The 72,089-nt window shown below is 38.3% G+C and overlaps 2 protein-coding genes across 4 annotated transcripts; one reads left to right on the forward strand and one right to left on the reverse strand.

The window, feature by feature from the left end:
* Positions 1–4,852: 4,852 nt before the first annotated feature.
* ZNF518B (zinc finger protein 518B) lies at positions 4,853–17,713 on the forward strand. Of its 3 annotated transcripts, XM_050338250.1 has the most exons (3): positions 4,853–5,002; positions 5,342–5,422; positions 12,286–17,713. In XM_050338250.1, the coding sequence occupies exon 3, from the start codon at positions 12,498–12,500 to the stop codon at positions 15,738–15,740; it is 3,243 nt and encodes a 1,080-aa protein (XP_050194207.1). In that variant the 5' UTR covers positions 4,853–5,002; positions 5,342–5,422; positions 12,286–12,497; the 3' UTR covers positions 15,741–17,713. The 3 variants fall into 3 exon arrangements, with proteins under 3 accessions (XP_050194207.1, XP_050194208.1, XP_050194209.1); XM_050338251.1 differs by lacking the exon at positions 5,342–5,422; XM_050338252.1 differs by lacking the exons at positions 4,853–5,002; positions 5,342–5,422 and adding an exon at positions 6,565–7,579.
* Positions 17,714–19,151: 1,438 nt separating this feature from the next.
* Positions 19,152–43,937, reverse strand: CLNK (cytokine dependent hematopoietic cell linker). The gene is made up of 14 exons (XM_050338253.1): positions 43,676–43,937; positions 41,868–41,944; positions 41,517–41,562; positions 39,314–39,342; positions 38,958–38,977; positions 37,393–37,521; positions 34,498–34,525; positions 31,769–31,787; positions 30,743–30,806; positions 29,535–29,575; positions 25,600–25,733; positions 25,238–25,315; positions 24,951–25,106; positions 19,152–19,438 (listed from the first exon to the last, which is right to left on the reverse strand). Exons 1-14 carry the CDS (start codon positions 43,818–43,820, stop codon positions 19,295–19,297), a joined length of 1,110 nt encoding a protein of 369 aa, XP_050194210.1. The 5' UTR covers positions 43,821–43,937; the 3' UTR covers positions 19,152–19,294.
* Positions 43,938–72,089: the final 28,152 nt, after the last annotated feature.

The following is a 72,089-nucleotide window of genomic DNA, read 5'->3' on the forward strand; positions in this document are numbered from 1 at the left end:
CTCGCAGAATCAATTTCCTCAAACCGAGGCCGAGGCAGCGTCGCCCTCAGGCGCGCTGGCGATGGTGGCCGCGCTGCGCGGGGGCGGCCGCCAGAGGGCAGCAGAGCACCGCGAGTGGGGCGCCCGGGGCCGCGCTTTCCAAAACGCGGACGCAGAAACGGAGACCGTGATGTAAAATCACCCTCCGGACTCTTCTTAAGGGCTCTAATGCCCCGCCAATCAAACAAATTAGCTGGAGGGAGAGACTTGGTAATCAGCAGCAACGTGTATCTAAGGAAACCCCCAGAAAGCTCATATAATGCGTGCACTATGCTTGGCCACTTGAAGAGAGAGAGTATCACGCAGCGTCAATATCAGCTGCGGAAACACAAAACGACAACTAAGCTGGTTCTTTCAGTTTCAATGTTCAACCCTGCAACATGCAGGGCTGGGAAACTCAGAACTGAAACTTCTGCTGTTGCTGCTTTAGATCCTGACTATTGTCATTGTGTGCAGTTTGTGCTTGCACATTTTGGAAAACGAAGATTGTATTTCTCTTTTCTTAGTGCTCTGAATGCTTACAAAGTAGTATATCTTCACCCTAGAAGCCAATATGTTCCACCCAACATATTTTAGATCTACAAAGTACATTCCCTGAGTTCAATAGACTGTGCTGTTGTGTTATTGCAGCCTATTGAGTGAAAAAAACATATCCACATGACTATAGTTTTATGATAGTATCCTGAAAAGGGATAAGAGAAGCTGTTATATGAAGGTACGACAATAAGCAAGAGAGAAATTCTGTTTATCTCCAAAAAAGTGCCCTTCTTCATTTTCAGCTTGGGTTATCACTGCTGAGTTCCCCACCAAGAGCATCAAGAGGACAGAGTCAGGCTCTCCTTGGCAGTACCAAGCAATAGGACAAGAGGCAATGGGCAGAAACTGAGGCACAGCAAGTTCCACCTAAATAAGAGGAAGAACTTCTTTACTGTGCAGGTGACATTGCAATGGAACGGATTGCCCAGAGAGCTTGTGGAGTTTCCTTCATTTGACATATTCAAGAACTGTCTGGACACTGCAATGTGCTCTAGGATGACCCTACTTGAGTAGAGAGGTTGGACCAGATGACCCACTGTTGTCCCTCCCAGATTTGCCCATTGTGTGATTCTGTCTACCTGTGGTTCTCATGGAGTCACAAGCAACAATCAACTTTTCATGTCATATAATCTTGTTAGAGGGTAGAAAGAAATGCAGGCTGGCAGCAGGACAAGCAGTGGCAACAGAGGAGTCATGGTGAAGTCCTGGTATGAGGGTGTCCTACAGCATGTGACAGGACCAGCTTCATGGCACAGCAATGCTGCAAAGGATGCCGGAAGTAAAAGAGGCTACTTATTTGGATGTTGGTTCTCTTTGCTAATTAGTAGCATTGTTATCAGTGTTCCTGCCTGAGTAACAACGCTTAGCACGACTAAGTGATGACCCTCCCTTTAGGGCCCTCGGCAGGGATGCTCACAAATGCCTAATTAGCACTTCAGGGTGGGTGAGTCACAGGACAAACTGAGAAGGAACAATGGACCGGGCAAGAGCTGGGAATTTGGAGGTCACCGAAGACGACTTGCAAATGGCAAACCAAGGGGGACTGAAGGTGGAAACTCCAGCAGAAATTATTCCTTGTATGGTGTTCTAAGTAGGTTTAGAGCTGGAGCCTGAGTGATGAAGAGGCACTATGATCTGATTGGGTCTGACTCGTCTTTGGGAAGAGAGCCTTCATGTGACAGGGAAAGGAAATGGAGTCGCTTTGAATGCAAGATTAGAAAACGCAGAGGAGGGACTCAATTTATGTAGCTGAAAAACACTGAGAAAGAGGTAAATTGTCTCTGAAGCTTTCCATAATAAAACCTCTTCTGGATGACACTGTTTAGTCTGGCCTTATTTAAACACTGAATAATATATTTGCATTTGTTACAGGCAATTGCAGTTCTAACCTCAGAGCAGGCTAGCTATGTATATCTAAGAAAGAGAGGTAAAAGTTCTTAAACAGTGTTGAGTATCAGGTAACTGATTCCATTTTACTGATATGAGGTATATTTTATTGCAGACTGAATCTTTTCAGATACAGATAGATGAGATAAAAAAATTAGCAAACTATTTTTTGAATTATTTGTGTTAAGGATTATAATCTTGTATGTTAGGAATATTTCTAATTTTTCTGGTTTTGAAAAAAAACCAGATCTGCTGGAAAAAAACTGAACTGCTAAGTGTGTTAAGAAAATTGTGTCAGTTGGTGCTGACCAAGAGAGGCCAGGAAACAGAGTATAGAATTACGAGTGTAAATATTTATTCATGTGCCTGAGGTATCCCAGCCAAACTGGGTCCCCCTGAGTGGTTTTACACAGGGTTCTTATAACCTTCAACCACTCAGCTACAACATGATTTGACTAATTACTGAGACCCACACGACTGATTTCTAATCATAGCAAAACTTTGCCAAGCAACTGTATTTCTGCAGCACTCTTGCTGCTTGTCTATTGATCCAGATGTTCCTGGGGACATTTTGCCAGATAACAGTGGCAGGGTTTCAAAGACATAGCAGAGGGGCTAGGATGCTGGCTTTATCTGGGTTGTCCGTGGGTGTCCTTCATTCTTCATGTATGTCCTATGCTTCCAAGAAGCAAAGTCCTTATTTCCAGGGCTGGGCTGTCCTTTAGCTTGTTTTACTGGAGTATGAACAATATCAAAGACTCCAGTAAAATTCCACTATCTCATTCCATTGCACTCTATAATGTGAACTAATACATAGCAACAAAGTGAATACACTTTCATACTACAGAGACTGATTGATACAATAGTTAGGGAAGTAAATTTTCATAACACTACATAATCACCTTTGCAGAATAGCTGTCACTAGTCAGTAAGTGCAAATTGCCCCTGATGTTTTTCATGAGATCCAAATACGCAACTCCCAGCTGTAAATGCTCACATTACAATTACTCTCATGATCTATAGTCCTTTGTTATATCAAGTTATCTTTTTTTTTTCCAGACAGAAGCTTACTTAATTGTTCCCTATGTGAAAGTTGAGAGCAAAGTACCTTTGATCATTCTTTTTACCTTTCATTGAACCTTTTCCACTACTATTCTGTCTTTTCTGAGCTGAGGGAACTTAGAAACCCAAAGAGCTTTCAAGATGTGTTAAATCATGAATTTACACAGCAGTATAAGGCTGCTTTGTTCTCTGTTCTTTTTCAAATCTCAGCATACAGCTTGTTTTTATGAACTCTATTGTACTGAGGTGAGATTTTCACAGTACCAGTCAGTTTACAGTTTATAATTTTATATATGAAGTTATGATGTTTTTCCTCACTTTTATCTATCTAAAAATCTAATTGCCATTTTACTGCCTAATTACTCAGTTTCATGTCCTTCTGCAGATCTTTAGTACGTTTCTGTCCTTAAGTCCCTGAATAGATTGTTATCATCAGAAGGCTGTCACTTGAGTGCCCAGTTCCTTTTCCAAGTCACTTGTATGTTGAGCAGGTCCAAGTAGAGACTGATACAGCAGCACACCCACTCTATCTATGCTATGAGGATCACACATTCACTTCTGCCCCCCTCCCGTGTTCCATCTTTAACCATGCCAAGATATTTGGTCTTATGCAATTGCTGCTTAGTTGCTTTGACAGTCTTTGTCAAAACTCTTCTAGAAATCCCAACAGGCTGTATCAGCTAGAAAATCTTCTTCACACATTTCAAAGTATTTAGTAAACTACAGTGTTCCAAACTCCTCCATTGAGAGTGTTTTCTTACACTGCGAATCAAAAGATGTAATATACTCTGAGGGCAACGTCACATTTTGGAACTAAAAAATTCATAGTTGAGAGGATTCTTTTCCTCCAGACTTCCCTCTCTGATAGTGTTAGCTTTCCCTTTTCTTTTTTTGTGATCTGAAGAGCCTATCCCAATATCTGAGATCCCTGAAGAGGTGTGCTCATGTCTGGACAAGACCAAGCATTCTTTCAAATCATTCCAGTAGAGAATTGATTGTAAAATGTGACTTACTGGTTCCTCTTATCACACATGCTAACATTAAGATAAGCGAAATGGAGTTTAACTTTGAAGTCATGTACTGAAGAGCTCCATTTCTAAGACCTCATCTGAAAGGACTTTGGGCCCTGTGTTGGTTAGTTTCCTCTTTTAAGTGGAGGTTACGTACAAAGTAACATAAGTAACATTGTGACATTATATGCACTTTCAGAGGGCAACACGCCGTCAGTTTAAACCATTTTTTCTCCTTTTAAATTTGGATAAGGGCAGTTTATTTAAAAAGACATCCGGATTTTTCCGGATGCATCCGAAAACGTGCAACTACCACGTTACTGTAGGACTTGACTGAGCAACCTACACGGAACGCGTGCCCACGCCATCCAGTGATAAAACACCGTGGAACCGGCAGGGATGGAGAGCCACTGTTGGGAACAGCAGCGCATCCTTCGGCCCCTTGCATGTCAGGACGCGGAGGGACGGCCCGGGGCTTTCCTCAGCCTCCTTTCCACAGCCTGTTCCCGCACGGCGGTGCCGGGTCCCTCACGGGTGCGGGTGCCCAGTGCGGGCGCGGCCCCGCTCCCGGGTTCTCGATGGCGCTCCCCGGTTCTCGATGGCGCTCCCCGGTTCTCGATGGCGCTCCCCACTCGGTGCTCAGTAGAGCTCCCGGCTCTCAGTAGAGCTCTACCCGCGGTGCCCGGCGGCGGGCGGGGCGCGGCCGTGAGGTCAGTTCCGCCGCGGCGGTGGGCGGGGGCGGCGCGGGGGCCGGGGCCGGGGCCGGGGCCGGGGCGGCTGCGGGGGCTCGGCTGCCCGCCCGCCCTCCCAGGGTAAGCGCCGCAGGGCGGGGCGGCACCCGCGCAGGACGCGGGGCGGCGCTGCGCTGCTCGCCCGTGTCCGGAGACGAGGCGAGCGGCGGCGGCTGGCGGGGTCTGCCCTGAGGGTGGCAGCGCTCTCTTTTCCCTCCTCGCCCTCTTTCCAGCCAGGTAAGGCGCCCCTGCCCCCGGCCCGCGGCTCCCGCCGCCGCCCTGCCCGCTCTCCCGGCGGTGCCGGCGGTGCCGGCGGTGCTGCCCCCTGCGGGCCGGCGGCGGCGCTGCGGGGGCGCTGCGGGCGGAGGTTTGCGCGGCCCGCGGAGGGGCCGCATCGCCTGCACCGCCCGCACCGCAGCACCCGGCGCGGCCCCGGGGCACGGGCAGCGAGCGAGCGAAGGAGAAAGGGAGGCCTCCGGAGAGCCGGCAGCACTAATGCGTGGGTGGGCTGGATGCCCAAGACAAGGAGAAATTTTTTGTATGTGTGTGTTTTTTTTGTCTCGTGGACGCCATCAGGCCGCTTTGGACTCGTCTGGACTAAGGCTGTTGTCCAGGTTTGTCGTCTTGGTCATCTTCCCGAAGAAAAGGAGCTCTCGGGTTAGTAATTGTATTCCTGAGCAAAATAGAACATCATGTGTTTTGTGTGCAAATGAGGTTCTTTTGAATACTTGGGCGTAAGATTCGCTTAATTAAATCCCACATTGAGTTTTGTTGCAAGAGAATCTATCATTGAGGAGTATTACATTGGACACTTAACCATTTTATACGTCTGAATTACCTTTTCTATTAAATAGATGCTCCAGTGTTATCATACATGTAGCCAAAGTACAAAGATGTAGCCTATTATGTACATTTAATTAAAAAAGTCTGTTTTATGATTAGGAAAACCAATGGTGTTTTACAGGATTTCTCTAGCAGTCTCTTGTGCATTGTTACTGCAGTAGGTGGTTGTAGTCAAGGCCCTTTGCTTGCACATGCAGATAGGATGTGGCTAATCTTAGAAGGTATGAAATCTGTAGAAATTAGTTTTAACATCTACATGAGTGCTTTGAGAACTGGGCATGGAGGGATATGTGCTTTTAATGGGACTCTTCCCCCTCCTCTCATTTTCTTCAGTGCCATCTTTCCTTGCTGTATTGCTTACAGGCCTTAGAGAAAGGCAGTGCTACATACTAGTCAGTATGCTCTGGATGTACAAAAAGATTCTCAAAATGGTCGTGAATTGTGTGAAATGATGAAATGAGCAGCATACACTTAAAAAGTTGATCATAGATGTAATGATGAACAACTGTATAAACATCTCTGAGCACTCTCTAGACTATTGCTTTTGACAGGGTAGTTATTTGGGAATGCCTTGTTAAGCTTATTGCAGGAAGACCACCAAGCAGTTGAGTGATATAATAGAAGTGTGTATCTTTCAGATACGAATAAAGCTAGGCCTAGGTCCTAGAGCCACAGGGAAGCAGACCTCCATTTCAGTAGAATACTGCATAGTACATACATGTACTTGCCTTCATACAGTACCAATAAACGTCAGTAAATTGGACATTTTTTCACTTATACATTTGAAAAGTATTGTTTTAATCAATGTTTTGCATGACTTTATAGGTAGTAAACATTTTAAATGTAATTGATTTTTTTTCTGTAGAGTGAAAGAACTGTATATTTTATAATAAAAATGAGCTCTAAAAACTTGATGCATGGTTTTTGCTCTTCTTAATTCTCTGCATTGTCATTCCTCATTAATTTTGATTGAAAATCTTCACGTGAATTTTAGATACAAACCAAAAACTGTTATGACTGTGTGATTAGCTGTTACTGTGAAACAAAATGGTTTTTTTAAAGAAGAAATAATTGCAGACAAAATTTATGTGGTTTATTTGAATAATTTGTTTTTAACGCAAAATTAATTATATTAATTAATACACCATGCAATACTTGAGTGAAACACGTGTTATCTCTCCCAGTCATTAGGCCTAAAATTAGTGACTGATAATTGTCAGCTTTGTAGTTGGGTCAGTAGAACAGTTAACTCTGCTTAACAGAGATGGTTGATGTTAAACGGTCTATATATATATATATATATATAATTACAAAATACAGAGAAGGTAGTTTTAAGCAAGCATGGAGATTTAAATTTTTCACAGGGACTCAAAATTTACACATTGCATCCCCCTGATAAAGTCATGCACAGGAGATGCATGCATACATGTCTTCCAATTTTGCTTAAACTTCTTTCTCCTAGGCATGACTTACATGGGCTTTTCAGTACCAAAGCACACCTTGATTGCTGGCTGCAGCCTGTGAACTTAGTGTGTGAGAGGTGTGTGCTTTGCTGAAGTAAGGGCTCATTTGCTTGATCACATAGGATAAATGCTGTTCATCACACCCTCTTCGTTGATAGCAGCATAGAGTTTGAGCTAAAGGGAACTAAATCCCTGCACTATAAATGTGTTTCCTTGAAATGATGAACAAAGTATTAATGTATTTGAAGTAAATAGAAATTGTCTGCCTCACAGGGTCTACATCAGTGGTTTGTAATGCTTTGCAGTGCAAAAACCCTTCTACTGGATGAATTTGGCATAGTCAGGCTGCACAGGAGGTTTCATCCTATTTTCCTTTGTTTTAATGGATCTTTTTAACCATTACATTCATGTGATATCCACAGTTTGGAATGCCTTTTGACTCCTGTGGATCTATTAATCTCCGTGTCTTGAGCAGCAAAGTTCAAGATGCGCTACTGTAATGTGAAAGGTGGGAATACTTATTTTCATTGAATGACTGACTTTTTGATGTCACTGAATTGCAGGGGTTTGGTAGAAGGAGTGAATGAGGAAGTTCAGTTTATCTTTCTTCTGCTGTCTCTTTCTTCCACATGCCTCTAAATTTTTACTTCTTTTTTATTTTCCTTTTAAAAAAATACTAGCACCTCCAAATTTTTTTTTTTTTCATTTCTCCTAATTCGAGTACCTTATTGTATTTCTACATACTTTTGCTATTTTTTTTCCTGAATCCATTACTGTAAAGATAATGACTGGAACTGATTTTAACACTCTTATTGTCTCTTACTCCATTCTTCATCCATCCTGTTCCTATGTTTGCCATTCACTCCTTTAGACTTTCAGGTCTTCCTTTAATGATGTCTTTGGATTGGTCTGTGTGCACTGCACATGATTTTAACTTGAAAAATCAAGTATCTATCTTTAAATTAAATCTTCTCTAAACACCAAAACAAATCTTAAGGGGAATTCTTCCCTCTTCCACCCTCCCCCAGTGGTACAGAGTTAATGTATGTAATGTTCTCCTTGCTTTGTACATTGATGATCTCAGTTTTTTGACGTAACCAGAAAAAAGAAAATTTTAATATAAGCATGAAATTACAATCTCATTTTGTGTTTGTTGCATTTAAAATAATGTTAAATTGGACCTGTTTGTATCAAAACTTTTCTTATTAACTGTTTAGTGTTCAGGGTACATGGTGAATTACTAGCTAGGGAGACAGCAGAGATATTTGGCATCAACTCATTATTCAGTTCTTTTTCACCTTGTACGAGGTCTGGCTTGGGATGGATTTAAAAAGCAGCCTGTACAGTGATGTGTTTTGGATCTGTGGCTAAAAGCGTTGATAACATACCAGTGTTTTGGTTGTTGCCGAACAGCATTTGCACAATGCCAAGGTTTTCTTTTCCCCCTCTCTGCCTTTGAGTAGGCGTGGAGTGGGCAAGAGACTAGGAAAGCAGACAACTGGGACAGCTGATTAGAACTGGTCAGGGGGATAGTCCATTGCATGTAACATCATGCTTAGCCTTGAAAACTGGAGGTAGAGGAAGAAGAAGAAGGGGAGAGGGGCGTTGCCTTCCAAGGTGACTGCTGCTCGGAGACTGGCTGGGCATTTGTCTGATTGTGGAAGGTGGTGAGTGATTTTCCTTATGTCACTTTCCTGCCTCTTTCCTTCTATTCAGCTATCTTTGTCCTACCCATAAACTTTCTTGTGCTTTGTCTCTACTTCACTCTCTTCCTACTCAGGGAGGAACACCAGCAAGCGGTTGTGTGGCTGCTTGGCTGCTGGCTAGGATCAACCCACCGCACATATGGAAGATAGTCACACACCAAGACTCGAGGCCTGGATTCTAGCAACATGATATTTGTCACAGGTCTGAATGAAAGCTTGGTTTTGGGGTTAAACCCTGACAAACCTAGCTGTTTTATCTTTCTTACATAAAACTGTTTGAATTAGGAAAGTTTAGTAGGATTACTAGCCTATTCTTTGAACTGCCTCTTACATTTTTTGTAGTGTCTTCTTGGACTGAGCAGCCCAGATCTGTCTGGGCTGTCTTCTAAAGTGAAATGTTCTTAAAATGCTGGACTGTGTTTCTTGTACTTATCTACCCTTAAAAGCATGTGAATTGTTTTTCATGTTGTCCCTTAAGATGAAGTTCACAATGTAAAAAAAATATAAGAAAATTCTCTGGATTTATAATACTTTTTTTTGTGGTTAAGCATGCTGGTGGCATAAAGTGCTCTATATGTAGCTTTTGGTCAGTTCATGTGGAAGACAGTTTCAGTATCAATGGATAGCTCTTAACAGCAAAGAGAAGGGAAGTGCTGACCTAACCTCACCCCTTCCTTTCAAATGCAATTTTAGTTCTTTCTTAAAGCTTACAGAAATGTGCAAAGCATCTTGGTCTGGATATTGAGTTAATCAAGATCTCTTACCATCTTTCTCTTGAAGCAAAACAGTGGATCTCCTGAACACAGACCTACCATCACACTTGTGTGTCAATGGGTTCATCTTAAGTCTAAAAAGTGGTAGTAGCAGAGGACAAATGTTCCATATGAACTACTGCACACATTTGCTTTTTCTTTCTTTAGAATCAGGATAATAGAGGGCATAATGTCACCCACATTAGAATTGCTTAAAAAAAAAAATCTCCAGATCATGATACAGCAGTCATGTATACTTTCCTCCTTCCTACAAGGCTGCTATTGGTTTCTTTTTCACATTTTTCACAAGTGTTTTCACAGCTGTCTACCTTGCACTGAGATGAAGTTACCACAGTTGTAGAACTACCTGCTAAGGAGTTTTAGTGTGCAGCCGTTCATCTTCTAAAGAGTGAAAAACTCTTTATGTTGTCCCTAACCAGTCTTCTAACTTATTTTTACTGTTATTTGAGGTTACATTCAGTATACATGCTCTTTGCAGAGCCTCATCTTTAGGGCAGCATTGCTGTAGCAGTTAGGGATATTGACAGATGGAGCACAGAAATACAGAATCACTGAATGGTTTGGGTTGGAAGGGACATTAAAGATCATGTAGTTCCAACCCCCCTGCCATGGGTAGGGGCATCTTCCACTAGACCAGGTTGCTCAGGGTTCCATCCAATGTGGCCTTGAACACCTCGAGGGATGGGGCATCCACAGCTTCTGTGGGCAACATGTACCAGTGCCTCACCACCGTCACAGTAAAGATTTTCTTCTTAATATCTGATCTAAATCTACCCTCCTTCAGCTTGAGGCCATTCCCCCTTGTCCTATCACTACATGCCCTTGTGAAAAGTTCCTCTCTAGCCTTCTTGAAAGCCTGCTTTAGGTACTGGAAGGGACTAAAAGGACTCCCCAAAGCCTTCTCTTCTCCAGCTCTCTCAGCCTGCCTTCATAGGAGAGGTGTTCCTGCCCTGTGATCAACTTGGAACAATTCCAGAGGAGAGCCACTAAAAGGCCCACATCTCTCTTGTGTTGGGGGTCCCATATCTGGACAGTACTCCAGGTGGGGTCTCACAAGAGCAGAGTAGAGGGTCATAATCATGTCCCTCAACCTGCTGGCCACGCTGCTTTTGATGTAACCCAGGATACAGCTGCTCCCTGGGCTGAGGGCATGTAAGATTTGGGTAAAGATGTTTGGGTGAGATGCTGGCTTCTGTCAAGCCATTGGGGAGATCACAGAATCATTTAGGCTGGAACAGACCTCCAAGAGTCCAACCATTAACCCAGCACTGCCAAGCCAGCCTTTTCTCCTGAGCCTCCTTTTCTCTAGGCTAAACACTCCCAGTTCCCGTAGCCACTCCTCATAAGACCTGTGCTCCAGACCCTCTACTAACTTTGTTACCCTTCTGTGGAAATGCTTCACTACCTCAATGTCTTTTCAGTCCAATACGGTAATTTCTTCATTAATGTATGATTATTGTCATGGGAAGCTACTTATGTGATCTCAGCACTGTGCTTTTGGGGTCTAAATCAGATCTTGATCTCTGTAGATAGTCTTGGTGAGGAACTAGATTTCAGAAGCAGAAGCCATCTGTTGGTTGTATTGAAAAGGCATCTAGAATTAACCTCAGGAAATAGATTTTTTGTGAATGCCATGTGAATTTTGTGCAATGCCATGTCTGTAATTAACTGTTAGAATAAGAAAGATGTTGGGTAGATTTTATTTGTTGGTGTTAACTTTGGACTTCATTTTATGTATGTCTCAAAAGCCTAATTTAGTTGTTTATTTTCCACTAACAGTGGTCAGTCTTGCCAAAAACTTAAAGGCTGAGATCTTGTTCCTGTTAAATGTAGTAAAGAGACAGTCAGAGTGCTGGAACTTGTGGGGCCAAATATACCGCACATGTTAATGTGGTGGTTTACAGTGATACTGCTGTTCTCCCTCTGTGTTATATTGCATTCTTTATTTTGCTTGATTGACGACAGTCTGTATTATCAGGGTGCAGTGAATTATTTATATGCTTGTCCACATATATAGAAGTGATTACACTGTGATATTAATAGAAGAGAAAGTAATTAATTTTGCAGCCACTGATTGTTTTGACTTCATTACTTTGAGAACATGTGAATCATGAATCTTCTTATGAATTAGCACTCAAGACTGTTTGGATCTGAAGCATTGGCACTGATTAGAAAAGAACTTCCCTCTGTATGTCAGGAATTTCTGTGCTAACTTAAAAATCCTTATATTTAAAAACAAACAAATAGTTCTGTGTTTCTAGTAACCATTGTAACCATGTTCTGTTTCCCTGCTGGGATTCACAAATGAGTGGCACTTGCACTGTTTCGTAATATCTTGTCCTGAATTGAAGGCTGTATATGAACTGAAGTCATACTCTGCTGCTCAATTCTGTTACCAAGTATCTTTCTTGTTAGGCTTCTAAATATGTTTCTTAAATGTAAATTTTTTCTTGACATGGGGGAAGTATCATGAACTGTTTAGGTTTTGATACATAGCAGATAACTTAAGTATTTTTGAAATTTTTGAATAAGAGGAAATGTTAAGGGATTATTTGATTTGGTATGTTTTGCTTAGGGTTAGTGGTGTATGTACAGAATACAATCAGTGGTATATTAACAGTGGACTTGCACTCTCTAATTCAGCTGTAGTCTGCTAATAGTTCACTTATTAGTTCATTGTATTTCAGTGATCACTGAATCCTAACTGACTTAATTTTCTGCTTTTTATCCTTTAGTGCTGCAAGTTGATTGACTAAAATTAAGAACATGGAATATAATACAGATGCAGTTGCTTGAACATCGTTCCTTCCAGAGCATATATTCTGCAGATTGGCAGCCTGAATGATTGATTGATTGATAAGCAACATATACAAGACTAATACCACAAAAAAATTTTATCTGTTGCTGCTGTGTTTGATGAAAGTGGTACAGAGTCACATCTTCTGAAATGCAGTTGAAAAAAATGAGGGAAATTTTACCAAGATTGTACCCTGGCCAAGTTAATGATAGGAATAATTCCCTAACTACACCCCGAAAGCAATCTTCTGAGGATAAAACAAATCCATCAAATGGGGAGGATGACCAAAACTGCTGTTACCAAGGAACTGAGGCTGAGAACAATAAATTGTCACTGATAAGCTGTATAAAATGCAGAAGTGTTCAGAAAATTTCAGTGCAAGATATAGAGAAGTGTAAGAAGACTGGGTGGACTGAAGACAAAACTTTCATCTGCAAGAAGTGCAGTCATATTGCACCACCAGCTTTCCATTTTGTTCCCAAGGGTGCCAGTGCTGCAGACTTTAAAGAACATGAAAGGAAAACCCCAAGTAAACCCCAGAAAACATTTAAAGTAAAAAATTTTTTGCCAGGTAAATACTACTGTGATAAATGTAGATTTTCAACAAAGGATCCTTTACAATATAAAAAACATGTAGGGCAACATGAAGAAATTAAGTTTTTTTGTTCCCACTGTAGTTATGTATCCTACACCAAAGGAGAATTCCAGAGACATTTGGTGAAACACACTGGAACTTTCCCATATCAGTGTGAGTACTGTGACTATGGTGCTGTTAGACATGACTATATAGTAAAGCATACGAGAAGAGTACATGAAACACCCACAAAACGGCTGTCGAATACTCTCATAAAACACAAGCAAAAGAAGCCGGGTCAAAGCACTTTATGTAAAAAGCAGAAATACAATAAAATTCCTTTTCAGAATGAATTTTTGAATTTGTCTTCAAATATGGTTTGTGAAATTCCAGGTAAAGCAACTAAAACAGTCTGTTCATCTCATAATGTAGAATGTAGTGTAAATGCAGCGTCAGTCCAGGATAAAACTGTGCTGGAGCCATCTGAAATGAGTGTATGTGAGAATCAAAGTGTGGAGGTTGAGGTGTATTCTCCAAAAACAGAGCCTTTACAGCCTGGGATGCCTTTAACAGTAATTGCACCGTCTGAACTTGTAGTTCCTTCTAACTGTTTAGCTCAGATAGTAGAGATTAAAATAGTGAATGGAGCACAACAGCTGGTTCTTAAACTAATTCCTATGAAAGAAGCAACTTACAAATCTGTGAACTGTGCTGAAGAGGAACTTGAGAGTCAAGGTATAGAACGATCTACAGAAGGAAAAAACCCATCATCTGTGTCTCAAAATGACTTACTAACCACGGAAACGAATGTAGACAAATCATCCAGTGTTAGTAACCAGCTTAATTTGGATAGTACGGATGACAAAAATTCTGAATGTCTTTCTTCTTCTGATTCTCAACTCTCAACCTGTAGCTCTGTATCTATACAGAGAGAAGATGCATCAAAATTATGCTTTCATTTGGTGAAAGGTATTGATGTCCATTCAGGTGTTATAAAACTCTGTTCTCCATCTCTAGTAATGAACAGTACTGAAAAAAAAAGTGATTTTAAATCCTCAAGGGATGAAGTAGATAGAAAAAATAATTTCCATTGTGATTTGTATCGTTATGAAGAAGCTGAGGATATAAACCTTCAAAAATATGCTTCTGTTTCTGAAGAGAAAGGTTCCAAGAACATTTCATTAGAGGCTGCTCAGGAGAGCAAAAATTATTCTGCAGTCCTAAAAGAAAAGGATACATTGCCTGTGAAAAGGGATGACAAAGAATGTAAGAGTCCGCCAGTCAGCTCTACAGAAGCACATTTAACTGGTATGGGTTTTGATAAAAAATGTATTACCTCTTCTGAGGCAGCAAAAAAATTTCGCATCACTAAAACTTCACCTTTTGAGGATATAACTTTAGGCTTTAGCAAAGTAAAGAGAGCTGAAACCATAAGTCAAAAGAACAGTCATCTTCTGGAATCACTAGAACTACAGAAGATGGAAAATAAAGGCAGTCCTTCTGAAGGACCTGTTATTTCATCTGTATTTTCTCTTAGCTCTGGGGCTGAAAACATTCCAGAGGATGCCAGATGGGTTGACAAAACACGCAATAAGAAGTCAGCAACATTGCTGTGTAGAAAGATTGCTCAGCTCATGTCTGCTGCTGAATCTAACATGAAATCCATGCCTTTGAGATGTCAAACTTCTCGTAAGAAGGTGCTTTTGGCTCAAGAAAGTTCAGCAAGTTGTGAGAGAGTTGTATGTGCCACTGAAGCAGAACAGCCTGTAACTTTGTCTCAAGAGCATAGTGGAAACAGTGTGATTAGTAGCAAAGAACACAGTGAAGATCAGCTGTTTACATTTGCAAGAACATCTAAAAACAGGGTGACTAAAAATTCCCATGTTGCTACTCCAGTCTTTATCCCTAAAGGGACAATGCTGAGAGTGCTGAATGCTACTAGCAGTCAAAACTCAGACGGAATAGAAAACAACCGTGAAACATCAGCTCCTTCTGTGTATTGCAATGAAATGTTTCTGCCTCGCCCAGTCCCCGTTAGTGTTTCTGAGACACTTAGTGATAGTTTGCCATGTTTGCCTAATCAGAGTGAACCAAATGCTGAGTCCCGAAGTATATCACTCAGGCAAAGACCAAAGCGAGAGGCAAGTGTTAAAAATAATAGCAAACAAACTGGTGTACTATTTCAGAAAAGCAGTGATGTGAGCAAGCAAAGTAAGCCCTATTCAAAAAGTCAGTTAGGTCCCAAAAATAAGGCAAAACAGGCAAGCTTCAGAGAACTTCCTAAAAGGAAAGCAAGAACTCAGTTGGACACCACGCCAAGTTCTGACATGTCATACCTGTTGACAGCAAGACGTCTTCGGCTTGTCCCTCTGAAAAGGAATCAATTGATAAAATGCCCTCGTCGTAACCAGCCAGTTGTGGTACTAAACCATCCTGATGTTGATTCACCAGAGATAATTAATGTCATGAAGACTATCAACAAGTATAAAGGTCAAGTCCTGAAAGTAGTTCTGTCAGAAAGGACAAGTAGTTGTCTTGGTATCAAACGTTATCGAAAGCGTCTTACTCTTCAGAATGCTGAGACAGGAAACCAAACAAAAAAGCAGAGTATGCTAAAAATGAAGCTAAAAAAGACCCATAAAAACAACTACCAGGTAGTGGAAACCTCACCAGCTGAAACTCTTCAGTGTCTGTTTAAGTGTTGGTTTTGTGGAAGAGTGTATATGGACCAAGAAGAATGGATAAGTCATGGACAGAGGCACTTAATAGAGGCAACCAAGGGTTGGGATGTTCTTTCTCTTCAAGCAAAAAACCATTAAGTGAGAGACTAGCGGAGGTTTCCCCTCTTGTTTTTAATGAGTGCCACTAACGTGCTTGGGATGGAGGATTGAAATAACTGCTTTACTTTGCCAAAAGATCTCCGCTGTTAGCAAAGTGGAAGAAGAGAGCGGAGTTAGAGAGAGAGAGAGAGAAGCTGATAGCAAGGATTAAGCACTACTTTGCACTCTCATGCTTGAAATTTGTATTGGAGGTCAATTTCATCTGTTCCATGGGAGAAATTTGAAAAAGATTTGCTATGCAAACATCTTTCTAGTTACCCTAGGATACTGTGCTGTAACTGGTTCGTGCTAGGTCTCTGTGGATTAAAGTCTTAGATGGTGAGAGCTTTGTAAATTTAACAGGATTTAGTTTGCTTTATTGCAGCATGGTGTTTCAGAGATCCAACATGTGTACTGAAAAGCACCTTTGGTCCTCGGTGGACAGCAAGTGTATATCATAGGTTTTAGTGGAAAACTAAGCACTATCCATAAAAAGTAAAAGTTAAATGCAAGTGCTCTGTTTCAGTGAAATAAAAACACTTCTACCGACTCCAGAGGAGATACAAGGGTGTAAATGAAAAATCTGTGGAATCAGTTACTCCTCACTAGGTCAGATAGCACTAAAAAGATGAATTTTGTTTAGTACTTAGTCTTTGCTTAGCCTGTATTGTGTAGATGTGAAACAACAGAGCAGTCAGGGTTCTGTACCATCAAGCCAGAAATACAATCAGGCTTGAGTTGATAGGAACAAGAAGCACTTCTCTATATGGCCTCTAGGCTGTTCTGAAATAGTAATAGCCAAATATAAACCCTCTACCACCATGTGTGATAGAATATTTACAGAACTCAGCATTTGGTTAGAACTCTAGTTAGTGAGCTTATTTACAGAGGAACTCGCTGAAGATGAAGACTTTTCAAAATGAAAAGCCATGTTGCACAGCTTTTACATTGACAGTGTTGAATCAGATTTTCAGTGCAATCTTTCATTATTCTTAAGAATTTAGATGTTGTTACAATATATTTTTTGTAAGCCTCAAATTCATACAAGCATGTGCCTAGTTACAGATTATGTCTAACATATACCTACTGACTTCAGTGCAGTGTGAACATTGCTCAGTTGCTTAAACAATTTTCTAAATCAGGGCCAAATTACAAGTTTTAGTGAAGAAGAGGAATGGATGACTGAAGTCTACTGTTTCTGTATGTGTACTATAGATGTTTGTCTTCATCTTGTCAATTTTAATTCATTTTAGAATCATGTAGAATGAAGTATATTGAAGCACATACAATTAAAATAACTTCTTGCAATTTTAGGAATAAGAATATCAATACTGACTCTAATGCTGGATGTGTGTTCTATGTTTGAACTGGGACTTCTCTTGAAAAACTGGTAGTCCCTGACTCTTTTCACTGTTGGTGCATTTTTGTAAACAGTTTAAGCTGGGAATATTTTTTATATACTCCAGCAGATTATACATTGTTTTGATAAAGTATTTATCATGTCTGCATTGCAATACAGTGTTAAAATCCTTCAGATAGTTGGTGCTTTAAGTCAGATTGTTTTTGTCATGTACACATTGAAAATTTTTGTATCATTTGTATCAGACTAGCCTATTTCACAGAACAAACTTTGTTTTGCCTGTTTTGTCAATAATAAGGAAATGACAGTTCTCATTTTGTATTCAAATGGAATTATATTTTTTTAGATGGGTACACTAGAGGGTTTTTTTTTCACTTCATATACTTTGATGCCAAACCTAACAGTGCTCTTTGCATTTTCAATGGTGAGAACAGTTTCTGTTTTAAAATTCTGGCATATCATACACAATAAATACTGAAATGGTTAACATAAAAAAAACCCAACATGGTTAGAATTCCTCCTTCGTTTTAACTCCTTCAGTCCAGGTTACTGTTTGAATTAATTTTGTTTCTGTAGAAGCTACTAAATAAATAGTTTTGAATTTGCTTCGTAAGAGTTGTCATTGGCAAAATTAAAACATTGCGCATGAAAGTTGTACTGGGGAGGGGCAGGGGAGGTGTTACTCCTCAACTTTATAAGCTCTATGTGGATTAAGCATACTAGTAATGCTTGTCTTCATCTGTAAGCAAGTTTACTGTTTACTTTGGTAAAAATCTGCAAAACTTGGTATGTCACTGCCATAACCTGCTATCTAAATTTTTGAGATGTGGGGGTTTAATGGTTTTTAATTTAGATTTTTTTTTTTTTTTTAACATGGAAGTCTTTTGTAAGTGAAATTGTATTGTGGCTATGAAACTCTTAAAGCAGGTTACATCATGCTTCTTTTTATGAGCTCTGCTAAACTCTACTTTAGGAACTTCTGTTTTGTTAATTTTATTCTTATTAGAAAATGTTATGTCAGAGTAATTTCCTCTGAGTTTAACAGGTTCATCAGTTTGAGAAAAATAATTACAGTGAATGTTCTTTTGCATTTTGATGCAGCATCAAGAAATAAAAATGTTTCAAGAAAATAACAACCAACTGCTAAATTTTTTTAGAGCTGGTTTGTGCCACCTACTACATCATAAATTGGGTTGGAATGTTGTGGTTTTGGGCTTGAGTGTTTTTATTCTTGTTCCTGTTCTTAAGGGTAAAGTAACCGAGGTTAATTTTTTGTAAATTCCAATTACCTAGCCAAACTTTCTGAGTGTGCTTAGAAAGGAAGACTATGGATGCTATGGTTTGCCTTTCATACACATACGGAATTTAGTTAGACCTTCTAAAACTCAGATTGTATGAATAAGTATCACAGTATTTTTTTGCTGGAAAAAATCAAATTCTTATGTTCTTTGATACAAACTAGAGTATGTTTTCTTGTTGAGTTTGAAGCACATCTACTGTTCCTACTTTTGATTTTTACCTCTATATTTGCACATAGTATGAATCCAAAGTGACTACATAATTGTTCTGCTATGTTAAGTGTTTGAAGCCTCACGTATGGAATACAAGTATCAGCTATGCAAGCTAAACAGTGTTAGCTGTAATTATGTAAATTCTATTACTTAACTAGCTTTATAATCTGCTCCAATGCCTATGAGCAGCAGCTGACACTCACTTCAGTGCTGGCTGAGCACAGCTTGTTGTTGAGCAAACGTACGCACACCACATGAAATTGTTAGACAGTGAGAGCCCTGGCACGTAGCATTTCATGTGTATTTTTAAAAGCAAGAATATTTTTATTTATATGACTGTGATATGCTTTATTAGCTTTTTCTTAGTGGAGTTGCCATAACATTTAGGTGAGCGAGGGTGAGTTTGGTTTCCATCTTATGGTAGAAGGTAGAGTGCAAGATGAGCAAATCCGTCCGTTGTTGTCAGGATATCAGGAGTCGGTCTCAATACTTCTCTGTGAATTAATACGTTGACATATACCTTACCTGTATCCTCAAAGTTAGATTGCAACAATCAAAAAATGGAGTAGATTTGTGGAATGCTACATAACATTATGAGGAGCTCCTCTCCCAAAAGGCTAATCTGATTTTTGAGACATTTAAATAACTGTTCTATTCACATCTGTACAAATGAATCAGTGAAGTTAAGGCAGAAAACATCTGCGTGACTTGAATGGATGTGTGAGGTAGCATTGTTCTCTGTGAGTTCCTGACTGATCCTTTCCGTCAATGAGTGTTATGGGAACATATTTGTAGAATTCAATGATCTCTTCCACAGAATTAAATTTCTAGGGAGGGAAAAAAGTAGTAATCAGTGACTGAAAATGAAATTGCTATATGGTTTAATCTATAACATTAAAAGACTTGCAATGGACAATATTAAAAATAGGTAGTATTTTGCATAGAATTATGATTAGATGGAAGTGATTATGAAAGGAAAAGTACCGTATTTTGATCCTCTTATTTCCTTATGTGTCTCTGTCTTGTGTAAGAGAGCAGCTGGCTGCTTAGGACAAAAGGGGAGCATATCTAAGACCTGATAATGCAGTATCACCTATAAAAGTTTGTGATGCCAGGTGTGATGATAGATGTTGAAATGACAAAATAACTATAAATCATCACTGACTTTTTGCTGGCAAAAATTGCACTTAATTAGCAGTACATGATACTTTACACTACAAGTTTCATTGCACCATATTAAATGTAACCTTTTTTTTCCCCCAAGCAGTTTCTTGAGAAAGTTACTATAAAATCTCTTTAAAATTTGGAAGAAGAAGCATCCCAGCAGGGTAGTAGTCTTGTTCTCTTGTGCTCAAAACAAAGCCATTCTCTAAGCACATTCCTGAAGTGATAAAAGGTATGGTTCGAGATTGTTGACCTGATCAAACAGCAACCAAAAGCTATCCAAGGTGTCTATCCTTGTGGATATGTCTTCCCCCTGTCCTAGTGGGAGTGTCTTAATCCTCCCATTCCAAAGTTAGCAGTCCTTCAGTTTAAATCGTGGTCTTCCCTGTGTCTAACTTCCAAGGTCTCATCACACCATGAAGCTCTCACCATATCACTGGTTTTCCTCTTGGGCTGTTCTTTGGACTCATTGGTATTAAATCACTAGAACTGCACACAGCAATGCAAGCTTACTTTGACATTAATACTCATCACATATTTATGTAACATTTACTGTGAGTGTGAATCTTCATTGTACACCTGGTGGTATCTTGTGATAGTTTCTCTCACCCCCACCTGTTTCACACCTACATTATAACAATAGAATCTGATTAAATATGTGACCTTATGAAGATGTTCCTGTATTAAGATGAAAGCCAGTGTGCTAATTTTTTAGTTTTGTTTTGATAATTTTACTTGTATACATTTGTTCTACTTTACTGTCTTGTCTTTGCTTGTGTTCAAAGTCACTGTTGCTACTGAAAATCCAGGCAAAACTGTGGTTTGTATTTCATGCCATAACAAAGTAATCCTTACTTTTTTTATTCTAAACATTTTGTGAGCACCAATTCTTTTCCTGCTTTCTAATGTGTTTTGTTTTGTTTTGGTTTGGTTTGGTTTGGTTTGGGTTTTTTTGTTGTTGATTGGGAAGTTAAAAAATCTTACTCTAATTGCTCACCTGCTTTGGAAATTTAAATAGGCTAATGTCACATTATTCATTGCTGTACCTTTATGCTGTAGTTTTTTGGTAATGAGGGAAAAATGTTTCAGATGTTACTTAGGTATTTTTTTCTATTTTATTTCATGCTGTACTCTTATTTGAGTTAATGAATTTTAATAATATTAAGCTCAGAATTTCTTTATATCTGCTAGAACATGAAGTTGACTTAGACATCGTAATGATGAGGTCCAGAATTTTATGTCCTCAGATGTTTTAATGGAACTCCCCCCACACTTTGTTAGGCTTAAAGATACCTGAAGACATAAAGACAAAGAAAATTAGGTAGTTGATTTGTTTCCCTTCACTGTGTGAAGAGACTAATGCAATCTCTGCTGTTGTAGGAATGTCCTATCTGCTAGTCTCCAGGCTGTTCTGGAGAGATGGGAATAGGCTATCAAGAATTGTTCATGACAGACATAGTTTTGAATTGTATTGGGGTGATGGTAGGACTCTGGGCTCTGTCACACACCCTGAATGAGACTATTCATCCTTGAGGTGTCATTTAAGCTGTGGACAAGATATTTACAAGGTAAACATCTTTCTCATTTGGAAGTATTAGCTTTTGCTGTGCTTTTTTTCCTGGCAGTAACTTTTGATATAACACTGTCAGTGGAAGGCATCGTGGAAGTGCTCCCTAATCTACTTGGACAAGTCAGGCCAGTTTGATGGCTGGTGAAGGTAGGTGGAACTAATCCATTTGACTCACATGGAAATAAACTGAGTGAAATGATGTAACTGGTATGACTGATAGTTTGAAGATGAAAGTTAGCTGCAAATAGAGTGGTGAGAATGGAGAAAATATTTGTGTCCAGAACAGGGAGATCCAGAGATCTACACCAGACCATCCTTCTTTGTAAAATAGGCACGGAGTTCAAGAGAAGCCTACTTCTGCCTTTGATTTTTAGTTACTGACTTGGGAGTTGAGCCTGGTGCTGCAGACATATAACCTGTATTTTGTGTGTGGCAGATCTAGTTTTGCAAAGGAGATAAGAAAAAGATTTAAATTTTGTGTCATTATCATCTTTAAACGTGAGCAAAATTTGTATTTCTTCATCTTCAAAAGAGTTATGCACATGGAAAGAGGCAGTGTTACAGGATCTCTGGATCTTTACTAGCGAAACTGTCTGTTGTAGAGAAAGGCAATAGCCAAGTAAAGAATGCTCACGACAGCTGTTTTGAATGTAAATGCCTAAATTACATGTATGCCTCATTTGGGGATCTTATCCTTATAGCTTTATATGATTTGGCCTTTAGTAAGCTCAATATAATATATTAAAGATGTATTTAGATGTGAGCATCTGTGGCTAAATTGCTAGCAAAAGATGTACCTCCCCAAGAGAGTTAGTGGTGGACTGGTTTTGTTTTTCTTCCCCCTCTACTTGTATTCATTATATTAGAGTTTGATACTAATTTAGCTATATGGAACTTCAGTTATTTCAAACATAAAAATCTGATCATCAACCCCTCTTCCCCCCTCTTCAAGGCCTTATAGGGCTACGTGAGAAGCATGCTAGTGACAGAAGCACTCATGAGAGTTGAATTAAGTAAGTTTTAAAAAATAATTGTGTAATTGAAAATCTTATTTGATGATACAATGCTTTAGCAACTTGTAAACTGTATATGAAAAATCAAAAGTTGCAGTAGTATGGGGGAAACTTTGAATAATTATATTTACATGTAAGGAAAAGCATCTTTTTAATGGATGAAAATAGACTAATTCAAAAGTGAAAACACACTGCAGAAAATCTGTTAAGACTGAACCTCTGAACAAAATCACCAACTGGGGTGAAATGTAGTAGGTCTGCACCTGTTTTTGGTGCTTAGATTTCTTTCTCTTTGGCAGGTGAAGAGGGAGTATTCAGCTAATCTAGATAGAGCATCTGGTCTGACTGCACTGTGCTGTGCAAAATGTGGTGTAACAAAGGGTATCCCTGCTGAGGGACAATGCAGAGTGCTCTGGAAAGCATTTTAACAGGCACTGGAAAATTACAGGCAGCAATTTGCTGTAATTCATGGCCTTACAAAGTGTTTTCACCCTCCAGAGAAAAGAACCTTAGACGAGCTGCAGAAGTCAAGATGACAGTTTTCAAGAAAGAACATTTTTAGGGAATCCCTTGAGACTGTCTGAGATGGAAGAAGCTCTTCTGAGCAATGTTGGTGCCACTGATTGTTCATTACTGCACGTGTGCTGTGTACCCAGTTCTATTTTCAAGTGTTGCTGCTGAGAATAATACATAGGAGTCAGAGATAGCCATGTCTATGATTCTTTGGTACAACACAGTTAACTGACTAGCAAAGCAATTCTGAAATACTTCTGTTGTACTTGAAGTACAGGAGGATTTCTGAGTTGAAGAGAAACAATGCTTTAAAAAGAAGGCTTAAGGTAAGGTGCCACGATTACAGATTTGGTCTGGTAGAGCCAAGTCTTGGTTGTTAGCTAGATGCTTGGAATCCTTATTCTGGAATTTTTACTTTCCAATTTGACTGTTTTCAGTCCAGACCCACTGTTTAAGATATGTTCTGTCTGTGCAGAAGTTGGAACAAACAACAAAGAAATATTTTTTTGGTATTTCCTGGGATGGGAGGGATTGTGTTCTCTTTCCTTTCAGTTCAGTAAAAATTGTACTGTTCAAGTAATTTTCTAGTTACCTTAATTGTTAAAGCTGTTAACATGATGAAAATTTAGCTTTATGTCTTCAGTCTACCATACACATTATGCTGCAGTGTGCCGTATTTCAGTTGTTGTTTCTGATTTGAGCCAGGAGGACTAAACAATGTAAGAACCATGGAAAACTAAACTTACTTTCTCCTAAATCATACTTAAACTCCAAGAAATCTTCTATGAGGTTTCAGTTCAGAAATGCAGCCAGTCCTTTACAGAAGACTGATGGTCACTACAGCAGCACCAGGATGATGGTACCTGCAGTACAATTCTCCATTTGTGCTACAGTTCAGCTTCCCAAAGTGTTTATATGTGTTTGAATAATGAAGGATTTTCTCTCGCCTCTCATCATTAAACCAATGTTCACGAAGAACAACCTGTCAGAAAACCTTGTCCCTCTTGTGAAAGCTCATAAATCCTATCCCATGTTTTCTTATAAGAATTCTAATATGTTTTGAACCTGTCACATGCTTGAAGTTGGCTTTGGTCATTTGTGACTTCAGTTTTTTTAAGTCTATCTATACAGAAGGTAAGTTTTGAAAAGTATTGACATGCATGGAAAGGATGTAATCAAAGAATCAGCTACAGAGGCTTTGCTGCTTCACTCAAGTTGGATTTGTCAGTCATTTACACAGCTGATAACCCATAGGAGGTTGTTGCTTTGCTTTTTTGCTCTGCAGCTGAGCATTCTTGAAGCTTTAGGATTTTTTTCTTTGCACCTATTACATCTTTATAGAGATGACTTTCAGTTTTAATGTTTTATTTTTTCTTTTGTTAAAGAATTGCAGATACAGTGTTATTTAACAATATGGGTAGAATAAGAATTAGACTCTTATCATGACTAGAATTGAATTGAATTATGTAAAAAAGCATTGCTAATCTAAAGGGATTTTCTAATTGAAATTTACCATATCTGAAAGACTGATTGCTGGGGACTCACATGATTTAATTGCTTCTGAATATCCATGACAACTGTTGTCCTATTGCCTCATTAAAAAAAAAAAAAATTCTTTTTTTGCTGTATGAGGCACAGACAACAAGGGACATTAAACGGCAAAAACAGCACCTGGCCATGCTGTCAGATATGTGAAGTTGTTTATATATTTGAAAATGTCTGCTTATGTTATCACAAGTTTAAAGATATGCTAAAATAATATATATACCTGAAAAGGTAGAACTTTTCTGTCCCTTTTACTTTGCAGGCATTATTTACAGTACATAGAAGTAAGTACTTAAGAAAATTTGACATTGATGTAAACCTGAATTTGAGCATGGTAGGTAAAATTTGGTTTTAAATTATAAAGTAAGCTGCTTGAAAATTTGAGACGTATTTGAAATGAGAGTATTGTAAAAGAAACTAATGAAACAGCAAGTTCGTTATGTGGGAGAGTTTGTAACTAATATTTAGTATTAAGAACTTGAGAAGTGCAACATAAAAGCTATAGACTGTAACAGCAGATGGGATTTTACTTACACCATCTCCTCTGAGCCCTGTTCCCAGTGCGTATTGTTGGCTTTCTTCCAGAAAACGTACTTTAATGTTGTATACTCTTCTTCCATAATAAACAACCAAAACATATGGTTCAGCCTTTGATTTCTTTGAACAATCTCTAACCAAGAATGTCTCATCCTGTATGATACAGATTTAAATTACAGATTGTATGGTTAGTTCACAAAAAAACTTGTAAGCCATTATGGACAATTTACAGAAATTTTCCCCCAAGAGTTCGTACCCCAGGTTTTGAGATAAATGGTACTTACAGTGTTTTCCTGTAGCAGTGCCTTCTCTGCTTCATGGCGATTGTAATCTCCAACGTACCATTCACATTTGTTTAAATCCTTAATTTTAAGACATCATAGTCATTGTATAGAAATTAACAACAACTGGCAGAAGCAAAACCAGTGAAAACATATTGTATCTAAATTTAAAGCACCTTCAGCATAGTATATAAAAATAAAAATAAAAATTCAAATTCTTATCTATGGCTTCAAGATCTCATATTGGATTGTTTTGAAGGGTGCTGAATACCCACAGCTTTCAGAGGGGGTGGGAGTCAGTGCCCTATAGTGTTGATCCTGTTTCCTAAAAATTTGTGTTTTTATGAAGCAAAGCTGGTCTTTACCTTTTCAGTGGGTTGGGTAAGAAATTGCATTTCCTGTTCTACAAGTGAATGTTTTGATTTATTTTTGTATGCTGTGTATGGTGTAGGAGACGGTGACCTCTTCACTGTCAAGTTCTCTACATTTAACGTGGAACCTGTAAAAGTAAATTCAGAAGGAAAAGAGTTGTATTCTTTAAAGTAATAATTTCATTTTACACTATGTTTTACGAAGTCTGAGAATAACACTTTTAGTTTAGAAATAGAGTGTTGTGATATTAACCTTTAAAATTCAGAGCTGTCAGTTAGGAGTGGCCTTGTGGTAATGCAACATCAGTGATTTCAGACTGATGTCCCCAGAGATTTAACACAGTTTCAATCTGCCAGGCTATTGTGCACAATACCAAAATAATAAACTGTTAATAAAATAGCAGATGCTAAGTAAAATACTAAATGTGGGACAAGGATAATGGTTCATTCCGTTCTGTTTTCACCTTTTGAGCCCCCTGTATCTGTGTTGGATCCCAATTGCTGTTAATTGGATCATATTAAAGCCCCTCATTATCCATTGCCAGCCAGCATTGTTTCTACTGAGCTGTTGAAACCTTAACGGATTCAGAGGTTCTGCCGTGTTGATGAATTTCTGTCTGCTCTGTGACTTGTTTCAGTTAACAAATTCAAGACCAAGGGGTGAGGTTACTCTTGCATTAAGATGAAGATGGTGGTCTTTGGCTGTGTGCACCTGCTCTGTGCTGGGGCACTGATGGAGGGGGCTTGCATAGCTCAAAAGCCTCCCCCCAGAGCAAATGTGATTTGCTGTCTATAGATTTAGGGCTGCTGTTTAACAGGCAAACCCAGTTCCCCAAGCCTCTGGGGAGCTGTGCAAGCACAGGGGATGGGACAGGAACACCAAGCGTGGGGTAATATGGGAGGCTCGGGTTAACTCTGATCAGGATGCAGCAGAAACAGCCTGAGGAAAGCAAGGGTTTCCTTTCAATGTAAAGATCAAATATAGTTTGCAGGTATGTGACAGGGGAAGAATTGTTAATTGAAGATGAAAAGCATCATACCCTGCTATACAACAGAAAACATTTTTGTTTGTTTTGTGCAGTGCTGGTGGGAGAAATGACCTAGTGTCTACTGTAAGAGTAAATGAGAAAAATGTGGTTATCAGTGGCCTCTATCTTTTCGTTCTGGTTACTGTCACCTGAGACAGTATTGTTTGTCAGAGCAGTACTTCATTGTGCTTTATCTGTTCATGCTTTATCAGTTTATTTGTAGCATATGTCAGAATATTAAAGAAATTTTACTTGTAAGACTTTCTTTTACAGACCAGTAATACTTTTCACAGTTTTTCAATGCTCTATTTGTACATATACCAAGTTATGATTTATAATAGCATTATATTTGTTTTGCTATCAGTGGATGTTGTTTTAAATAGTCAAACAACCATGATCTTTATCAGGCAATGTCTGTTCAACAATTAAATGACTGTTCAAAGTGAACAGTGGGACCAGACAACTACCTTTTGTTTCTTAATCATTTTGAGTTGTCAAAATGTGAAATGTTGACTGTTCAGCTGATTGCATCATGATTTTGGCATTTCTGTTTGCATTATATTTTTAGTGACTATCCCCAGAAACATGTTTGCTTTGTGAACTGTGCTGTGTATGGTTTGAAATTTTTTTTTCCTGCTGCATCTTAGGCTATGGGACAAGAAGTGTAAAATACTCTTGTAATGCTCATTTTCTGAATTTGGCTGGAATGGAGCTAATAACAGCTTGTCAAGAAATTAAAGAAGAATGTTTTAGATTTTTGCACAGAAAGTAATTTGTTTTTAATAATAACAGCTAAAACTTCCAGAGAGAGAAATATAAAATCCTTTAGGTTGGAAGAGACCTTAAAGATCATTGAGTCCAACCATAAACCCAACATTCATGTTCTTATATAGGAGTAAAAAAAAGGATATTAGTATAAGTTTAATAAAATTAACTCTTGAAATATTTTTTAATACAAATATGGACTTAAAAGACAATTGTAGGGTACCAGAGGGAAAGGCTACTTGTACTCTCCCTGTTGCTTCAGAAGGGCAAGGCAGAGGAAAAAAGATACTGTGCTGTTCCAGAGAATTCCCAAAGAGCCCTGGTAGTGATGGTGGAAAGTGTCTGAAGTGGCAGCAGCAAACAGAGACCTAAATGAGCTTTGTGAATTATGTAAGGAATGATTTTTAGTAAGTATCCAGAGGAGAATGTGCGATTGCACCCCCAGCACAACAAGAAGGAAGCAGCTCAGCCGAGGGAGCCCACCAGAATCTGGGAGCTGGGACCTGTGAAATAGAGCTGGGGGAGGTGGGCTTGTTTAGCCTGGCAGTGACCGAAGTTAAGTTGAATTCTACTTGATCTGAACAAATAATACAGTCCATATGTTCTTACTGATGGTATTTGCTTTTACCATAAGTTCTCATTATGCAGTTCATAGGTTCTTGGCACAGCTTAGAGGTTGGTTTTTTGATAGAAAATGGCATTGGCAGAGGTAGTTACAGGAGAGTAAAAGTAAGCTATGTAGTCAAGGACAGTAGTAAGTCACCAGCGTGGATGATTCCTATAGCTCCTCAGTGCCCAGAGTCCCTGGGTCTCCCAAGGCATAAACTCTCGTTTTGAGGAATGGAGATATAGCATGAGCTAACTTGGCTGAATGACATTCAAAAAATCAGAAATACCCAGGGTCATGTTATTTCTAAGTATTCCATGTAAGGTACAGATACCCCTCTTTACTAACCAGTCAAGTTGTGAAAGATAAATATATGGAGTTTATAGCATTTTTTAGCTTTGTGTGCAGTATGCTGTTCTGCAAAAAGAAATTTTACACAACAGAATAAGTGTTTTCTTGTGCTTTCACAAATTTATAATCAAATTTGGCTTACTCTTCAAAAGTATGTAAGTACATACTGAGGGGTTTTTTTTGTCTCTTTTGGGTTTATGAAAATACTTTTTAAAGCAGGTGTAGGTATATTAAAAGGTAGGGATGAACCACATAGCAATTTTGGGTTAAATACTAATGAGGCCATATATTTCTAAAATTAGGTAGAGGGGTTGGTGAATAACAGGTACAATATGATATGACAGGAAAAAATGAACGCAAGTGTTCATAGAAGTATTGTCTTCAAAATTCTTCTTATGAATCTGGTGAAACTACTCCTGTGTGCTGGATTGACTTCTGACAGTCTTTAGAAATCCAGGGAAAATGAGCAGAGAGACATGGCCTTGGTTCTTGGGAAAGCCCTACCACAGGCAGTTTCTTGGCAGAGCAGCCCACCAATCAATGTTAATGTTGGCTTCTAATATGTTCCATTAGGTAAAGCCACAGAGTCCAGGGGAAGTCATATTTCCAACCATAATTATTTGATAGACCTGCCTGATAATGGCACTTACATGTCCTTGCCTTTAGGAAACTGGATAAATCTAAAGCATGTTCTTCAAAGAATGGTTTATTTGTTTACACAAAAGCATTAACCCCATAGTAGCTGCTCTATAATGTCCCAAATATCTCTAGCTTCCATTTAGCCGAGCTGATTACATCTCTGCCTGGAAAAGCAGAGAAGGTTGTGCTCACAGCGTGCTCTTTCCTTGGACACCCAAGCAATTTGCTTTCTCTCCCTCTCCCCATTGTCCTCCAAATCCCTCTCCTGTTCTGGCTGTGGGGATCTGCGATGGTTTAGCAGTTGCAGTGTAGGTTGGGCATTTCTTTGCTTGAACCAGGCATAGGATATAGCAAGAAACTGCTTGTTTCTGCACTGCTATTGGCTGTGCCATTGTTTTACTTGTCTGCTTCCTTTATTTAACAATCCTTTACACTGACTCAGTGCATTGAAAATCCTCAGTGCATAGCCACCAAAATCTGTTTCTTAATCTTATTTCTCCACATTTAATTTGGTTTTCAAAGCCATCTCTGGTTCTTACCTGAGCTGCAAGTGCTTTTAGGGCTCCGTGTACATTGAGGGCTAAGAGAAAACATTAAATGAAGGTATCATCAGAAAAATATTTTTTTAGTGGCAATGTAAGAGTCAAATTAGCGAGCAATGCATTGTTGTGATTTCCCAGAATACCCCTTCCTCTATGATGTCAGCTTTAGACCTTCACAGGTTTTGGGTGGTAATTTTGTATTTCTTGTCTTTTGATAGATGTTTCTTCCCTTAATTTCACCAGCCACTTTTTGAAGGTATGTACATTTTTTTTTACTCTCCAGAAGAGTATTTGGTAAGAGTTCCATATTTTAACTGCATGTGTAGTGAAGCACAATTTGCTTTTGTTCCCTGCTAATTTCACCTGATATTTCCAGTCCCTCTACAGGAAGACCCAGGGAGCTGTTGTTTCCTGCCTGTTCTGATTTTCTTGACCTCTGCTGAGTGCCCAGCTGGTATTTTGTTATGCTATTAATTGGAACAGTTACACTGGGAAGAGCATGGACCAAATAACTTCACATAACAGAGCCACTTGTACCACATAAGAAGAACAGAATACTAAGGGTGACAAATACTGTCACATTTACTTCAGACAATAATTTTATCTTGGAGAATACCATCATTGTAAACAAGGCTAGATATGAGATTCTGTATTTGTCTAGGAAAGATGTTGAATCATTCATATTCTTCCTATGCTGTCAGCTATACTTTTGGTTTTTTGTTGAGTGTTTTAGGAGAATGTAGATTTAAAAACACATTTAGAAAAGAGATTTGTGTGGGTTAGAAAATAAAAGTAGGACTAACTGTGGCAAATTGCTATGGAAGAATAATTGGCCTTTGAAAGGCCAAGTATGTATCCTTTGTAAATAAAAATAGAAAATGAGTAGGAGACAAAATTCTGAGGCTGGGTATAGCAGAGCTTCTTTATACAGTATATTTAACACCCTATCACAGAAATAGCAGCAGAAATGTAATACAGTAGCATACTATTAAAGATAAAAATTGTCTGTGCAATTACAATAGCTTGAAAGCAATGCCCAAAGATGGTTCTTGTCATGCATCAAGGCAAAACATAATATACCACTGCATGGCATCAGAAAGTGATATCATCTTGCTGTTATTGCATAGTGAAGTATAATTTTCTGGGGCAGAATACTTAGTCCTTGAAGCATCCAGTATAAACTCATGAAATTCTTATATTCCTACCTGGCTTCAGGATGATGCTGTTGTGCTTGAAAAGATACTTCAGTTTTTTTCCCCAAACTTGTAACTGTTAATAAAAATGATAAAAATTATTATTTCCTTTTAAGTGTAACTGACAGTATGTAGCAACTACTGTGAAATAAATTAACTACATTCATAAAGGAGGGTGAAGCAGTTCAACAGAAAAACTTAAAAGGCTGCAATCAGTCTGGCTTGAATGAGTCAGCTAATGATTTTAGTGGGAAATATTTGTCCTAGTAGTGTTACATGGGGAACATTACAGGGTTTGCTGAAGCCAAATATGGCTTAACATAATAGTAAATAGTGTAGAATGCTGAACTAGAGGTATGTGGAGAGTTCATAAATCCTTTTTATAGAACAGGATAGGCATTGAATTTATTAATGCAGTCAGTACTATTTCTTGCTGAAAATCAGGAAACGGTGCTTTAATCCGCAAAAGGAAATGCCAGAGGAATTGATAAACTCATTAACACTAAGTGTAAACAGCATAAAAGTCACGTAACTTGTATCTATCTTCAAAGTATTTTAGAGTAATGTTTTTCATGGGCCTTCATGCACACATACATAGACACACATGCACACATGGACCTTCACACACACACAGATAAACAGCTTAAGCTGTTTTGAAATACCTTTCTTTCAAAATTCTCACCCTCAGATTATGGGAGAGCAGCAAGATGGAGAGAAGGGTGATACCCTCTGTGTAGATCTCTTTCAGATATTCTTCTCTTGGATTTTTAGGCTGCAACACTCTTATTTTTCCCAAAACCTTAAGATATTTTCTTAGAACAAATGTGATACCCTGGTTCCCCACATAGCTGTAGCTAAGGCCAAGTTAAGTTCCTTTTTTCTGCTGCATTTTCCACAACTATTGAGATCTCTCTAAATCTCCCTGTTCCCAGCAGATATATACTTGTCTCTTGCTTCAGTTAGAATTTTAATGATAGACTATTTCAGTTTTGGAATATGAAAGAAAGACATCAAATTATTATATTATTAAATACTGACCTTGCTCTCTTCCAGGTGCCTATATGAAATGATAACATAATAAATATTTTTCTTTGAATTAGTGACTTGAATTTACCCCAACAAACCCAACTATATTTCAGTTTTAAAACAATTTATAGACATTCAATCATTAATACTGGATCACTTTGTCAAAAACGCAGGCTGAATGCTTATGTCAGTCCACTGGTGACAATGAGAACTGAATTTTTTAAAGGTGTGAGTGAACATATGATCTATTACAATGATCACCATTTCGTGATGACTATTGTACATCAGTTTAACTTACAGTATGGTTTTTCTTCCTTGATCTTGATTGACTGGAGAGACACTATCCAAAGAGTAAAATCAGTAATCTCTTTTCAGACTCCTTAATTGACAGTACAGTTATTTTTACTATCATGGCAGATACTTCATTCAAAATTACTGTGTGGAGAGTCTTAATCCAGCATATTATGTTACATACCAGTGAACGTTACACAAGTTTCTAAAGACCAGAGTTTGACTCAAACTTTCACTGTATTTCTATATTATTTTGATTCACATGGGAATAGTAATTATTTTGTTTGTTAATTTGATCCACGTAAGACTCTAAAACATAAATATTTAAAAGAAGAATTGTTGGCTCTCTAGATGTTGCACTTTAAACCTTCCATATAAATTGCTTTCCCAATAATGTTTACACATTACTTAGGAATTCAAAGTCTCATTCAGCTCTAGCCCAAGCTCCTGCTTAGAGTGTGGTGAGCTGTGATATGAGACCTATGATCTCAGAGCTTTGACCAGCTGGGTATTGCAAACCTCCTGGAACATATGGTGATTTCACTGCCTGCCTGGGAAACCTGCACCAATACCCTCAAAAATACCCTCATATTTAATTTTTTTTCCTTATTCCTGGTTGAGACCTTCATCATTTCAAGATCATTGCCTCCTGCACTTCCGCTGTGCATTCTGCAAAATGCCATGCTCTGAGTTCTTTATAATCATTTCTTCAGCAACTGACTTGCTGCTATTGGGTTCCCCTGGACCTGCCCCCTCTCTAGGTGAAGGGAGGCCAGCCCCATCTTTTCCATGCCAGGAGACACACAATATTTCTCCTTTAAGAAGCAGCCAAACCAAGAGCCTGTTAAGAGATGCAGTATTTGCGCAGCTGTACAGTGCCCAGACTGAAATGTTAATTACAAGTGTAAGATATTTATTGTACTTGGGAGTGTTTTCGTATTTGTGGTGAGTCAGTATCCAGGACAAGCCAAAGCTTTTTGTATTAAAATATTACCTTTCTTGAGAATAGATAATTTTTTTAATTGTTAGTTACCCTATTGCTATCAAACCACATTTTTGTAACCATCTTTCAAACTGAAGGAATTTCTGACCATGAGAGGAGTGAGGTTTGGGACAACCTCCCAGTCAGAACTGTGGAGAAGGAAAACTCCATGGATTTGAAAATTAGAGCTAGACCAATCTATAGATTTGTGCTACAGCCTACTGTGGTAGGAAACAGTTGGACTTAACTAGTATAGAGATTCCTTTCTTCTGTTTCTTTGCAATGAGAAAAAAAAATGTAAACCAATTCAACAGGAACATGTTAGTGCAGTAAATAAAACATTCAGTAAGAAGCACAAAATGCCATAAATGATAACCTATCTCTGAATTTTACAATCTTCAACACTCTATGTGATTGTAGGGACTTAATAAGTTTTATAGAAAACCACTTGTCGTAACTAAACTCCCTTATTGCTAAACCCATTTCCTCTGCTTCACTTCATTAGTGTGAGTAGAAAGTGAAGGAACTTGTTAAAAACTTTTTTACAGAGACAGGGATCTGAAAAAAAGTAATAATAAAAAAAAATCACTTGCCTTTACTAGTCTCTGTGTAAAAGTTACTGCTTTCTGCTTTATAGATGCCTATTACTGCATTCCCAGCATCGCCTCTTGGCTTCTGTCCTCTAGGCAGAGCCAAGTGGTGCAGGGGTCACTGGAGGTGGGGCTGCATGTGGCCGTGCTGGGAGAGAAGGGCTCAGCTGGGAGGAGAAGGGGTCAGCTTGGAGGTGTAGAGAGGGAGGGAAGAGCCCTTGTAGCTTGTCAGAGAGGGAAACTCAGAGCTGCTGCTTCAGCAGTGCTGGCACTGGGAGCACACACGCCGCAGTGGTGCTTGGAGCCTGGCAGTGGAGCTTGGCCCTAGGGAAGGAGTGGGGGAGGAGAGGGAAAGTGGAGCTGAGGGATGACAAGCGTTGTTAAATCTGGATATAAAATTGGTCCCTTTTTGTTTCTCTTATTGAAAAGGGTCATCTTATTTTTGAGGTATTTATTTTACATTAATGCTGTTACACTCCTCTAATGACCTTATATTTCAGTCTTCTGCTTGTAAAAATTTATATGGAATCTAAGTTTGTCTGAAGGATAGTGCCTCTCCTACTCCTCAGTGTTCATAGCCATGCACAACCTCTGGCAGTTACGAGTGATACTTTTATGTGGATAGCTGGGAAGGTGTGTTTGCACTGTATCTATGTTTTTATTTCTGGAAACAACTTCAGGAATTCACCTGCCATTCAGAAGGGAGCAGTGCTGAAAGTGCAACACGTGTTAAAGATAGACACTTTTATGATCCAAAGCTAATATGATTCTACTAGTTCTTTTACATAATAGGCTAAAATACTATTACAAGAGAGGCTGTGTAGCCTGGAATGTGTATGGCTTTTCTGGTCTCAATATATACAAAGATGAATACTTACTTCATTTAGTTCCTTAACAGATAAATGTCTGGAAAAAAAAGAATAATATGCAAAAAATTTAATTATCATAAAATAAAAATCACATTGAGTACTTAAATAGTTTGATTACATTATCACTGAAAACTAACTGCCCTTGGCAAGGGAAGGAATTTATTACTGCTATAGAAGTTCAGAGGCTGGTTATTTTTTTACATAAATTATTTGTGGGAGAATGTTTTGGAGGAAGGGAAGAAGAGATAAAAGTATCAGCTTTTTAACACTCTTCATCTCATGCCAAAAGGTCTTATTACACACTTTACAGTCAGCTATAAATGGAGGTAAGTTCCTTGAAGACTGAAGAGATTCAAAATGAAACACAGAGGCAGAATGGAAAGTGTAGAAGAAAGGAGGTGAAAACCAGGGAAAGAGGAATGGAGGATGTTCTTCATGGTCCTGAATCAAGTAGCTGTTTTTCTGCCTTCTCCTGATCAACAGGAGTATCATCCTTTCCTAGGAAGGAAATATTCTCCCTCCGAAAATGGTCAAGGTATTGATTCTGACATCTTTTGTGAGATGTTTTGGATATGATGAACACTCATGCTATTTAGCATCATGTATCTCATAATAAAAGAGACAGAGGACCAGATTTTACAAGTTATTTAGCAATTTAAGGTGTGGATAAGCATCTAGTAGTTTTTGAAAGGCTCTGGGATTTAGTCCCTGTTTAGCTTGTCTCCTGGACTGAGAAAATATGACAGTGAGTTATTCTGCTAAATCAGTCAGAGGGAACACAAAAGGAAGATCTGGTACAGAAAAGCCTGAGAGCTATTTTTCAACGGTGAGAAGGGGTCTCTTCATCATGTGTGTGTGGAAAATATCAATCAGCATGGAGGGATAGAGAGGCAAGACATTTGGGAATGACCTGTTCAGGGAAAGTTTCAGGAAGGCTAGGAGAAAGGAGAGGAACTGTTTTGCATTTTGATAGTTTCTTTTATGTTAGCTTCTGGAATTTGTTAGCTTGGTCTCCAGGGCCATTACTTCACGTGTGAAAGCCAATATTCAGGGCATTGGGTGCATGGTAAAGTTTAGTGATATTAAAGGTGTGCTTGCAGGGCTGGCCTCTGCCTTGAACGGACATGCCTCTTGCATGGCCTGCTTACCACAGGCATGTAGTAAAGTTTTAAAAAAAAGTTTAAATCACACCAAAGCTTCTAAGATACATTCCAGGATCCTGCACGTATCTATTTTTTTATGAAGCTATTTATAGCGTGTATAAATAATGATGTGTTAAATTTTAGAAGTCCTCCAAATCTTGTTGGAAGACAGAACTTGCACTCCTAAATCACATCTGTGGTTTGACAGTTTTGCTTACAGTCTAGCAGATACTGGCTGTAGTGTTGGACTCCTTCACACTGCAGCTCATATGTATGTTTTCTCCTTACAAAGTTGTAACTGGACTGAAGATGGCTGAGAAATAGTTTGAGTGACCTGATTGGGAGATTTGTCAACTGCCTCCCCCAGTTCATGTGTGGTCTTATTCTGTGCCACTCCTTTCTTGCTCATGTGATTGAAACCCCTAGTACAATAGACATGACATGTATTTATATTACAGAATTTGGTTTTATAATAGGACCTTTCAAATCCAAGTGTTCTGCATACTGATGTCTGCTGGCAACGTGGATTATAACATTTCTCACAAAGCTCTCAATCTGTGTGCTGCTCTACTGAGGGAGGGGATCAGTCATGGGATTTGGAACTTTGCGGCTCTGTGATAGATCTTTCATTGAATATGAAGCTACTTCACATTAATAAAATGTCTCAGCAACCAACAGATTTTTGGAACCTAATCTATGAAAAAATTTAGGCGCCATTCAGGAAAAAACCCATCCCAAGAGCAATACTTAGAGCTCACTCCTTAAGTATATGCTTAACTTTAAACAAAAGGTTTACTTCCTTGGTTTATAAGCTTATTTTCCCTCCAAGGGATTTGTAGTGACCTCTGTAAAATGAAGCAAAATTCCATCCTGATGAAATAAAATTGAAATAATTTTAGGAAGGATGGACAGGACTGACACAGCTTCTGGCTACAATAGGTTTTTGTCAGCATTCATTTGAGTGTTATACCCTGTGGCCCCTGGAATTGTGTCGTTCCTCTTCCCAGCACGTGTCTGAGCGCCATCCCCTGTTAAGAACATGCATTTTGGTCACACAGCAAGACTATGTACACAACACTGAGTGGCATGCACACGCTCATCTGACAAGATATGAGTTGAGTGAAAAGAGCAACCAGACTCATAACCTGACATATGCATTGCTTGATCATACAGATGGACACAAGCAAGTTGTTCTTCAGGACTTGGCAGAGCTCATCCTCACTGCCATGTCAGGATCCTGAATGACCATGGGCATTGTGTGGCAGGAGTAAAAGATGGAGAGGGCGAGAAACGAATCATAGTCTGGATTTGTTGGCCTCGTGGGCTGAATCCAGAATTTTACCTATAGATTAGTCATTTGTTTTACTGAATGTAATATCCTCCTGTATCTCTGTGTATTTCCCCATCACCAACTGTGCTAAGCGAGTAGAACTTTTCTGCTTAAAAAAGGTTGCAAGATCTCTAAATGTTATTAAGAAAATGTTATTAAGAAAAGTTATTAAGAAAAAATAGGACAAACCTTAAACAAAGTGTTCTTGAAAGTTCTGCCTACTTTTCTACTCCTTCTTTACTGTTGTCAGTTTTTTCCTTAAAAAAATGCCAGTGTCACATTACACTAAATACCACTTCTCTCAATTATTCACAGCTGTCTAAAGAATAATTTCTTAAGTAAAAGCAGAGGTGCAATGGAAGTAAAGTCTTGTGGTTTGACCAGGGAGAGTGTTTTGATTCTCAGGGAACGAGGATGAGGAATGCACCATACCTTGAGACTTTTGCTGATATTGGAAAGGTGGGAGCTTGGCTGAGCGTGTTCCTCTTGTGAAAGAACTGGCTGCTTATCCTTGGCTCTGGAGGAAGTGGCTGATACTGCTTTGGCAGCGTGTTTGGAGGCCTAAAGAAGTCAAAGGAGAATTTGAAGAACTATTATGGAATAAAGGAGGTGCAGGGACTGTATTGTAAGTGCAAGGTCTAGAAGTAAGAGACTAGAATTTTCTGAGAGCATTTCAAAGTATTTTGCTGAGCCAAACTCAGGTCCAGGAGCTTCTTAGGGCCCTTCAATAGCAATAGTAATATTTGATAATATTCTACATTTACAAGACATTATATGCCATTTAATACTGCTTTTTTGTGCGTCATCAGGATGTGCCAGGTGCATACAGCTTTCCAGTGTGGATATTTCTGGGTGGGTAGGCCTGTGTATATGGTCCAGCCAGGGAACACACTGCAGTTGCAAACACAGAGGACAAAATGCTCTTCATCCCAGAACACTGGGCATGCTCTGCCCATGCTCTGGGACCAGGCAGTCACAGCCCAGCTCTGGCTGGAAGCTATAGCACAGAGAGGTTGGCTGGATAATACTGGAGGTGCATCCATGGTGCCTGTCAGAACTGCCCTTCAGCTGTGGGCTCCTGGGGAGGGACCCTTGTGTGTTTGCAGGGCACATACCTAAATGAAGTCAGGTGAGAGAATTAAAAACCATTCTGGCCACCATAATACAAAAAAACCACCCAAAACAACCAAACAGTGAAATTTTGTAGAATAACGGATTGAGAATGTCCTTATTTCTGCACTTTTATAATTTTGAGTTTGTGAAGATACACTGCCCTTTTATGGTATTTCTCATTTTTTAAAGTAATATCTGAATATGTAATGCTTATCATACTTTAAAGTTCTTTATACATTTTGGGGCAGTCAGTGTAGGCATGGAGGAATAAGCTTCTAAGTTCTAGATGACCTTTTGGAGGGATGTTTTAATTGTAGCAGATATTTTTTGGAGTTGAAAAGATCAAAAAGCAATTAATTTTTTCTTTGTGGGTATATCATAGAAAAATATATTTGTGCAATAGAGCATGGTCCATCTTCTGTGGGAACAGATGGAAAAATTTCCAGTTAATTTCTATGGACATTATTTAGATTTATACCAAAAAGCATTGGCAGAATGATTTAAGAGGGAATGAAGTCAATATTATCGCAGTGAACAGAGCCTAAGGCACAAACCAAATTGATGGAAAATTTATTTTCCCCAGCAATTTATATCTGGGTTGGACCTGATTCAAGATTTCTAGGTTTTTGACTAGTCCGTAGGCACAGCCAAATTGATTTTGAAGATGCAGGCCTGAGGTCCCCTAATGAACACTTACAGCTCATGTTTTGTTCTCCCTGATTTCACATCACAACCTGTAAGAGTCCAAAAAGTGCCAGGCAGTAGAAGAATGCTGGCTCACTTCCAGTCGCCTCATTATCATGGGCAGTACAGATGGATGTGAGCATTCACTGGCACTGAGTTCCCCAGGGACTGCAGGTAGGCAATCTCTTACGTGATCTTACCGTGGGGGAGGCACAGGTTCCTGGAAAAGAGGAAACAGAAATCCCTGTAAGCTTTTTTCCTTGGTTAACTAGAGAGAAATGTGAAGAATTTAGATTAAGTAGACATGCCCACGTCAAGAGTCAAAGGTTTTATGTGCTCTACAGCACAAAGCATCATGCTTTAGCATGCTATTTTAAAGTCACTGAGGAATAAAAGACATTTACATAAACCGTGAATGCGAGTGAGATAATGCAGGACTGCAGATATGAGTTCTCTTATCCTTTTTAGTGCCAGCAAAATGGCAGCCTGCTTTTAAAAGTCTATTAAATGGCAAAATGACCTGTAAAAATTTTAGTTGATGAGAGATTCTGCTTACCTGGTGTCCCTGTATTTTCATTCTTCCTCCTAAAAATAATTATTAATAATTGTTAGTAGAGCGCTACCCACATAATTCACAAATTAAATTATAGCTTTATTCTGGTATTGTTGTTGTTATTACTGGCAGTCCAGTCCCATTCCTTGCAAACCCCCAGCTCTGCCTCCAGAACTCTTTGCTCTGGCTTTCAGAATGAAACATTTCAGGGTGATATTTATCCAGGTATTGTAAATTTAATTATTGTTTAATTATTGTCCAGAGCCTTTATATGTTTATCAGGTTTGACATGCATTTTTTGTCTGTCCTAATTTTTCTATAGAAATTAATAAAAATATTGAAAAACAATGAAAGTAAATATACTCTTTTGTTTTCAAATTTACCAAAATATACCTGATTATTTAAATTAACATCTTGCTAATAAAAATTAATCTTACTCTATTTTCATTAGATTTTGATATTGAAAATATTCTCCTAAATTCTACTTGCTGAAATCCTAATTAATGTAAAGGAGATGCAACATATCTCAAGCTCTCCTTTAAGTAAAACATAACAATTTGCTCTGACTAAAATAATGGTACCTTAAGTGTTTAACAGTTCTAGAAAATACTCTGACAAAATTTCTTCTGTGCTGTTTATGCCATCTTGTGGCAAGGCCTCTTAATAGCACTGGTCACGAGAATAAATGTTAAGGTGTATTTATTAACAGTGTAGTCATTATCTAAAAATAATAGCATCCTCTATAAGCACTGTTTGCACAGGATGTATTAAAAATATATGTAAGCTGCATTCTCAAACTGCAGAGTTTAATTTGCCTGCTTACAATGGCTTTGGTTCATCTTGACATTAGCACACATCACACAGAAGCAGACAAGCATGTAAACCTACTAAATCCTGGTGGAATTCAAAGATTTAGATAAACTGGCAAACTGTCCCTGTGTACTGATTTCTGCTGATTTTGAAGCTGGCTTACTGGAATTTGTATTATTTCAGATTTTTTTAAATCTACATCAAGATTTGCTCACAAGAGTCAATCTAACCTTTAACTTTCAAACTTTATAGTGCTTACTTTCTTGTAATCTGTAGGAATTGCTTGGATCTATGTTTTGCATTATAGGATGAAATAGAAGGGGAAAAAAGCAAATTCTGTTTTATATGGAAATCTTTGAGTTATTTTTCTGGCTGATCGAATACAATACTTACTTTCTAAAAATCAGCTGTTGAAGCAAACACAGAAAGGATCACATTTTCTTGGTTTGGCAGTTGCAGTCCTTTTGACAAGATTTAGCTTATGGCTCAAAGGTTTGAAAATGGTAAGAGAAAAAATATTCCTTTTCAAAGCTAATCAGATATTTAATCCTTCAGTGGTTGACTTTATGATGTACTGCTACATCAAAGTATATTAAATATAAAAAAGTTTATAGAAACTACTTAAAAAATAATATTATGATTGAGTAAAACCATCAATTAGAGGGATAATTCAGTAGATTCTTGAAGAACAAGATAGCAATCTGTCTCTGATTTCGCCATAATAAACAAAACAGAACAAACAAAAATTTGATTTTGAAGCAAATTTTCAGTTACATGTAAAGCAGCAGAGAAAAAATATATTCTAGGTGATGTACCACACAACATATTCTTAGTAGATGAACATTGTCAGACAGCCTTTGTAAATAGTTACCCTAGGATGTAAATCTCTAGTAAGAATTGCTAAAGTTGATATTACTATTTAGAAATCGTTATTAGATTATCCTTTACAATACATTCATACAAAATGTCTGAGAAGCATAGGGAGTGAAAAATCATGAGATCACGAGAAGGACAAGTAAAGCTTAGCAGGGATCTTGCAGCCTTTTGGTGGAAGAATTTGGGAGACATGGGTTTCTCTCTGCCCTCTTATGTCCTTATAATATAGGAAAAGGAAAATCTGATTTTTAAATTGATTGGCTGTTTTTTCGTACCCCTTGAAGAACAGGGAGCTCCTGAAAAAACATATCTCATTCTGTAAATAATTGGTTTAGGGTTAGATAGTTGAAACGATATTGCAAGATCTGCAGTATGATTATTTGGGAAAGCAGCTGCTGTTCTGAAAACCCTGTTTATTCTGTCATCTGCAGTTTCTTCCTGTGTACAAAAGATAAACATGGAAGTAACAATTTCTATTTCTGTTTGCAGAAATGGGTAGATTTTTTTTTTTTAATTTTACCTCTAACACTTGGCACTCTCCGCCCCTCTGGAACAGATGTGTGAATCTGTTAATAAAACAAAATAAAGATGTGATATTAGTCATCACCCTTGGAATTCTGTCTAGTAGAATGGGTGCTGCTCCTGACTAGGATGCCTCTAATACTTAGAGGATCCCCAGCAGTCAACAAGTGAAAGTCAGTGGTGAGGGCATCAATGCAAACTGAAACAGGAACGGCTCACAGGTACGTGTGTTTCCTTTTACAAGTGAATTTTTTATGGCTAAGACTTTAAATGGACTGCATTTAACTTTAAAGAATATTAAAGAAAAGGAGAAATCTGTTTGTGAATAAGGTTTAGTATCTTTACTTACAGTTGAGTACTGAGGGGGCTGAGATGGGTGCTCGCTCATTGGGGAAGTGGAACCCGAAGGCCTTAAACAACGTTTATCTGTGAAAGAGGAAGGAAAATCAAGACTGAGTAATTCAGTAGCATGAGGTTTTAAGAAGAAGAGGTTTTAATGTTCAAAATAGACTTTTCAGATCAGGTCTTGTCATTTTTATAGCATTTTAAATTTTCCTTTTCAAAACTTTAATGTCATTTTAGCAGCTGTATTGAGGACGTAGGCATGACCCTGGTAATAGCTTCATGCTTAACATCCTCACTGTGGTTAAAAAGAAGCCTTCATAAGGTGGTACACAGTTAAGGAAGACATTTATCCTTAACTGTGATTAGATTACTGAATTTGTTTTTCATTTGAGTCTTTGTTCTTGTCAGTGCTGTTGTTTTGTTTGGATTTTGTTTGGGTTGTAGTGGTTTTACTCTCTAGAGAGCTTTTTAAGTTTCACTTTAGCTTTTAATAAATACTGGACCCTGGCTGTCTAAAAGAAATGCACAGGTTGTATGCTAGCATGTGGTTTTGAGTCATTAATTTTATATCCCAAGGGCACTGGTATTTATCTAGGAAAGATGGCAAAAATGTTAGCATTGAATTTTACCCTTTTGAAATAGATTTTCAGATCTTTCCTCACTATTGTATCTTACCACATTATAGTTACAGGGCATAACATACAGGAAAAAAGCAGCTTTTTGTTTAATGTGTTTTATCTGAATTCACAAAACAAAAATTACATCTTTTGGGTATTTCACGACAGTCTTACATAAACAACATAAGATGTTGGCTGCTGACTGAAAGTTTTACTACTAAACAAGACAAAAACAGTATTTGGAATTCAGATTTCCAAATAAAATGTGCAAGTTAGTCTTTGGAATGTAATGTAGGATATCTGGATGTTCAGACTGATTGTGGTCTGCTCACACACTGGTAAATTTACTAACTTTAAAAGCCATCTATTTGTTTAGATATCAAAGTCCCACAAAAAATCATTAGATAAATCTTTGCTGACTTTGATGTGAACCAGAGCAAGCTTTCATACTACATTGATCCTGTATTTTCAGATATCTTTGGTTTCTGGTTTCCGTTCCTCCTCATCTAGGATTTTCCTCCAGTTTTTTAATGATTTAAAACCTCCAGAGAGCATTTGTAATGGCTTGCAGCAAAGGATAGCTGTGACAATATTTCACATCCATAAACAGGATATTAATTGGCTCTGTATGTTTGGGCATTTAAATTTGTTTAGGCATTTTAGTAAACCAAAAGGAGATTAATGAAGCTATCTTGCAAGGTTAAGAATGCCTGAGAAAAAAACACAAAGCTGTTGCCTATTACTCTTCTGGAAAACAGCAAAGAACACCTTTAAAAAGAGTACATTTTTTCATCTGCAAATTATCATCTGGAGGGAAGTTTCATGTGTTCTTTAATACTTTTTCCATCTTAAAGGTTTCTAGGCTTAAATAGCAGGGAGCTTTTCTGAAACAGTTTTGAGTTTAATCAGTCAGGTTTTTTGCACATTCAAGGTGGAATGGGATAATAGAGTTATCTCATGAGGGTAATATTAAAATTTAAAGAACAGTGTGTAATTATTAATTTAACATAATCTAATGGAAATAAGGATAACTTCTGAATTTGAAGATGCAGACAAAGCTCTTGTGTTTCTGCATACCAGTGTTATATTTCAGTTGAACCATTTCATTCTAAAAGATATCCACTCTGAAAACCCTAAGTCTGTACTGCTCCTGTATATCTCTAGGTTTTTCTCACTTTCCACAGATAGAAGTTACCTGCATATTCAGACTCTTGTAGAGGTTTGGCAGGAAGAATTCTTAAAGCACAGATGGCCTCCAGAGTGGAAGAACTTACAGTCTCGTAATCATCATCCTCCTCAGATAGCTTGAGGGAAGACTGTAGGTCACCCCTTCCCTTCATTGTCAAATATTTGCTCTGGACAGAAGAAGAGATATACAGATAATATAATTAAGTTTAAGATTAATTTCAAATTTGTAAGTATCTGATTATCATAACTAGACATTTTGGTGCACAGGAAATTTGCTGGTGGAAATTGAAGGGTTGGAAAGTAGTTGAGCAAGTTCTTTGAGTACCTAATTTTTTTTAATTTAGATTCATAAAATAGCCATTTGGGAGACAGTTTAGATCTCTCTCTGAATTTTACCTGTCTGATCTTGAAAATATAATGATAGTGTTTGGTTTTATTATCATTTGAAACTGTGTCTTTCATTATAGTATTATCCATGTGGTATTTATATTGTACTGACTGTTTACACATGTTACTTGCAAGAATATATTAACTAGCTCATCACAAATGTGACACTTTAAAATAAAAACATGAATTGTTTTGGGGAATTTGTGCTAGCAAATGTGCAGCCAAAGTGAATGTGATAGCAAGTGTGTACTGAACAGTGGAATCCATAGAATATGATGCTGAGAGTGACGAAGGATGTCTCTGGATGTGTCTACACACTTGTACTAGGTTTGTCCAAGATTAATAATCTGGAGTCCTGCTCTACCCTTCACACTCACTGTTTACGTACTGGAACACAATTGCTGTCTTCCTTCAGCACAGAGCTGAGACTGCTGCTGAGTGAATTCATCTGAGGGCATCCTGCCTCATATTTTGCTGCCAACAATATAGATACCTCATGCCCTTGGGTCTTCCCTGATGGGTTTTTTATTCTCTTCTTGAACTCACTAATAATGGGGAATCAACAGCTTCCTGGGGTGTCTTCTTCTACGAGTTAAATGCTCTTTCAGTTCATGCTTTTTCTCTTGAGTGCTAAAATTTAAAGCAATTTTTTTTTACCCTTCAAGGACACTAAAAAAAAATTGATTACTATCCACTTTATTTCAATCTTTATTATGCTAAGGCCAAAAATGATATTTCCTTTTAGTCTTCTCACTAAGCAAATACGCTTCTTTAAAGCTTTCCTGAGTTGTCAACCAACTTAAGAGATTTTGAACCTCATATTCAGTGTTACTTTCTTGCCTGTACACATCTCTCTCTGGTTTGTACACATCTTTGTTACAACATCAATCAGACCTCCAAGAAGTGTTCTTGACAGTACATTGCAGGATTTTTGTAGCAGCATGTAAAAAATACCACCACACCCTTGACAGACCCCTGCAGGTTACCTGAGTTTTCAGGCACTTCTCTGCACCACTCTTTCCAGTTCAGTAGCAGAGTACTGTCAGCTAGGCTGAGGGTGACTATTTCTTTCAATCAATTGTGCAAACACTTAATGCATTTTCATCTAGACCAGGTTTCCAGGTATTTATCTGTGACACTGTCTTCTGGGAAATGTCAGGGGCATAACAAAAATCAAGATGTATCACATCTACTGCTTTCTTTCTCACTACAGTGTTCATATTTCTGCTGAAAAGGAAATTACTTTTGGTTTGAGGAGTTGATGAGATGTTCTTCATGTTCACATTAGCAATTTTTTTACATAATCAGACCTATTATTTCCAAAAGATGCTTTCAGATTGACTTTGTTTAATGATCTCTGCAGGCTTTCTCATAAGAAATTGATGTTACCACTGTTCTTTTCCATTGCTTGAGGAACTCAGGACTCCTTGGAGAGTTCCCAAGGATAATCAATTAATGTCTCAGAAATTTCTTCAAATAATTCCTTAACTGCCTTATCATGAGTAAATATTCTCCTGACTGTTCTTTCCCTGTTCTGCTCTGTGCTATTACTCCCTTCTGTTTGATATTAATCCCATATAACTTCTTATTGTTATTAATCTTTTAGTGAGATCTAAAGTAGACAAAGTATTGATTCCATCAACCTTCTTTAGTCAACCTTTACTTATCCATCTTGCTCATTAAGCATACACCTCCACTTTATTTTCATCTTTCTGTTATTTAAAAGGTATTTGCACTCTTCTTATACGCCTGAACTGAAGCACAAAACCAGCTTTCCAATAAAAATGGGAAGACATTGAAATGTGCACTGTTGGCTTTTTGGCTTTCATTTGCATCAGTTATGTATTAAACCTCGAGTTTATGACTTACATACTTGTTCAACTTCACTCTTGTTATTTTCACATGATCTTATGTAAAGGTTGTATTTTATATTCAACCCATAAATGGAGAATTGACTAGTGAGTTAGTCACTTCTTCAGTCTAGCTCCCACTAAAACTAAAAGTTCTCATACATATTTAAAAATACTCATGCTTTTTTTGCATTAGCAAACAGTGACAATTACATTTTCTGTTACTAGCATTGTAGGCAAGACAAGATTAAAACACACCAGGAGGTGTTTTACAATTACAACTACAAAAGTAAAATTTTAGGAAGAACAGTGTGGTACTTACAGAATGATAGCTGTTATCAGGAGTAGTTCTTCTGGTTTCTATATGAAATGAAGACAAACTATCAGCAGGTCTCATTCTGTAGAAAATTATACACTAACTAATAATTTATATAATGGAATAAAAGTCTGCCAACTGCACAGTATTTTAGAGATACTGAAACACAGGAGATTAAGCAAATCCACTCATGAGTTTGTTGACCTATACAATGCATGAGGAAGTAGCTGTGTGGAAATGGGATTCATAACCATAAGAATGTCTAAGCCTGCCTACCAAGAACATCCAAAAAAGGATGTGTTTGAACTCTTTCTGAGTTCTTTCTCCTGAGTTTCGCTGCTTGATGCAGAACTGTGAGAGCTCACCATGGTGAGCTTGGGGATCCTGATCTGGAAATCCCTGTGTGAGTAGAAATGTGTCTTTTTCCCTTAGTAGCAGAAGAAAACCCCAAAACTGAGAACACTCCAACTATCAGGCTAGAAACTGTTCTCAGTGATGTCTGTCTGCCCACAAAGTTGTCTCATGGTACAGCCAGGAGAGCACAAGTTACAGGGCCAGCCAAAGAGCTGGTGAGTTAACTTCAGAAGAGACTCCCAAGTTCTGCTCTTAACCTAATTTACACATTTAATCCAGTAACTGTTTAATGCAAAACAGCCGAGGTATGACCTTGCCCAGTAGTTTCTCTTACTACACTGCCTGTAACCTCACAAATCTTGCATCTGTGGCTAAACAATGGCCTGATTTCAAAAGTAGAGCATGAAAGTCCTTCTATTAAGACTAACCAATAACATATAATTAAAGCATGCTCTAATGCTTAGGAAAAAGGGAGAACTGCACACTGAAAGGCTTTTGTGTCAAGGAGAGTGTTAAAACCAGATCTACGTCATGTTCAAGGGTTGTACCTGGGTGCCAAAGTGTACTCAGGACAGGCAGTATCCTGTGCTTTGAAAGACGACTGCTTCTGCCTGAACACCCTTTTTTACATTTGTTGCTCTTGTTCTGTAAGCCTGGTGTTGCATATTTTTGTATACCCCAGCAGATGGCATTAAATGTTCGTTTATTCAATATATGCAGTACTTTAATCTCTGCTCAGAGGATCATTCATGGAGTACAGGAAAGGAGATTTATCCATACAAGCTTGTTGTCTGATTTTCTGTTTAGTTATGCTGGTGCAAATCAGAAGTAAACCCAGTTAAATCCATAGCATTACCAAGGAACACAACGGTAACTGGGTCATACCAGGATAATAATAAAAAGGCAGACAATGTCTTATATTGTAGCTTTTCTCCTTCTATAAATAAAAAAATGGTTGTTTTGTCCTCAGCAATAAAAAATTAATATCAGTGGTAAATGTCAATGCTATTATCCACTCATTTCATGGCTTAATGATAAAGGGGGGCTGTTTGACCCAAGCCTTTGGGTGATGTATTGCTATTCAATATCAGTTTACAATTTGCTGTCCAAGTTAGTTTATAATCTATGCTGTTGTGAATGAATCAATGGAGTTTGGAGGAACTCCAGCCCTCCTTCTCCTTTTCTTCTTGTGCAGCCTTCACACAGGGCCAGTGAAGGGAGCAGCACTGGTGCTGCTTTCCTGTGTGTGTGCCTTTTACATAAGCTTTATGCCCAAATATTTACTCCATGCTAGCTGAGGAGTGCAAACCAGCTAGAAACCACTCCTCCTGATATGTAAGAATGTCATTTTGGTAGTGAAGATGAATATCTCACTGTCTCAGCCTTGCTGTACATAACAGGCTTTCAGAATGAGAAGTGCTGCACGCTGTCCAGGTGGTAGAAGAGGTAATGTCAAAGAGGCTCACCATCTAATGGGAGACTATTTCTGTCTACTGTATATATCACCCTGGAACATCCAATTTATTTTAGAATCATAGAATATTTGGGGTTGGATGGTACCTTTAAAGGTCATCTAGTCCAACCCATCTGCAATGAGCAGGGACATCAAATTTTCTCGCTTCTGACGCACTGGCTGTTGTAAAGGGATGAAAGAGGACAGAATCTTTCTAGCAAGTAGCTGCAATCAGCTGGACCTTCTGGCATAATTTTTTTTTTCACTGCAAGCTAAAGACTTAGAGTTGACATGGCTTAGAGTCTCCTCAAGCTATGGGAACTGATCATATTTTATTCAGTCTGAAAATTTTTTGTTGCTTTGCTACATTTTATGTGAAACTAATAAATAGAGAATATAAATTATAACAGTAGGAAAGTGTTACATTGCTATAGTATATGTCTATTTCTTCCAGTTGACAGAGAATGCCTGATGTCGAAGGACAAAATGGAAAAAATTAACTTCTCTTAATTTGCAAGGGAATAAAACAGTTTGTGGATTTTGTGACAAACTTGCTGGTTTTCACAGAGAACTAAAAAAATTCTGTTTAAAAAGGTGATAGGTTAGCAATTTTTACAGGAAAACCCAACATCAGAAACAAAACCCTTCTTTAAATGGAAAAGCAGACGGTAAATCTGTTCCCATTGGCTTCTGTGAGTCTGTGAACGCAGAGTGGTTTTCTAGTCATTGTAGTGTCTCAGCCAGTGTTGGGAAGCAATAAAGTATTGTGGGCTGTGTTTTAATAAACACTGTGATCCTGACAGAGTGTCTCCTAATTGCTTCAGTAGAAAAAAACCTGAAACTGGAAATGCTGCAAAGAAAAACTGCACAGGCGTTTTCAGAGTCACTTTTTACTGTCTGATCCAAAAGTATAGTACAAAACCTTGTCCTGCTCGATTATATAGACATCTTACAATTCATCCTAATATTCATGTCTGCCACACCTTGCCTGTTACTAGCTCTGAGTAATAAGGATGCTAGATAGACATGCTACAGTACTTGCTTTTTCACTGCTGAAAGAATTTTACCTTTCAGATGTATATCCGGATTCATTGGCTTGGCATATGTTTGGGCAAGATCTAAATACGTAAAAAAAGAAAAAAAATATCAGCTTAATTAAATATTAGGAACTGCTATTGTTCTATGAAACTGCTCAAATATTTCAGCTTAAATGAATGAGTGAAATCTGCAAGGATAGTAACTACAGTTGAGAAATGACTTGGCAAGTTTGGAAATTCAACAATCTTGGGTCAAAGCTTATATTTTTGTTCCCTTTCAGCTCCAAGTTTGATGCAGCTACAAAGAGCGCTACTCATTTTACAGACATTCATCTTAAACATAAATATTGTAACAGCGTTATTGACGCTTTAGTATATTCAGTGTAATGTTGAAGGGACGAGTTTCCATAGGGAGATAGGAACTAAACCTCTCTTTTTGTATGCAGCTGTGCCACTGCACATGGCTCCCTTCCAACTCTACCAGCAAACAAAACAAGTGTAACATTTCCCCTAGTCCTGATGTGGTATCCTTCTATCCTGCTATTACTCTGCCACAGAGAATATAGAGATATATTGGGTGTGAAAGAACCATATAAATAGATCTTGACCTTAGACCTTACTCTGGTGTTGGTTGTCTTACCATGACCCTCTTTACCCACTTAGCTCTGTATCAGCCTGTCCAGTAACATTTGTGGTTAGCAGTAGTTAGTGTTCAGAAACCACACCGAGTGTTATTTTGCAGTGAAGATGTGTTCAGGGATCACATTAAGATTGCATTAATGCGCATTGTTTTATCTATAACTAAGCATCTACCCTTGGAATTGCCCAAAGTTTTGGAAATACCAGCACAACTATCTGAGTTTCAACTAGCCCACTCTACAATTACAAAATAATTTGGGTTAGCAGCAGCTTTTAAACACAGAGTGAAGCTGAGCGGTTTCCTGTTCAGTGAGCAGGCAGTAAACCACACAAGTGCATTTGAGTAGAGTGTGTGATTATAGCATGGACACATCAATCATAAAACTTTTACTTATGTTACTTATCAGTATTTTAAAAAGGTAATTTGTTTACTTACTTAATCTTTGGCAAAGCTCTCTTCCTGCTGTTTGACTCTGCTGGGCTATGTACTACTGTTTTCCTGTTGGCTCTGCCAGAATTGAACAAAGTTTACTGTTAGTGAGTGGCAGTAAGTAGGAAAGAAATGCAAGTGCAAGCAGAGCTGATAAAGTAATTTTCAAAACTGGGAAATGCATATATGTAAATGTTTCCCTTCCTCTCTACCTCAAACATTTTAATTCTCGGAATATTTTCCTGACTTTTTTGTTTTCAGCCATTTGAAAAAAAACCACAACTGTTTCCTGCTGAGGGAATGAAAAGCTGGAAACTGAATTCCTGCATCCAGTGTTTTGGTTACTTTAGAATAGGTACTTGTTGAATTCAACTGAATAAGAATTAAAACCCAAGGAAACCTATCCAAGATCTTTATTGCTACTAAAGTAGTTGCTAAACACCAGTGATGTAACTAACAAAACAACAGAGCTCAATTCTCTTGGCCTCTCTACTTCTGACTGCTCTGGAGCCCCTGTTAGAAATAGAGCTCCGAATTTTACTCGTGAAATAATACTGATCTGTAAATCCGCAAAACAAAAACTGAGATGATTTCCACTTTTACCCTTTCACTAGCAGAGACTTCAGTGTTTGCAGCAGAACCCTAACTGCCCTTGCCTTTTAATAAATACTTAAATGTGCACATTGCTAATTAATTTTTCTAACTGTCAGTACGGAAATACTAAAGGGCACAAATACAAAGATGCAAATTTTAGAAGAAAGACAAGGTATGATTTTATTTTCAGCTGTGGATTTAACAGGAGAGGTATGCTTGAATAGTTGCTACAGCTATAGAGAATTTTGGTTAAATGGTTAAATCTGTAGTGTGAGTCAAGTCTCTGGAGCATGGGGAATATGAACAGGTAACTGATTTCTGTCATCACTATGCTCTTTATCAGTAGTGTATGATTTTTTTGTCTTTTAAAAAATTAATTACCTTCCTTGCAAAACCCTTCCCCAACTACCCCAAGGTAGTCTGTATTCCAAATGCAAAAAGCTATTGCATATGAGTATTATACACATAGTGAACATAATTTTTGTGTGTTGGAATTTACTGCATTCCTCCCTGACCCTTTCCGTGGCAAATTTCCCAACATGCACCTCCAGATGAACCTTCTGCAGGTTCTCCTTTGCCTGCAGCAGGTAACTATTTTAGCCTGTTTAGCTACTTTTTGCCTGTGTGTTGGGCTCTGCACGGAGGATTAATTGGTTTCTCCACAAGTCCACCAGAACTACATACATCGTGCTGGTAACTAGTAGCGTAAGTGGCTCAGAAGTACAGGATTTGTCAGAAACCTATCATGGCTCAGACTGGGAGAACATTCAACTTTTTTCGAATGTTCTATGTTAATAAAATCCCCCCACCTTGCTTAAAAAGATTACAAAAAGACTTTTCCACCATTTTTACTTTAAAATACATCTATGTTATTTCTAAAATCCCCATATCTAATCATCAAAGCATTTTTCCTTCACACAGTTTTCTTCATTCTCTGGTCAATGCTACAACAGCATTGCTCTCTCCTACAAAAAGGTGGGATTTTTTTTTTCTATACAGTTGAAGACATTTTCACCTTTCGTACTTAAGGGAAAAGTGGAATTTTATTTAACTGGATATATTCTATGTATAATTTTTCCATTTATGATGCTTGTGTCAGACTGATCAGATACAAACCCTAAATTGTGTGTCTGATAATGCAGTTTAGTAGCACAGACAGAGCAGCAATAATCATTCTGCTCAAGATTCAAGTTATATTATATATGGCCAGAAGATATACTGGGGACAAAAACTGAGGGTAGACTTCATTTTAAGTGGCGACTGAATAGTATTTAAATGAACGTTAATTGTAAATGACCACCTACAGAACGAAGAATGACACATTAATGTCAACTGAACTCATCTTGATGGGTTTTTAAGAAAAAACCTCTGTAAAACAGATGTTCACATGATTAACACATTTAAACTGCTATAGTCCTCTTAGTATGTCAAGAAGACTGGTTCTGCGTTTTTTTATTTGTTTATTTTTTGTTTGTTTTGTTTTTATTACCTAAAGGAAATGCTAGAAATATAATAATAAATATTAAAAGCTATATTATCTTAGCAAAATTATGTAACTGATCACTTGCAAAACTACTTAGAAATTATGATTGGTGTAATTGATTTGAATTCTTTTCTTCCAAAAAGAGTGCTCTATGTTTCCCTGGCAACCTTTAAAATTATATGTAAAAACCCAGCAAGTAATCAGCACACTATCAGTTCAGATAACCCCACAGAAACACAAATACAATGAACAGTAATTAATTATTGTACTGGTTAAATGCAGATTTTAAAATTGTCAAAAAGAAATATTTCTGTAGTGCCAAACTTGATTAACAAGCTGCAAAGTGCCAGCTCTTCTTGAGAACCATAGAATCATAGAATGGTGTGGGTTGGAAGGGACCTAAAAGTTCATCTAGTTCCAACTCCCTGACATGGGCAGGGACACCTTTCACTAAACCATGTTTCTCAGAGCCCCATCCAACCTTGGCTTGAACACTTCAGGAATGGGGTAGCCAAAACTTCTCTGGACAACTTGTTCCAGTGCCTCATCACCCTCACAGTAAAAAATTTCTTCCTAATATCTAATTTAAACCTACTCTCTTTCAGTTTGAAGCCATTTCCCCTTGTTCTATCACTACATGCACTTGTAGTCTGTCTCCATCTTTCTTGTAGGCTCCCTTTGAGTACTGGAAGGCCACAATTAGGTTACCATGAAGCCTTCTCTTCTCTAGCCTGAGCAATCCCAATTCACTTAGCCTTTCCTCATAGGATGGTGCTCCATGCCTCTGATCATCTTGGTGGCCCTCCTCTGGGCTCATTCCAGTGTGTGGATGTCATTCCTGTGCTGGGGACTCTATAAGTGGGTGCTGTACTCTAGGTTCACAAAGATATTGAAAATACAAAGATATTGAAAATAGCTTTAACAGGGAATCAGGTTTCCTGCTGATAGTGTTATGACTCCCACTTCTCTAGTACTGGTTAATACAGGTATTCAGGTTGAAAATCAAGATACCCAGAATGCACTTTTATTTGTATTACAGACTCATGTGGAATTGCTGTAATGTTTCATGGCCAGGTGACTTTGCACTGGATGAGAGAGAGAAAAAGACAATCAATGGTAAGCCACTGTGGCTAAAGTAAAGTTTGACACTATACTAAGGCATGTTTCAAACAAAAAGTTTGCAATCATTTAGGAGAAGAAAATATTTTACTCAGTTTTAATTGCAAATACTGCCAGAGACTGCCTCTTTTAAGCCATTACTGTTCTGAAACTGAGATTTAGTTTTTGTTGTTGTGCACGACACCACACCTTGCAAAGAAATGCCTGGAAAAATTCAGTGTTTGGCATGGTTTTCTTCCACAACTTTTATATTGACTCAGAAAAAACATATTCCCACAGCAAAGGAGTGGTATGGGATATTTCAAGCCAAATGCTGCAATATGAACTAAACCACATTTCAATGATTCCTTGGGGAGTTGTGTCATGAAAATTTTACCTCTGAATAAAGGAGCCTGCCTCCTCCTTGCATTACCCTTTCTGTATGTTTCCTTAATTATATGTATTGCACAAGGCAGTACCATGAGCTTCATCAATAATAATAGCATCTGTCACCTCAAGTCCACAGACTTGAGACCAACATGCTTTCATAGAATCACAGAATATGTTAAGTTGGAAGAGACTCCACAAGAATGATCGAGTCCAGATCCTGGCCCTGCACAGGACAACCCTATGTTCCCGGAGTTTGGACTACTAATAAATTTTCGGGCAGTGACTTGCTGGCTGAAAAGATGCTGTTGGGAGAGACAGGGGCTGTGGATACCTGAAAAGTAGTCACAGACATTTGACACTTTGAAGAATGCTAGTGGGAGGCTTTGGAACCTGGAGTTACTGTTCATATTACTGTGCTTGCTTATGCCAAGCATTTTCTTATCTCCAGTAGCAGCTCTGCCATGGCACAGAATAGAGCAGAGAGATTAGGCAAGCAGAGGATTGAAATAGAAATGCTCGTTAAGAAGCAAGTTTTGCTAAACTGTCCTAAAATCATGTGTTCTTTGGGAAGATGAGGAAGACTACAATGGAACCAAATGTATTTTGTGGACAGGATTTTCACATTTTCCAGTCCAAGCAGATAAATACTAAACTGAGTGGACATGGCAGGGAGATGTCTTTATGCACATAAAATGATTTCTAGTAACATAATAACTTTAAAAATATGCTTTTGAAGCACTGGTGGTTTGTGATCCTAGAAATGGAAGTCATTGAATTACAATGCCTCATCTGAATTTGATCCTGGGATGATATTAGCACTTTGTAGAGGCTTAGGGTTGCATCACTGTGACTACTTTCATTTTTACATTTCCTAGCTTCTGTGCAAACCCTTGGGATTTTTCACATTTAAATAGTAGTGAATTTTTTTCTGGAATGAAGAGCAAAGATGTGAGTGGGAAACAAATGCGTTTTACTATTTCATGAAGATGCTGGTAATAGAGACACTCTCAGAGGACACAGAATTTGAAAACATGACATCTTTAGATAAATCTACCTACATTACGTGTCTTTCTGAATGCTCATATATGTATTTTAAATTATTTTCTCATTTGTCTCTCTCATAAGCAGTATAATTGTCAGACTTTTTCTGTGTTGTTACCTAAGAAGTTATTTTTACTGTTTTTTTTTAAGTCCTTACATCAAAATTTATTGCTTATCTCTGTCCCTACCTCTTGTAATGAAGAGTGCAAATTCTTATTTGAGGAAGTCAGAGGGAAAAATATTTAACTTCTTAATTCTCTCACTAGTCCTTGAAATCTTGAAGTTAATGTCTATCAGACATATCAGACTTTTGGGGACTCCTTGATGTGAAAAAGGAAGTTAAAACCTTCTAGTTTTCAACTATTTCCACTCACCTAGAGAATACCTGGGTATCCCAGCCTCAGTGGTCAGAGGAGCTGAAAGTTTATAATCTCCCTCCTCTGCCACAAATGAACAACATCCTGGGAGCAGACCTCAGGCAGATGATAGCGGATCTCAGAGGATGCGATGTTGGCTACAGCTACTTGCCAGAGAATCTCTGGAAGTGCTGTGAGACTCAGCACTGCCTGGGGTGTTGTCATTACGTGTACAGCTCTTTCTAGCATGTACCAGAATCTGGCAATCTTCCCCATAGCCCTAGGCAAACCTGCTGTTTCAGCAGACATTTGACTCAGAGTTAAGTGCCTGAATCAAAATTCCCTCCTTATTCCCGTTATGCCGATGGTTTGCTACTTTTCTACAACAGCAAATCATAAAACAACCTGAGCCTACCTATTACCTACCTATGACAGCCAAGTAACAAGGTAGAATTTGAAGAAAATGCCATTTCTGTTCTTCCTTGCTATCTGCTGTCAGGAAGGAGCTATCAGGTAAGCAGCTTTTAATTTAGTTTCATTCTGTCTGAGTCAAGGTGGACTAATCTGCATATAAATGTAATAATGTAAGTCCTTGATTCCACCCTTACAGACATAGAATCTAACTTAAAATATGTCTCTTAGTATTCAAGGAGAATAAAAATACCCTTCCCAAGGTTGGAGAGAAATGTGTATCTAGAGAAAAGAACAGCATACACTGAACAATCCAGTTCACATCTACTGCCCTATAAACCCATACCCATGTCCTTAGTATCTGTGAATCCCACAGCATCACACTGTATTTACAGGTTGTCAGTGAGATCCAGTCTATAGGGGGTTGAAAATGATTGCCCCAAGTATTCTCTCATTTTTAGGTTCTTTCATTTATATACATATTGACGGAGTTTTTGAATAATCACCAAAAAACAAACAAAAATAATTCATTTTATTATTTAATTTTTTTTTTAGTTTTATTGCCTCATTGTAGTTTGTTAGAAAAATAGCCACTGACATTTCCTAAAGACAAAGTTTTTCAGGGAAAAGAGCAAATAGCAAATCAGTGGTTTCTGCAGGGGTCTGACTGAGAACAGTATTTATCAATTACATGTAAATTTAGCAGAATATTTTGGTGTCTTGATTTAGCAATCTGTAGAACTCACACTGAAAAATCAAATGTTAGAAATGTTAAATTTGGGAGAAGGTGAAGGGGCTTTGCTGAATAGGTTATATTTGCTTATTTAAACATTCATATTACTCAGATTGTGGTCTTAAAATATAAAGTATATGTTTTGAATTAACCTACTGTTGACTCAGTGTTTGAAAAAAGTAACTTTTCTCTAGCTGTAGCTATGTGCCTCTGAAAATAAAAAACCCACCTATGCCCCTCCACTAAGGAAGAGTTCTTCCTTCCTCCCTCTCTTTCAATTATCCAACTTGGTGTAAAACCTCATGTTCTTGACCGGTCTTACATTGCAAGTCTATGTCTGTTCCTGGCAAACCCCAGATTATCCCTCTTCTTTCTCTTGACCACTTGTCTACAGCTGCGACCCACTCTGGAGGGTACAAATTCTACAGAAGTCATGGCTGGATACCTGCTCAGCTACCCAATCTCGTGGCTTCCTGGGATTTCAGCTCACGCTGCCTGACAGCTGCAGATGCGTGCTCAGGCGAAATGCTGGATATCTGCATGAACAGCTTACTAAAGGAGAGGGACTGGAGTGGAAGAGACCTCGCTGTTTCTGAAGCCTTTGCAAATAAGCGCCTGACTCTGGTAGCCGCAAAGATGAAAACCGGGCACATTTCACAAGAAACACAATGTTGCTTTTGGAAAAGATTTCTTAAATCACCACTTTCAACTGCAGCCTGATGTTTAATCCTTGTCTGAGTTCTCTTCTTAGAGGCCATTCAGTGGAAGCAGAAGCAGAGTTTAGGAACCACAGACAAACTATTCTGCCTATATAGTGCCCCCGTGTTCTCAGTTAACCCACTGGTGCAGTATTAGTGCAGGCTTTGCTGCTTGCCCTTGCTGATGTTCAAAATGCTACCAGCTGAATTACTTTCAAGCCTAAGATCAGTAGTGCTGTAACCAGACTGCTTCACTGTCATGGTGTGCCCAAAGGGTTGACTTCAGACAAGTCCTGTGAAAAACAGGAAAAACAGGAAAAATTTTCCATCTTAGTCAACAAATCACTGGAACTGCTAAAGCCCAGATGTTTTGGTTTCAGCTTCAAACATAATATTAGTAAGATCTAACACTCAACAATGTCAGTTACAACCAAAATCTCTTTGAAAAAGGGATCAACATTCAGTATTTGTCCATGCGAAATTGACCATTGACACATGCATAAAAACAAAAACAAAAAAACCAAAACCCACGCCAGAAAGCTATCTTCATTTTTTTTTTTTTTTTTTTTTTTTTTTTTTTTTTTTTTTGGCCATTGCTGTGTTTAAACCCACCAGGCAGCTAAAAACCACAGCTGCTTGCTTGTTCCGCCCACGATGGATGGGGGAGGGAATCAGAGATAATGTAAAATATGTGGGCTGAGGTAAATAAAGGCAGTTTAATAGGACAGAAAAGAATGGGAAAATAATAATGATAATAATAATAATAGAATATACAAAACAGGCAATGCACAATACAATTGCTCACTACCCATTGACTGATGCCCAGACAGTCTCTGAGCAGTGGTTACCACCTCCTGGGCAACTTCCCCCATTTTTTTTTGCGGAGCATGACATCATGCAGCCTGTAATATCTCTGTGATTGGTTGAGGTCATCTGTCCTGGCTGTGTCCCCTCACAGCTCCTTGTACAACCTCAGCCTCCTCACTGGCAGGGCAGTACGAGACGAGATGCTGAAAAGTCCTTGACTTAGTGTAAGCACTGTTCTGGAACAACTAAAACATCAGTGTGTTATCAACATTATTCTCATCCTAAGTCCAAAACACAGCTCCATACTAGGTACTGGGAAGAAGATTAACTCTATCCCAGCTGAAACCAGGACAGGCATTTTAACTTCTTAATAAGCTCAACCAATACCTGGATTTTCATTCCCAGTCATCAAAAAACACGATTTAGTCCTGAAGAGAGACAGCTACAGCTCTTATCCTAGCCTATATTATCCTAGCCTATATTGATAACTGTGCCTTTTACTATACCACTTACTTATTCCCTGAGTGGAATTTAGCCTGAACTGTACTTGAGTGAAACCTTCCATAGACCTAACCATGCTGCTGTTCTCAGCCCACATCCTTATTCTGTGGGGTTTATATGACACAGTTTAAAACTACCTCCTAAATCTATGCCTTGACCCTCAATCCGTATTCTGAACCTTTAAGGTAGGTCAGAGACTCTTGTCACTACTCATCATCTACTGTCAGGGTCCTGAGGGCACTAATAGTCTTTATTGTCTCTGACCAGCCTTCTCTGAGGCCTCTGGTCCAGCCCAACCCCTAACCCAGAAGCCCCATTTCAGCTCAACTGGGGCCGCCACACCCTACCCAATGAATGACATCACAGAAGTTCCAGACTCCAGCTCAGCCACAGCCACGCCCATGTCTGTCCACAGACCCTGTTGATTGATACCCCAATCGACAAAGGACTTCTCAGCACAACTTTGATCCTGACCAGCAACCAGAGGACTGTGTCTTCAGGCCCTGATTACCCTCATTGGCCTGAAGTTGTGTCAGGGGAGGTTTAGGTTAGATATTAGAAAGAGGTTCTTCACCCAGAGAGTGGTCAGGCACTGGAACAGGCTCCCAGGGTTTGGTGCTCACAGCACCAAACCTGGATGAGTTCAAGAAGCTTTTGGGCAATACTCTTGGGAATATGGTATGACTCTTGGGGTGGTCCTGTGCAGGGCCAGGAGTTGGACTTGACAATCCTTGTGAGTGTCTTTGAACTCAGTATATTCTGTGATTCTGTGATTCATCAGACAAGGTTGGAATCCCGAACAGCAAACTGACTTCCCAGCTTAACCTTAGCCCTGCTTCACTGCCATGAATTTGTCTGATCTGGATCCTTGGGCTGAATCTTTCTATCACCCCCACTTGTCCCACTGGGGTGGTATGGTGGGCACTGCCTTGCAAGGCCCTTGCTCCAATGGTCCAATCAACTCCCTTGGCTCCTGGCACTACATCCCTTGGGACAGTTCTCATCCTAACTCTTCCAAACTGATCAAATCCAACAGCATACAAAATTCAGCTCATGCTCATTTGATTCCCTCAGACATTATTGTGTCTCAACAAACCATATACATCTGTAAAAGTCACCTTCAGTAATGTGAATTTGCTGTCTCTGTGGGTCTCATGTCATGTGGCAACACAACCATCTTTTCAGTGCTTACTCTCCGAGAACTTTACTCTAACTCCAGTTCTAGTACTAATTATAATATAGCCTCAGACAAACAGAAGGTCTTTGTCCATAGCAGTACCAGCATCTGCTGCCTTCATGTAATCCCAAATGCCTTTTAGAGTCCTGTGATAAACAAGTTCTAGTTACATTTTAGTCTCAAACTCCTATTCTAGATCTGATTGTGTCCCAAATTTAGAAAATGCTCCGTAATCCCATCTTCACACCGCACCCATCAGCAGCTGGATTCACGTGCCTGTTGACTGTTTTCAATTCAGCCTCCTGTTCTTCTCACACAGCTACAGTGGTCTGGCAGAGACTTGTGAATACTTGGCTGTACTTGAGACATTTGGCCAGACTACTCATAAAAGGAAGTGGTACGGTTCACCTGGCCCAGTTTATTGGATTCCTTTGAGTGATTAGATCCCTGTTGTGACCCATTTTATGGGTCACAGAACTAGAGTGATCTTGCATATAATAAGGGAAACAGCAAAAAACCCCAAGATATACCAATTCTCTGCTAAAAACTGAAGTATTGATGCCTGCTAAAGATTTGCTTTCCCAGCCATGGTTCCTGTCTTGCTTTCCCAAAAGCTAGAGATGGCATAAGCTTGAAAGCTTATAAACTTTTAAGTGCTTGCATGTGAATTAAAAGATGAAATTCTAAGCACACAGGTTTTGAAATACAAAAGCTTAGCATTCAGTGGAAAGCAAATGTGATGGAAATCATGAGTGTGTTCAGATCAAAACCAAAGGAGCATCAGGTGCTCTACCAGTTGCTGGAATGTTGACCTTAATAAAGTTATGACAGCTCACACAAGCTGAACTCTGCACTACAGAGCAGAGAGAGTCATAATGGCTTTGAACTGTATTTTTTTCAGTCTTCCCTAATGCAGGCTACAGTTCTTTTCAATGTACATAAATTTCTCAGAATGAAGAATTAGAATGAAAAAGAATATTGCATTAGGTGAGAAAATAAAGGGAAATCATTGTTACAATCATATATTTGCTCTGATACAGTAAAATAAAATGAATATTTAGTATCAATATATTTTAATTCTTGCCTGCTCCCCCAATCATGGACCATCTAGATAACCATTTTCTAACATCTCATAGTGATGCCTTACTTTAAAACTTTCAGCATAAACTGGAAAATTCAACATATTTTGATAATAACAGATGGCTATGAAGTGAATACGGAGCCTGTATTTCACTTCTGGGGCTTTGTGGTGATTCAGAAGCCACTTGAATTATGCACTCGTGGTTAATAACATCAGCAGAGCCACTCCAGTTAATTACAGCATTATAGTTACTCCATAGTTCTCTATTATATTTTAAGTTGCAGTAAGAAAAGGGCAAGTGTATAATCCCTCCAAAGACATTGTACTGCCCTTGTTAAAAAGACTGAAAAAGCTTCATAGCTGCAGACAAAATGTAAACCCTGGCATGGAACAAGAGATACTTTTTAATGTCTCTTGCAGAGAGCAGCTTAATTGACTGTAATTCCAGCCAGGCCAGACAGCAAACATTGTATTACTTCTTACCGTGGGCTAGTGAAATGGAGCATTGTCTCTGGCCTAGAGAAGAGGGGAAGGAAATGGGAGTTGTGATGAGTGTATAGGAAGGACTCTCAGGAAGCTTCAAGCTGTCTCCAATTTAATTTAGCTTTTCCTCCTGATCTCATCCTATTCTCTACAATTTTGCCTCTTTTCATTTTATTTTGAAGGAGTGGAAACATATAAACAAAGCCAAATACACTAGAATGATTTGTTCATCAGATAAGTCAGACAAAGTAAAATGAAGATATTTCACCAAGAAAATCTTAAGGAGTTTTTAAGAGATATTTTTGTCAGTGTGGCTGTAAATTATTGACTTAGATTTTTCATTAAAAATAAAAGGGCAAACTCTTAAAAGTAGGCTTTATTTCAGAGGAAATAAAACCCATGACTACAAATGGAATTGACTGCCCTCAAAAAGCCTTTTCTGAAGATATTTTTCCACTCCTGTGGCTCAATGCCCTCTGTAGACAATGGACCAGCAGGAGTTTTCTTACTGTGTTCCTTGTCCACCTCTAGATCCTCTGTTTAGGCTCCAAACTCAGGAGATGGAGAATGGCAGAGCTACATATCTGTGGAACAGGGATAAGATAGGGGTGGTCTGTGGATTAGTGTAGGAAATAATATTTAAACACATATTGATGGGATTTTTTTTAATGCAATATTATGAAATTCATACTTTTCCCCAGCCTGAGCCAAGTTCCCTCTGGATACAGTGATCTCTGTGATGAGGAGCTTGTTTTCACCTGCCTTGCCACACTTACAGAGTGGCAAAAGCCACAGTGTTGCTCTTAGCTCTCCCTTCAAATACCAAGCTGTGTGCTTGAAGTGTTTTGGTTATTTCAAAACAAAGTCTGGGAAATAATGGTGTCTTTACATATAGTATCACTGGCCTTTTTGCAGCTTGAAGATTGTACTTGGCTAGTATATGGAGTCATTCCTCAGAATACTGTATAAATATTTCAGAGGCCATGACTGATCATAGGAACAGTTCTACCTTACATGCTAATAAAGGCAAATCTTACTTTCAGCACCTTACCAAACTACAGGAGGTATATTTCTGGTTCTTTGAAAGGGAAGGCCTCTGAAAAATGTAAATAATTCACAAATTTTAAAACATCTCCTTCATCTCAGTAATATTTTAGAGTGTAGCTATATTTAAAATTGCAAATTAGTGTTAGGGATGACTTCCAATTTATTAAAATGTGTACATTAATAAAAGCAATGATGAAAAACTTTGGATCATAAAATCTAGCATGTGTTGAAACTGGCATCTTAATTCTAGCTCTAGTACCAGCTGTGAAATCTATGCCTTTGAAGTGCTCACAGCTGAGTTTGAAGCTTCCTCTCTGCAGACAAAGAAACCCACTGTCTTAAAATATTGGCTTTAAATTTTCTGTAGCTTAGCTGGAACTTGACTTAAGGAGTTGTTTCTCAATGCAGAGAGACAACTCTGCATCTACTTTAGAGGCAGGTGATACCACATCTTCAATCTCAGGTGTATCTAAACCCCACTCCCATAGCAAAGGTAAGCCGCCAGCTTTAAATCACAGGTTAAAATTCAGTTTATAGCTGTCTTACACTTAGGCACAAGTACCTTGGCTTAAATTTGATCTTCTTTCCCATACAAGATGTCATTTAATCAATTGCAATATTTCTGATGTACCTATAGCCCTCCTATTTGAATACCTATGCCTGCAGCTCAGCAGGATTTTTTCCAGAACAAGCAGAAAATAAGCTTTCTGGGTTCAAGCTCCTTGGTTTAGCACAGCAGGGCTTTCTCTACTGAGTTGCCCCTACCTGTGAGCACTTCAAAGGAGCAGTCACAGCAGGAGCTGTAGCTGAAACCGAAAGCAGTGGTTTGATCTAGCATGGGAGATTTCACCAGTCTTCAGCCTCGAGGGCAACTTGTTCATTTAAAAAATGTATTTTAAAGTGATATATTGCATGGCTGTTATTAGACCTTGAAGAGAGTAATCGTAGCCTCATGTTCTTTCCCTCTGGTCAGCTTTGTGAGAAAATGAAATAGAAAAAACAGAAAGGAGGATGAGTGTACTGTTCCAAAAACTCTGTGTTAACCCCATTTCTGTACTGTACCCCGAGAGTGAGAGGATGTGGAAGGGTGAGCCACAAAGGTTGTTTGTGCTCTTTGATGTTATTTTATGATGTACAAAGACAGCACCCTTTGAGACATTATTTTCATTCATGGTCGTAGTTAAAAATATCAGAAATACTGGGTTATGCCTTTCCTTTCTTTGCTAGAGGACTGACTGTGGCAAGGTTTTAAGATATTTTGGAAATGTCTTTTGCTTAAGGTTGAAAAAGAATGTTGACTTTAACATAGTTTAAGCCCATGTATTTAAAGCTGTTATTTCCAATTGATTTCCATGTTAGACAGGAAAAAATGGCTTTGTTTTTCTTCTGATAGGAGAGAAAAGCATGTGCATCTCTAATGTGTTTTGTATTATTTTACTGACTATAACTCTGGCATGATAAATGCCAAGTGACTTTATACATATGGGATTTTTCCACAAAAGTTTATACTGATCAGGCCCACACACATGTTTTGTTGCCAGCAGATCTAGGAATTACAGTAGTCCATTCAGTGATCAATGAATTTCTATATTTACAGAATGTCGTCTGTCATGGTCTAAATTAATACATTATCATAATTTTGGATTTTATTAAATGTCTTCAGAATGATAGACTCACATGGGGTAAGTCCTGCCTCTGATTAGTCACAAAATCATAGAACATAATGAGTTGGAAGGGACCCACAAGGATCACAGTCTCAAAAAGAAGGGTAAGCTCTGATGGAGAACTGGCTAGCTACATATTTGACATCTACAAAAGCTATAGCAAAGTTCATAGAAAGCTGTCTATGGTTAAGGACCTCTTAATTTTCTTAATTTTCCAATTTGGGTTTGTGCCTTCTTGCTGTAGACCAAGTGCCCTATGAAAGTCCACCTTCCTAAAACAAAGTGTGGGTTTTGTGATAGCTGAGTAAATGGGTATTTATGAATTCTTCTCATTTAGCTAAATCTGAACACTAATAGGTGAAGAAGTCTCCCTGCACCCATCTGAACAAGAAAAAATATTTGCAAGTGCACCATAGGTATAATTTTTTGAGATAGAACAACCCAATATTGTCTATTATACACAAAACTTTTCTTTTGCTGTAAAGAGCTGACCAGCATCACCTGCCAGAACACAAATTTGTACTAGGTTATTATGGCAGTGCTCCTACACTACCACAAATTTAACCCCCTGTCCCATGCATAAAACCTACCTCTGTATCTTTAATTACTGGAGGGACTTAAGGTGGATCTGCTAAGGCTAGTTTTTAACTGAGAGGCTTGCCTGGAGGTGAATCCTTAGTGTTTCGTTTCATTGACCTGTTGGTATTACTACCAGTAGTGAGCTAACTAGTTTAAGCTGAGTTAGCTGTTTCTTTACAAGATCTGGTAGCAGTACTACAGGGTGTTTCTGCAGTAACATTTTCATTGTGTCTGGGGAGCCTAAAAATAACCACAAAAGAAATGAAAGAGAGGCTGAGGTTTTCTATGGAAAAAACCTTTTTCATGGATCCTTATAATTCCTGTTGTGGTGATAGGCAGAAGCTGCAAGTCCCCTGATCTTTGTGGAAATGTTGTGAGGTGATCCTGACTGACGGACCTGAGTCTGAACAAAGGAGTGCCATATCTTAACACACCCCCCACCCCCCAAATAATATCTCTTGCTGCTGTTGAAAGTAACATCTTCTGAAAATACAGCTTCTCTCGTGGCCACTGTGACATGCAAGCCATGGTTGCAGGTTTTACAAGCCTGTAAAAAAGAAATTACATAGCCTCCTTCATGTTTCCTGCAAATGTGAAGCTGGACTAGATGATTTTGAGAGAAACTTTCCAACTTCAACCATTCTGTGATTTGTTTACTTAAATGTTACAGCAAATTAAAGTTTTCCAACTGTCTAAAAAGACATTCTCATGTCATATTCATTCCTGTTACAGGAATTAAATTGTCTTTAGAGGAAGGCCCTACATGATGGCTCCCATCATTTGGGAGCACTGAAGGAAACATGGAAAAAATTATGAAGAAGAACCCTGAAAAGTGAGTCAAAGGGTAGAGCAGAGGAAATATAAAGGAGAAGGAAGGTAAAGCTTTAAAGTCTGAGACACAGGGATCTAAAACAAAAGACTAATTTGGGGAGTTGTTACCCTTTGTCAATTTAGTAATTGCTCTCAATTACCTAAGACATGTTCTGAAATAAAACACATATTCCTGGCAGCATAGGAACAGCTCTGGTCCTTATAACTGAATTGGTCTGCAGCAAAGGGAATACATTTCAGTGCTGTGTGTGCTGCTGAATCCTGATGTAACACATACAGTTCCAGGCAATTGATATGAGTCAGTGTGCTGTTAAATGTTCACTACAGAGGAGAAGAGGGTGGGGGTGGCTAAGAGCAGCAAATGGACAGTGATTCTGTGATGCTACCCAGAAGGAAAATGAAGACAGAGGGATTGCACTGATGGTACAATGCTGCAACACCAGTGTAAGTGGTGTGAGTGAGGTACCCTAAGCAAAAGTTCAAGTACTTATTATGGTTAAGAGGCAAGATGTCTCATAGCAGAAGAAAGATGTGTCACCTTATCAGTGAGTTAGACTTCCTTTGGGGAAAATATCTCAACAGCAAATACAGAAGTCCCTTTTGGTCTTTGCCTCTTTGTTCTGTCTTAACATTTTTTTGCAAGAGGCAGATATAAATTTGGAGAAGTACGCAAGAGAAAAAAAAACACATAAAGAAAGTGAAAAGTTATTGAATCCAGCTCCCAGATGAGTTGTTCACTTTGTATGCTTACACAAGAGAAGTATTTTTAGGGATAATCTGTGACATGGTAATAATTTTAAAGTCCATCTGTTACCAATGGAAAAAATCCATTGGTTCTAGGTTATTTAAAACATATTCTGCCCACTAATATATGACTCTGGAAGTACTTTGAAAAACTTTGTGTTCAAAGGTCCCAGTTGAAAAGAAACACAAGAGACAGTATTTGGTAGTGAAGGACATCTGAGTAGAATTTGGAAAGCTTGCATTCCTTCCTAGGACGTGCTACTGAATTCCTGTATGACCTCGGGTAAATGTCTCTGGCCATGCATTCAATATATTTTATCTGGCTTCAAAATCAATCCTCAACTTTGTTATCCACAGTTACTACTAGAAGTTCCTGCAGGTTCACTCTAGGTGCTGCAGCTGTTTTTCCCAGGTATTAGAAGATCCTTAGTTGTATGTGTGTAATCTGTTCATGACTTCACTGCCTCCCTGCATCCCCTCAGCACTGACTGGCAGTGGAATTTTATGACTACTAACATGAGGCTGATGGCTCTTAAGCTTTTTTTAAAATCCCTGAAATGCTCTGCTAGAAAGACAGATGAGGCCTGTATACTGAATATTAAAGGTAAGTGTAGTGAAATTAAGGTCACTCTTCAGAAATCATCCTGGAGGGGTGATTTGAGAACAAGGAGATAAATCAGGAGATGGCAGTTTCAGAAAGGACAAAATAGAAGGCAGTTACAGATTAGAAGCTGTGGAAAGACTGTGAGACTGCATGTAACCTTTAGCATGAGTGAAGCATAAAATTAACATCAATAATCAAATGTAATAACAGCTAAGTATAAAGTGTCAAAGAGAGGCTGGCAAACATTCAGAGACAGTACTCACTCCTTGTTCATGATTCCTGACTCAGGGAAATGCAAACCTTCAAAAGAGCCTGTGTGATGAAAAAGTAAATATATTGTTTATTTAGGGTCTTATAAATGTAGATGTATGAATTTACAGTACTTTTAAAAAAATTTTTTTTGAAAACTTTTTGCTAAACTAGAAAAATTTTTTGAATTATCTTCTATTCTAAGAAGAAAATGTTTCAATTTTGGCTGGTGTTAGTCAGTCTGAAGGTGTGATGATGACTATGACCAGCATCAGAAAGTGTATATAGTGTGGTCATGTTTTTAAAGGTGGCCTTAATGATATCTGCATTTGTACATGAAAGAATTTTCATTTATTTACACATTGTTCTACCATTACCATCTGTACAGTCAGTAATGGAATTTGTACTTATAGGACTGTACTTATATGAGAATCTGTGAAGTGAATTTTAAGTTTTACAAACCAAGCATAAATTATGAAAAGTCTCTCTGAACCCCAAATATAAACATTTTGGGTCTGTGAAACTACTTGGTCACAAAAGACAGAATTAAAATATGTGTGCATATATACACATGCACACAGAGTTTTTAAAAGTTTGGTTTTACCATTTTATTGGAGAAATCTAAAATTCTAAAAGCTCTTTCAGAATTTTCAGCTATGGTGTTAACAAGACTTTAAAGTGGATGACTCAATCAATTTTCCAATTGTTTGCTTGTCTCTGCCTGATATTTCCTAATAGAAGCCTCAGTTGTCACGTAATTTGGACATAAAAATGGAATTTATAACTTTTCCATTTACTCTGTCTCTGCCACTGTCCACTGCCATTACTTTCTCTCAGCTTAATAACTGTAGTGCGATTAAAAAACAGTCTTATTGTCTGCTCTCCTAATGTGCAGCTACTTATCAATTGACAGGGACTTGCAATCCTACGTATATCAACTGTTTCTGAGCTTTCTACTGTCCTTACCCTATTTTACATTTTCTTTTTGAATTGTCTGTAAATTCATGGACAAAAATTCTTATGCTCTCTACTTACCCTTGTGTGTGCACATTCATTTTAGTTTAAAATGCCTTAACACAATTTCAGCTATTGTTGAATGGTATTGGTAGGGAAACAAAATATTTTATTGTTCTACAGGTAATTTTATCCTGCTGTTTTTCTGTATTGATTATATTTATTCAGTGTTTGTTGGGGTTCTTGGTAGATTTCTAGGGCAGGCTGTTCTGCTCTTTCTCTGAAATCACGATAATAGGGTGTATATACATAGTGTTTGTGATAGTAGAAATGGCCAATGAGGGCTTGTGATTTACAGGAAGGGTTGTTGGTAGAAGCAGATGGACATCTGTGACAAAGAGTTCCTCAATTACTTTTTAAAAGTAAGAAAGGATTAAAATTTTGGAAGATGTGCAAGAAACTGCACTTTTCTCTAAATGGCTCCTTTTAAAAAAGGTCACTAAAAAGTGTTGACTTCACTTATCACATACTAAGGGATGAAAAGCTCTTTTTTCTGCCTTAAATAATGGACATTATGCTTCTGACATCTGAAAAGACATAGTATTCTGAAGAAAGCTACCTGAAAATCAAATATGAGATACAGGATCAAAAGATCATTTATGAAACAGTTCACATTTTCTTTGGGTTTTTGTACTTGTTAAACTAGTTTCAAAGTGTTCAAAGATGACATGAACCAAATTGTAATAACTCACAGTATTGCAAATCAGTGAGTTATTATGAATTTAATAATTACATAGTTATATAATAATATTTTTTTTAATAGTTACAGACATTTTGGTATAGATTGGAGCTTAAGAGTACAAAGTCTAAATTAGAGGGATGACAAAAGAAAAAACTCACATGAAAAAAATGAGACCTTACTATTTTCCTAAGGCTTGCTTTGAGAGTATGAAAAGCCTGAGGTTGTCACTAGTGGGGTTGTAAGATGAAGTAGGGAGAAAACTTCAAATACATTTGCAGGTTCAACTGAGAAAGATGCGAGGACTAGAACTTAGCTGAAGGATCATCTAAACTCTATTCAACTGAATCACAGAAATACCTCCTTATTGCTTGTAACTTAACGTAGCTTGAAATTGCTCAGAGTACAGAAATAACACTATACAAAGTTCCCTTACACGTGTTATGATAAACCATTTTCTGCCAGTTTACATCTACTGAATTTGGGTGGCTGCCTTTACTCTGGGCATGGGGGCTTTTAGAAATAAAACATCTGAATAAATACAGCCAGTAAAACTACCAGCCATATCTGCTATTGATTAAGAAAGAGTTTTGCAGTCATTTAGTCTGGTAAACTTGGCCCAGATTGTAGATGTTGATGTTCCATGGGTGAAAGGAGGAGTAAGTGACAACAAGCCATAGTTGTGTGTCTGCTTTTCAGCAACACCACCAGATCTTTTGCAGACAACAAGAACGTGGGGGCCTCATGATGTGCTTTACTCTGCCTTCCTCCCTCTGCCCATCAAACTCAGGAACGTGGAGACTTGCAGTGCATTTTGCAGGAGTCAGGGAGATGGTCTGTTTCTTTTGGCTAAAACCCTGTGGTGCAGAGGGCCCTTGCCAAGCAAACTGATGCAGGGCACATGCCAATCATGCCCCTGTTCTAAAAGGACCATCTTATTTCAACAACAACAAAAAAATCTAGCCTCCCATAAGCTAGGTTCAGATGGGGTGCTTCTATTCAACTTAAAAAGAAGCAAGAAGAATAAAAGGCCCCAAGCCATCATGAGTTTGTAAAAAGCATAACTAAGTGTAACGAGAAAATAAAAATTAGCTTTTATATGCTCTCTAAAAAAATGACTATTCAACACATGAAGCATTATTAAAAAGCCAACCAAGTACTGTTTGCCAACAACAGTGAAAAATGTTCAAAAAGTTTCAATTATTACTACTTAAATGAAATTTCAAAATGAAAGTGGGGGAAAAATGTGAAAACATGTAGTCTTGCTTTTGTTTTAGCTCTGCTGCATGTAAGGCAGCAGATTTCCTGGGGCTTTTACTTTCAGAAGAAGGATGTGCAATGCAAACAGATTTCAGGCCCCTGCAGGAAATTTTGTTAGTTGTTTGTCCAAACATCAAACTGGAACAAATCGTAGGGTGCATTATCCTTGGGGTGACCCAGTAAATTAAAATGCTGAACATTTAAAAGTGTTTTATTTTGTAATTGAGAAGGTCCCTGTGTATTCATTTGAATGGTTAGTGCTAGTTTGTTCTGTTAGTAACTTGTTAGACAGTACATCCTAGTTAGTGCTTTAAGTTTTTTTGCCATTATTATTTGAATTAGAAGAAAATATACAAGTTCTTCAAGACATTTAAATTTTTCTTAAATGCACAGCCCCCCCAACCCCCAAACTTAAGAGAAAATAACAAAAAAAAAGAGACCTACATGAAGTTGGTGTAGAAAATAAAGGACTTTTTCTCCCAATGAGAGGTGAGTTAACAAACACATAATTTGCTTCAGAAAATGGGACATAAGCTCTAAAATTATTTAGACACCCTTGAAAAGCAGATTTGAAAATCCAGCTGACTGCATAGCATTCCTTGTCGAGTACTACTGAAGGAAGAACTGAAGAATTTGGTTTTCAGTTCTGTAAATAATTAACCCAACCTGTCTCATATAAATTCCTATAAATAGTCAAAAATGGCTGCCAGGAGCCAGATCTTCAGAGATTGCAGGCACTCTGACACTACAGAGACATTATGTAAGCTTTTCACTGGTTATCCTTGCTCATTTGGCCATCTGTATTCTCACAATAAAGCATAATGGAAATGGGTGGAAGTTGCTGTAGACACTACTATATGCCTGGTTCAGAAAATCAGTTGTACAGTTAGAGTTAAGGTGAAGGAATTGTTGGGAAGCTTAATTTTTATGCTGCCAGTGTCCTGCTCTATCTCCTTTTGAAGTGCTGTGTACTCCCAGACAAATTGCATTTGGTAGAAGAGGGAACAGTGGTAGAAACTGAAAGGGTCATTTCACCAGCAAGTGAAAAACAGACATCAAATGGCATTGCCAAGATTTTTTTCAAAGACTGTCTTCACAACAACAGCAAACAATTACATGTAGGAGGAAATACTTATTTATCTGATTTAAATGAATACCATCTGGCTTCACTGATTTGTTTCTGGCAATAATTAGCATGTTGCTCAATTTATTTTAATTTATTTATTTTAATAGCGCATTAATTTGATTCCTGTTCTGCCAGAAATGCAACCAGAAGCTTCATAGTAAGAAAATATATCTCTACCAGGAGCTGCCGAAGTTCTCTGTAAAGACAGTTATTTGGAAAACTATTTGCATCAGTTTATTAAGTGTAACTTTGCAATGCAGTTCTAATGCATAACTTTTACCCAGAAACATAAATTAGCGATGCAGAAAAAACAGACAGTGGTATTAGGTAAAAAGTTCCAGTTGCTTAGTAGAGCTTCTATTGATTTTCTTAAGGGAGAAGAGAACAGCAAAAAAGGTAGGCACAAGGTTTTGCTCTATGCCATGAGGCTGCCCAAGGTGGTAAGATATTTCTAGGACCCTCATCCCATGAAATTCACATATTTCAAGTCATAGCAGGTACCTGCTGGAGCAAAAGCAGACTGTAGAACCCAAAATAATCCCCTGGATAAAACTTTCTTTAGCAGAAACATTTTAAAAGCAGAAGAGCATGGGAAGAGTCAAGGGCAACTCACGAATGCTTTCCTTCACGGTGTGTGGGTTCGGAGCTAGCACAATGCCAGGCGGGTTTCCCCTGTAAAGGAAATTTTTGCAGCCTTGCTAAATGCTTCACAAAGCTGTCTCAAGGTCAGTGATACTGATGGGTAGAAACAGTGCAAGTGGACAGATATTCTGTGAGGTTTTGGTGAGTTTCCTGTGCGTGGCCACCGCAGTCTGGGCACCAATCAGCACTGTCAGACCCGAGTGGTGGATACTCAGCGTTTCTGCTTTGTGAATCTACCTCAAAGTGAGACAAGACAGACAACATGCTCTCTTACTCTCATATCCTTTAACCCATATTCAACAGCTCTATCTCTGTGGCAGCAACCATTTCAAATGTTAGCACAGAGAAAATAATTTCTTTTGATAGGCTGCTGATTAATTTTAATGGGCAAAAATGTACCTCCTGATTTTAAATTTTCCCATCTTTTAAAGCTTTTCAAACAGTTTATAAATTATTTCAAGATATATTTATCTATTTTCATTATCTGTTTCTCAGAACAAAGTTAATAGTTTGAGAATGTTGTGCTTATTCTTACACTATGGTTTCACGGGATTTCAGTAGATTTTTGTACATATGTATAGGACTACTGTGTAGAATGTGAAGAATGTTTTTCTTTGTATTTTAATCATCAGACCTATATGTAAATAGAAAATATATATGTCA

This window comes from Myiozetetes cayanensis, unplaced genomic scaffold (genome assembly GCF_022539395.1).
Source record: "Myiozetetes cayanensis isolate MyiCay16 unplaced genomic scaffold, myiCay2020 scf7, whole genome shotgun sequence".
In the NCBI taxonomy this organism is placed as follows: domain Eukaryota; kingdom Metazoa; phylum Chordata; class Aves; order Passeriformes; family Tyrannidae; genus Myiozetetes; species Myiozetetes cayanensis.

Bases quoted from the DNA above. Each gene is read 5' to 3' on its own strand.
- ZNF518B (XM_050338250.1), top strand. From the start codon at position 12,498: ATGCAGTTGAAAAAAATGAGGGAAATTTTACCAAGATTGTACCCTGGC.
- CLNK (XM_050338253.1), bottom strand. From the start codon at position 43,820: ATGAAGGGAAGGGGTGACCTACAGTCTTCCCTCAAGCTATCTGAGGAG. The intron at 41,563-41,867 runs GTAAGTAAAGAT...TTTTATTAACAG, and splicing joins AGCCCCCTCAGTACTCAACT to ATTCACACATCTGTTCCAGA. The intron at 38,978-39,313 runs GTAAGCAGAATC...CCTCTTTTCCAG, and splicing joins TGAAAATACAGGGACACCAG to GAACCTGTGCCTCCCCCACG.